Source organism: Bidens hawaiensis, unplaced genomic scaffold, assembly GCF_021521415.1.
Source record: "Bidens hawaiensis isolate Kalapana, Puna unplaced genomic scaffold, B.hawaiensis_p1.1 tig00043054_1, whole genome shotgun sequence".
Classification (NCBI taxonomy): Eukaryota; Viridiplantae; Streptophyta; class Magnoliopsida; order Asterales; family Asteraceae; genus Bidens; species Bidens hawaiensis.
Window position 1 is genome coordinate 6,380 of NW_027505822.1, and position 72,089 is coordinate 78,468.

The 72,089-nt window shown below is 35.7% G+C and overlaps 3 protein-coding genes and 1 pseudogene across 4 annotated transcripts; 1 reads left to right on the top strand and 3 right to left on the bottom strand.

The window, feature by feature from the left end:
- Positions 1 to 6,528: 6,528 nt before the first annotated feature.
- On the bottom strand, positions 6,529 to 26,430 carry LOC143615463 (alcohol dehydrogenase-like 7). The gene is made up of 10 exons (XM_077088583.1): positions 26,341 to 26,430; positions 25,826 to 25,962; positions 25,678 to 25,724; positions 8,647 to 8,957; positions 8,468 to 8,550; positions 7,850 to 7,925; positions 7,305 to 7,369; positions 7,112 to 7,207; positions 6,776 to 6,940; positions 6,529 to 6,694 (listed from the first exon to the last, which is right to left on the bottom strand). The coding sequence occupies exons 1-10, from the start codon at positions 26,390 to 26,392 to the stop codon at positions 6,578 to 6,580; spliced, it is 1,149 nt and encodes a 382-aa protein (XP_076944698.1). The 5' UTR covers positions 26,393 to 26,430; the 3' UTR covers positions 6,529 to 6,577.
- A 1,289-nt stretch (positions 26,431 to 27,719) lies between these two features.
- On the bottom strand, positions 27,720 to 32,195 carry LOC143615462 (alcohol dehydrogenase-like 7). Its single transcript, XM_077088582.1, has 10 exons — positions 32,023 to 32,195; positions 31,802 to 31,938; positions 31,657 to 31,703; positions 29,526 to 29,851; positions 29,345 to 29,427; positions 28,796 to 28,871; positions 28,545 to 28,609; positions 28,359 to 28,454; positions 28,041 to 28,205; positions 27,720 to 27,964 (listed from the first exon to the last, which is right to left on the bottom strand). The coding sequence occupies exons 1-10, from the start codon at positions 32,072 to 32,074 to the stop codon at positions 27,848 to 27,850; spliced, it is 1,164 nt and encodes a 387-aa protein (XP_076944697.1). The 5' UTR covers positions 32,075 to 32,195; the 3' UTR covers positions 27,720 to 27,847.
- Positions 32,196 to 38,790: 6,595 nt separating this feature from the next.
- On the bottom strand, positions 38,791 to 43,970 carry LOC143615465 (alcohol dehydrogenase-like 7; annotated as a pseudogene). Its single transcript, XR_013150481.1, has 8 exons — positions 43,740 to 43,970; positions 43,514 to 43,650; positions 43,369 to 43,415; positions 40,295 to 40,619; positions 40,014 to 40,096; positions 39,230 to 39,305; positions 39,087 to 39,151; positions 38,791 to 38,994 (listed from the first exon to the last, which is right to left on the bottom strand). The product of XR_013150481.1 is annotated as an alcohol dehydrogenase-like 7 (transcript).
- Positions 43,971 to 63,770: 19,800 nt separating this feature from the next.
- LOC143615464 (rop guanine nucleotide exchange factor 1-like) lies at positions 63,771 to 68,074 on the top strand. The gene is made up of 5 exons (XM_077088584.1): positions 63,771 to 64,067; positions 65,005 to 65,121; positions 65,627 to 66,144; positions 66,218 to 66,559; positions 67,423 to 68,074. Exons 1-5 carry the CDS (start codon positions 63,818 to 63,820, stop codon positions 67,741 to 67,743), a joined length of 1,548 nt encoding a protein of 515 aa, XP_076944699.1. The 5' UTR covers positions 63,771 to 63,817; the 3' UTR covers positions 67,744 to 68,074.
- The last annotated feature ends 4,015 nt before the right edge of the window (positions 68,075 to 72,089 follow it).

Below are 72,089 nucleotides of genomic sequence, written 5' to 3' on the forward strand. Positions count from 1 at the left end.
GTGAATAATGTCATAGAAGTATAGAACTGCACCTCAGGATCCTCAAAAGAGAAGCAATTTGTTAGAATATGATCATATTGGGCTGATCCGAGTTGTCCCGGGAAAGTACCTTTTCTATGCAAACGCATCGGGTGATAGCCGGGAAAATTCACCGATTGTTCACGGAAAATAGACTATTGGATCCAGGTGGACGATTCTTATCGGTGTGGCCCTTGTAAGATGATTATATAGCGGGATTTCTCTAAGATTTTGGGTGTGGTGTGCAACTAATGAAGTTAGCCTTTGTTTATACAGAAATTTTACTAATTACAATTGTTATGATAATAAACAAAACAATTGTTTTGTAGCAAAGTGATCTACTAAAATGAATTGTCAGGCTCTTCTTGCACATCTGTAGATGTCGTTGATACTGAAATGGCCAAGTAGGCTGTATAACTTCGCTTGATATAATATGTCAAAACAACTGTTATAATAACATAAACTTTAGATCTTTGTCTTCAAATTCCTAAAGCTTTCTAGTTTACAAAATCAAATAGTGTATCATAATCCTTGTAATATTCAGATCTTGTTTTAAGTTTAAGAGAAACCCGTTTGATCACTTAAAATAAGACGTCTTTGTCAATTAAATTTTCATTGAACTGTTTTTTCTTACGAATAAGACGCTTTTGAGGGAAAGTAGATCAATTAAATTTACCAACGAGTGTTGGGTAAAAACTTAGGATTCAATTCTTCAGCTTTCTCTTTCAAAGTTTGCCATCACTTAGTATAGGTGGCAAAGATAGTATAAACGTATTTTTATGACAACGACGTGGAGTATAAAACGCTCTAGAATTTATCTTTGAAAATCAATTTTTAAATCATCAATGTTTCCCCTTCATGTTGATCCATTTTCATAGCCTGGACCGCACATAATTAATATAAAGACCACAATAACCAGCAAACATACCCAGTTAAACATCCCACCAATAGCAATTCCATTAGTCGAAGGATGAGATATAAGCAAACCTTATCTCTAATCAAAAGGGTAGAGAGAGTGTTTCGAGGGGAACTTTAGCTTCAAAATTATCAAGGCCAGTAAACTTTAATTGCCTTAATTTGAAATGTCAAAGAATCATTTTCTGGTGCTATCATCAACATTTAGAAAGTCTAAAATAGATTCTTCAATAGTAACAAACTTAGATAAGAAAGTTAGGTATCTCACTATTAAAGACTTTTTAACTTTCTGGTGAGTTCAAATTTAATTTCATTAACCTGTTTCGGATGTAACTGAGATAGTGTACATGAAATCCATCATTTGTGATATTGCACATGTTCTTTTTATAATTGGGTTAAACTCTTCCAACATCTCAATGTCTTCTAAAGAATTTCTATTAACTTTTTTTTTATACAGCTTCTCATTTGATCCACGAAAAACTAAGTTATGTTTAGCAGGATATTTCACAAGTGCAGTAATTCTTAAATGATTTGTTTTCAATGATCTCTTTCTTGCTCGTACGCCACTTTATCAGTTGCTTCATTACTTTTCTATCTTTGACACTCTTTAATCCAAGTTGTCATACTCTTTGAGATATGCTAAGCCAACTTCATGTTTTCTTAGTCTACTGCTAACATGTTGCCAATCCAATCCCTTCACTCTCAGAATCATGTTAGGATTACGTTCATTCTAAGTTATTTTGCTAACCATAAACTAACATTTTGTAGATAAAATGAGAAGTTGCATTAAGAAAGTAATGGAATTTTTTCTAGTGCCATTTAGATGTTGGAAGAATTTGATCCGATTATGAAAGAACTTGTGCGACGCATCAAATGATGAACTTCATGTACATTTTCTTCAACAAAATATCCAAAACGAGTTTATACTTCTATTAGGTTATAAGAATAAACTATAAATCATAAAGAAGTTAAATCAAGCAAATTGTTTCGTCATACTTGATTGCACTCCCGATACAAGTTATCAAGAACATATGTCTTTAATAACGAGTTATGTAACTTTCTCCTCTAATTTTCTTACTATTGAGTATTGAGGAATCTTTGTTTAGGTATCTTGAGTGATGATGTTATCACCACCAAATGACTTTGATGCCAACACATGAGGGAACTTAGAGTTTCTTGGTTGTGATATTGATGATATGTGCTCAAAGCTATGATAATGGATCAAAATGTAAGGAAAGCATTAAAGAGTTTAAAAGGGGCTTTGAGATATAAATTCTATAGTGTCTCATACTCAATGGTTGTCATAATCTTGATCTCGCATTATGTAACATAAATAACACTTACAGTAAACTTGGTTTATTTAGTCACACAACACGTCCACAGTTGCTTTGTCAATGATACCAAGAGGTGACAAATTTCGAAAGAATATGTTTTAAGAGTCGACTTCAAAGTTATTATTTGTCTCTCATTGGGAAAGTCGTGTTATGGCTATCATATTTCAACTTTCAGATTTAAGATAAGCTTTACTTTAAGTTGAGGATGAAGCTAAATTCATTAGAAATTTTTAAACCAGGTTATTTTTAATCTTGTATTGCGAAATTTGGTTGATTACGTACTTTAGAGAACTTTAGTTACCATTGGCACATGAACGAATGATTTCCAATTAATTACTTTTCACGACAATTAATTCCATTTCACAACAATTTAAAGGCCATTATGCTATGTGTAGTGGGGTGGCTACAAAATGGGACGATTTGGCTCAGTTAGCAAAGAGTGAGGTTTTTTTTTTGGAGGGCGGTGTTCCACCTTTTTGTCGCCCCCCGTACACATACCCTTAATAATGACTAAAATGAGATGCTTTTTTAACATTACTCTTATTACTTGATGTGCCAATATATATTTGATTAATGGCATCCCTTTTTTACGAATAAACCTGGAAGTTATGAGATGCTTATTTTCTAAGGTCTTTTGTATTTGACAATTTAGTTCTAAACAAGTCCGGCTACAAAATTTTCGTGTGAGCGATAAGTTGGTTGTTGAGGAATTTATTGAATAAGTTGAGACAATCTTCTCATGCAAATGCCATTCATTTGTTTTTTGGTTTATTGTCTAAAAGAGAACATCATTTTTCAAATTATATACCGATAGTAATTCTAAAAGCATTAATGCCTTCCATTTGTTTTTGGTTGCAAAGTTCATTACAGACTTGTTCTTAATTCAGTCGGTTCCAGTTAGGTTCGTATTATACAAGCCGTAAACCTGACGGTTAATCAAATAAACAACACTAGAACAAAACCCAAAAGACAAATCCGTCAACGTTCAACCGTAAATTCAGTCGGTATCGATTAGGTTCGTAACATGTGTAATATTTATATTTTCCGCATCATAAACCAAAAAAACAAACTTATATAATAAAAGAAAAACATGTAATATCACTATTAAGACATCCAAACCAAAGAACATATATAAACAAAATCAAAACGATTATATTGAAAAAAACAGTTGAATTTATCCAAATAGATGAACAAACTTGAAGACATAATCCATTAACATAGACAATAGAAATTGATCATACAAGAACAATTACTTTTGTTCCGTTAACGAAGGATTGCGTTAACGCCTAACGAGCACATGCTTAAAGGGATCGGGAGGAGTTGGATCATATGGCTTGACATATGCTCCGATACCACTCACGCGGCCATTTTCAACGCTTCCATAAAAACCTCCAAATTGCGTTGGTTTAAATTCCATACTTGAACTTTGTATATGAAAAATGCTTATACCTAACGTCATTACCTCCAAAGGGTCCATACTGTCCTTTGTTGGTACCAAATACAATTGACGATAATATACCATTCATATACTCACCACTTACCGAAGTTAAGCCCTCACCAGGGTAATCCAATTCCACCTGCGGTTTAGTTATAACAAATAAAGATAATAAAGATTTAATTATAGAAAAAAAAATGTTTAACCAAAAACAATGGGTGCGCGCGGTGCAGCTTGGTGCGGTTTTGAGCTTAAACCGAACCGAAACCCAAAGTTTCAGTGTTTTGTTTCTTCAAAGCATTCTGCATTTAAAATTTTATTAAAAGATAGCTACATTTAAAATGATTTAGTCTTATCTAAATTGACAAAACATAAGTGATTAACGTTAAAAATAAAACAAATATAATATAAGTTTATAAAATATAAACCATTCAACAAAAAATTAATTATACACATCAGATTTTTTGGCTTGGTTCGGTTTTTCACAAAACACAAAACCGAACCAAAACTGATATTTCGGGTTTTACTAAAACTCAAAACTGAACCGCCGATTTGTAATTCAGATTGGTCTTCTTTTTCCTTTCTTTTTTTTTTCAGTTTCGAGTCGGTTTTTTGAGTTTCGTCACACACTACCAAAAAGCAGTTATTGGGAACCGCAATCTGGCAGATACCATCACATCAACTGTCATATCAGAAATTCAAAAAACAACCAAAACTGAACAAAGCCTCGAAGCCTACAAGCCTCGCAGCCTTTAAGCAATAAAACTAAATGTGTACAAAAGTCAGAAGCCCTTGAGCTTACCTCTCAAATCCCTCTGACTTGGGGGGCCTGATGATGGGGGTAGCCCAAGGAAATAATAAAATGGCCGGAACTCATTAACGCTAAAAAGGTTAAAAGGTTAAAAGCTTCATTTCCTGCCAAACTTATGTAAACAAGTACCCACGTGCTACAGTACGATGTCAAATCACTGTTCACATCCTTGTCCCCTCTGAGCAAAGGACATGCTCAGACAAAGTATTATTATTTTAATTATGGACCAGCGGTCCAAACCTTCCCGCCCACAAAGGTCAACTCTCTAGGCAAACTGGAGGGAAACTAATTTAGTTACAACTGGACGAAAGGCTTAAGTCTCTTCTCCTATATAAGAAAGACTTAACCACAAACATAAACACAACAAGATCTGGGCAGATAACATATTCTCCTTTATCTTATCTTCTTCCTTGAGAAATATGCTCTTAGCTTATTTCTTTCTTACTTCAATAACTTCATAGCTTCATCAAGAACATCATCCTAAAACCGATTCCAAACATCACGGTTTCGGATCCTTGGTGAACTGTAACAATCAGACAACAAACTAGTGAACCTCCTTCTACGTTTTGCAAACGTAGAGAGACACCACGACCTGTGTTAGGTTAACCTGAACCCTTGAAGCCTGTTAGCCTAACCAGTCCATTCACTATCAATGGTCTTATCTTTGTTGTAGCAACAATATCCATCGAGTGTAATGGGTCCAATGTCTCATGGTGTGTTGAAGAAAAACAAGAAAACAATTATGACTAGTTATTAAAAAACAAGTTAAGTTGGCTAATAAGTTTATATATTTTTATATATATATATATATATATATATATATATATATATATATATATATATATATATATATATATATAAGTAATTGGGTCGGTATCAAATTTGTTACCAGTTAAAATGGATTAATGGGCAAGGATTATTACAAAATTTGTTCTCTTATAAAAACCATTACTATAGTTTGGGTCCGTTACCTACAAGTTGTCCCCTACACCACCGTTGTTGCCACCTTGTTGCCGCCTTCACCGTCACCACCACCATCATTGCATGCGACCACCTCATAGTCTTCATCGTCACCACACTCACCTTCATGGTTGACACTAGTTACCATAAGAAAATAATATACCATCTGAACCTGTTTTGGTACCCTTTTTTTTCTATAACAACTCATTTCTATTTTGGACTAAACTTATTCAAACCCGGATCAAAAAGATAATTTAAATATATATATTTTTTGACCTAAGATCATTTTGGTTGGATCGTCCTTCTAGTTTATCGGGTTTAGTTACATGTATTTATGTTATGTGTAACTAATAATTTACGCACTTATATTGTGTTTGATTTCAGTTCCATAACAAAGTAAAATATGTAATGTAAGTTATAGTTAAATACTTAAATGAATGAGATATTGATATTCTAAATTAATCATATGAAATTATGAATTGCAGTTGTTTGAGATTTTGGTTTTGTTCGAAACCTAAAGTATGTAGATCAAGTTAGACAAAAGTTTGGTTTGACATAATTCTAGGTACATGAAAAATTTGTTTTAATGTAATGAAATTAACCAAGAAGTTAGGTCTCTTGTGATTGCACAAATCGATAAATGGTCCTTGAATACACACATGTAGTGAAAGTTCTAAGAAAATAGAGATCGTTATTCGTTACAGTGTTGTAAACGAGTTGAACTCTTGTTCATTCATTTATATCTACCCAAAAAGATGAAATACACCAATACTTAAACAGACATGTGTTTTTGTTTTGTTCATTTAATCGATAAACAAACTAGATAAGAATTATAAAATATTGTTGAAATGCCTATCATAAATTTGAAGGTAAAATGTTTTTCATACATCTCTGTTTAAATTACCCTTTATAAGTAACTTTATCTTATTAAAATTTAAAAACACGTGTAGTTTCATTAATAGAAATGTTAAAATCAAGAACATAACACAAAAGTCATATTTAACCACGAATAATACATAACATGACCAACAAACAATAATAAAAATACATTTGTGAAACAAAATCCAATTATTTTTTCAAATACATTGGTGAAACAAAATCCAATCATTTTTTCATCCAAATCACACATCGTAAGCTCTTCCCATCAAGAAGCAAGTCAAAAGCCTTATTGATATCTTCAAACTCAACCTCATGTGTCACGAATTCATCGAGTTGTAGTTCCTGATCGAAAAGACCAATATTCATTAGGCTTTCCATAAATTACTGGTTTGACTTTAAAAGTCAAAGGCAGATTGTTGTTACCTTGTCCATGTAGCGTTTTATAAGGATTGGAATATCAGATTTTGGTTTTAAACCACCAAAAACTGAACCCATGAAAGACTTCCCACTGTTAAGTACCTCACTAGAACTGAAAGTCAACTTTGCTCCTGGCTGGTCAACTCCCAACACAACTGTTTTTCCCCATCCCTAAATATTATTACATTAACAAATGAAGAAACTTCAATTATGGATTGCAAAAAGTTGCATATTGGGATGTGTTTTATGCCCGAGAACCGGGCTCTAAAACGCCTTGATCTATACTAGACATGTTATGTTGGACGGGTTTGAAACTTTGAATAACGATGGGGTAGAATAGACCTTTCTACATGAAGCATAAGCTTCATGCACGAGGGAAGACAAACCAACACACTCAAAGCAATAGTCTGCACCGTCACCGGTCATCTCCATTATTACCTATTTTAAACAACCTTATGATATAAAAAATAAAATAATAATGGAAAATAACAACAAAACTATGTTTTGTAATGAAAGTTTAACTATGGTAAGTTACCTGGCTAACAGTTATGTCACCACAGTTACGGGAGTTTACAAAATCAGTCACTCCAAATTTCTTACCTGCATATAACAAAAATTACAATGTAAAACAAACTTTTGGTGCGTAAATTACACTTTTAGTCCTTAAGGTTTTGACATATTTAACTTTTTAGTCTAAAAAGAATCTTTTTGCATATCATGTCATGCAGTTACAATGTAAAGCACTACCAACACAACCCCAAAGTTTTGTTAAATCCCATCACGTGCTTCTCACTTGAGGGGCATTTTAGTCCTTAAAGGACATGTGATGAGATTTAACTCAATTTTGGGACGACTAGTGGTTAAATATGAAACATCGAGACATGATATGTCGAAGGATCCCATTTCGGATTTAAACAGGTTAAACATGCCAAATCTCAAATGACCAAAATAATAATTTGCACTTTATAAAATTTCATAATAACTATCATGTTATCCTTTATTCGTGTTTATTGCTAATACTAACATAAATAGAAAGCTTCCCATATCATTATAAAGATTCAAATTACAAGTTATAGTTACCTAGTTCAAACTTGTCTTGATTCACATCAACACCTATAATTCTCTTGGCTCCACATAGCCTCGCTCCCTCAGCGACCTAGAAAAAAATGAGGCATGTTTCGTTAGCATGTCAAAACCATAAATATCACAACATTATAATTTTTATATGTATCATGAAAAACAGTGCATAATATTGTAAAATACATTTCTTATTTTGATGACAGAAATATTAATATGTGAAACACAAGAAGCATATGTTCATATCCTACATTCTAAAACGTCAACAATAAACGACCCAACCCCAAAAATTGTGACTGACACACTTGCACGTATGTTCGTGGGTTGGCACGACGACAACCCGTTTTACTTGAAAGTTTTTTATTTATTATTTTTTTCACATAATACTTTTTTACGGCGCGTATCTATACTTTCATTTACACTTTTGAAACAAAAAAGTAAAATAAAACATTACATTTTAGTTATATAATCTTATGTCAATTTCTATTTTAGTTTTAATCTTCCTTGATTAATTAACATATTACATAACAAAATATATAAGTCTGATGGGTTCCTATGAACCTGTCAGGTTGACACGAACACTACCAATTTTACTAAAATTTAAATTTAACGTGATCATACCGCGAGACCGATTGCCCCTAATCCAAATATAGCAACGGTTGATCCAGATTCCACGTTTGCGGTTTTCCAAGCAGCACCAACTCCTAAAATCGTTAAATACTCGAAACTTTATACGTTAAAATAATATAATAAATAAAAAAAAGTAAACACTTCACATGTAAAATATGAATATAATTTACCTGTAGGTACTCCACAACTAAAGAGGCAAGCTCTATTTGGGGGTGTTTGGGGGTCAATTTTGGTCACGTGATCAATGTCAACCACCGTGTATTCACTGAAACTTGATACTGACAAGAAATTGTATAATGTTTCTCCATTGATGTCTGTGAACCTGCTTTTATCCAGTGAAACACTATAACATAGTTTGGAACATAGGTTGCTTTTGTTGGATAAGCAATCTGTACATTCACCACATTCTGGTAAAAATGTTGGGATCACTGTGTCTCCTTCAATAACTTCGTGTACACCTTCTCCAACACTTTCTACTACCCTTTTTGCAACAAAAGAAATGGTTATAATACGGTTTTGTGAAATTGGGAATCAAAGAAGAAAATTTATAATTGGAGAGCCAATAAATTTGTTTAAAGATATCATATGGGTCGTAAAATAATGCGAAAAAGGTTATACAGCCGTATGGCTTTAGCCAATGGTCACACCAGTTAACTTTTTGTCAGGCAAAACATCATATATGGGTCATAAAAATTTCACCTTATGACCTTTTCTTTCCCCCTATAATATGGGCCGTATATGCAGGCCGGCCATGGCCTATGGCAGAGTGGTCGAAGGTCATAGGCCCAACTACCCGCTAGACCTGAATTTTTATTTTTTTTAAAAAAAATTATTTGTTTTTATGAAAAAAGATATGTATATTTAATGTGTAGAGTCAATTATATAACAACCAACTTGATTTAGTGGCAAAGAGGTATGGCTTCCAATCTAAAGGTTGTGGGTTCTAATCTCATTTGATACATGTTTAAGTGTATTTTTATACATTAGTTTTTTATACAATCCAATTCATAACCAAGGATGCCAATTTAAACATTAAATTGTTTAAACCCAACAAAATCCTCTTTTTACTTAAGGCCCAAAATATTTTTCGCCGTTAGCCAAGTTTTTTTTTTTTTTTTCAATTCTCGAAGTTGGCCTTGCGTATATGACTATATGTTATGTGATTTTGCTTGTATGGCTTTTGTCAATGATCACATCAGTCAAAGTCAAAACATATACTAGCCATATGACTTGCACCTTGAAGAAACGTGGATCTACTCACTGGTAGCAGATCTACTTTCCTCGGGTTTTGATTGTACTATTTCACCGATGGTTCTTCTGGATCTGTGTTCTTCCACCTACAAAATGAACAACGCCGTTAACTTACCCCTCAGAAAGGGACAGAGGGGTCCTCTTTGGGGTAACCCTCCGGCGTGAGAATAAGTATATGTAGGAGAAGATAATAATGTGAGAGTAAGGGAATCTGGAGAGTATTGCTTAATAGCTGAATACTGTATGATTGTGTGACTGTGTTCTTGTATATCTTTCCTTGTGGAGTTGATGCTGTATTTATAGTGCTAGGGTTTCCACTGATTGAGCTGGGACCAAATTAGGGTTTTGTTGGCCTCCTCCAATCGATTTGCGCCACGTGTCCTTGGAGACACCTGGTGCTTTTTCATTGGTTATAATCACGTGGTAACCCATGAGTCATGCTGAGCTGTCCACCTTTCATTTAGCAGCTGTCAACAACAGCATATCCTTATTCCTTAAAAAGATGCCTTCTGGAAGGTTGTCTGACGTGCACAATCAAGGTTGCCCTAATCCTGATTTGGATAAGGACGAGGTTGATTGTGTGCATGTGTGATATGCGCCCATCCTGAGGATGCGCGAGGTCTTCTCTTTATTCTCACGCGCAGATATTTCATGCGCAGATGTGATACGCACAAAGCATGTAATACACGTCACGCACGGATGCCCCACGCGCAGCTGCGCCATGCGCAACTGTGATATGGGTAGGCATGTATGATGCGCGAGTATGTGATATGCGCCGCGCGCGGATGCGCCACGCACTATGTGATATGCATAAGCATATATGATGCGTGAGCATGTGATACGCGCGAGCATATGTGATGCTTGAGCATATGTGATATGTGCAAGCATGTGATGCTTGAGCATATGCGATATGCGCTGAGCGCATAAGTTTTGGCTTTGTGCCTTGATAATATCTTTGATTTCTAATGTCTTGTATATATCTTGTGGGTTGACCCGCCCCGCTCGATGTTGAGGCGGGTACATACCTCTTCAAGCCCCCCCAGTCTAATGTGTGTTTTATCTCGCGCTAGCGCGGTAAGATAGATATTAGACTTACTGATTTGGTCTTTTTAATGGGGTTTTGTCGTTTTCTTGGTTGTTTCCATCGTTGCGCGAAGTTCTATCCATTTTGTTGAAACGAAGGGTCCAAACACGTGGTTGGTTGGTGGTGACGTGCGCCGGAAACGTGTCAGACGTTTCGTGTGCTCGAGGTGCTACAGTTGCCTTTCATGTCCCCTCGCACAGCTGTCTGGAACACGTGTCGCGCTCGCATTGGTTTGCACCTGCGAGTGGGGGCGCGTCTCTGCTCCGTGGCAGTTCCGTTACGTTTTTATGTCCCCTCAACAGTGTTAGGGACACGTGCTGCGCCCTCGTTGGCTTACACCTGCGAGTGGGGGCGCGTGAAATCCGATCAGTTGCCACTTTTCTCTCTCCTGGGCCTATAAAAGCAGGCCCTTAGGAAAAATTTTTATCTTCATCTTCATTGTTGTGTACTCCAAAGCTTCTATCTTTCCGATTTTCTGGTTATTGCTTCCAAATACCCTGTTAGCTGTTGCTGTTGTTATTGTATGTCTGATAGCTCAGACTCCTCTAACCCCTCAATCACCTCTATTGCCTCTCGAAGACGCCGTGTGAAATCTGTGGTGATGTCGACATTGAAGCAAAAGGGCAAGGGGAAGAGGGTTGTTGAGACCACATCGGAGGAAGTAGGGAGGACCAAGGCCACGAAAAGGTGGAATGAAATCCCCTGCAAACTGAGACAGGCCGATCTCGACAGCCTCATCTCGTCACAGGGTTTTCTCCCTGTGTTTGGCTGCATGTTGCCTGTGGACGGGCAAACGGCGGCGGACCCGCCTCCCGGCTATATTTCACTGTACACCCATTTTTTCACCCACTGCAACCTTCGTCTTCCGATGACAAGGTTTGTAGGCGCGGTGTTACGTTTTTTCGGGATTCATATATCCCAAGTCCATCCGTTTGGACTTGTGCGCATGACTCATTTCGAGTTCATGTGCAAATCACAGCGCGAGGAGCCCACCCCTCGGCGCTTTCAATTTTTTTACAAGCCCAAGATCCAAGATTCTTGGATCTCCTTTATTCCTCGCAGTCAGAAGGTTAAGTGCAGCACCGTGTCATTCAAGAGCCTTCATGACTGGTCTGAGAGGTTCTTCTACATCAGGGCTGGTGTAATCCCCATCCGCATGACGATGCGCGCGATTGATTCTGCGCCCGCGGATGCGGATGTGATTAAGAACCCAACCGGTGCCTGGGTTAAGAAACTGACCGCCGAACCATCCCCCGCCAAGAAAATTCGCGAGGAGGCGCTGGTGGGGGTCGGCATGAGTAAGCTGTGGGCCGACAGCGCGGCGGAGCCTGTCATCCAAGTGGACGGCTTGCGTAAGTTATCGCATTGCTTTATTTCCGCGCTAATAAAATTTGCCTTTGCTGATATTATTTGTCTTGTTTTTGCGCAGTAACCAAGGAGTTTTTCCACGCCGCATACGACGATCAAGTGGAGGGTGGCTCCGTCCTGCTGGGCGCTGGGGAGGTGGGCTTCCCAGATCGCTTCGATGACATGTTCATCCCTGTGGATCTGGAATTTGACTTTGATAGCGACGCGCCTGGTAAGCCTTCGCACTTATGCTTATTCCTTTAGAATACCAAAGTTTATTAACAGTTCTGTTGCTTGTATTTGCAGATGCGCTCGAAAACTACGAGCTGGAGCTCGCGGAAGAGGAGGAGGAGGAGGAAGAGGAGGCGCCCCTACTAAAGCGCAAAGCTAAGGGGAAATCTGGCGCAGGGGGCAGTAAGAAACAGAAGAAAGATGACACCCCTGTCGCTCATCCCCATGCTCAAACGAAGGGACCTGAGGAAACCCAGGTGTTTACCACCAAGGTTTCTTTAGCTTCCCTGCCTGTGAAAGTGGGCAGACCTCCTGTCCACTTGAGGTATGGTGGCGTGACCTCCTCCCTTCGCGCGGCTGAAAAGAGAAGCAGTGTCGCGCCTGCGAAAGGTATACTTTGCTTACCCATAATGGTTCAATGAGGGCGATTCTGATTGAATTATTATTAAATCTTTTCGCATTTGAATGTTTGCAGGACCGGCGACGGTAGCAGATCAGCCGCAGGCGCAACAAGGTGCTGAGGCTGCGCCGGGGGCTGCTTCGAAGTCCCCTGTTCTACCCTCAGAAAAGGGTAGAATGAACTTTATGGCGATGTTCGCCGCGCGAACAGAATTGCGCGAAGGTATGTTTTGCGCCATTGTCTTCTGAATTTTTTGTTTTGATCAAATCATAAACCATTTTTTGTTGTTGATTTGTTCATAGGAGTTGTAGCTGGCGTAGAAGCTGCTGGTGACACTCCTGGCGCCGGTTCTGCTCCTGCTCCTGCTAGTGCTGAGTCTCTCCTTATTGGGATTACAAAGGAGCAGGAAGCCGTATTGCGCGCCGAACTGGCAGCGTCGAGACCTCCCTCGCCTCCTCCTACGCGCAGCCCTCTCCGCGAGACTGGTTTGGAGCCCTCTAGGTCGCAGGAGAAGAGGCCGATTGAAGAAGAGGAGGATGAGGGAGCTCAAGCTGAAGACTCCTTCGGAGTCCGTGCCAGCCCTGCGATGCCACAAGACTTCGCAGCGCAGACTTCTGGTGAGGCTGGCGCTGACTTTTCTGCTTCATCCCCGCAGGTATGTTTTAATTTGTTGCTCCGCTGCGCGTACTTCCATATAAGTATGTTTTTATGACTTAGAACATTTCTTGTGTTTTGCAGGAAGGTGACCACGTTTACCGCCCGAGATGGAATATTAACGAAGACAGTTCCTTCCAATCCATGGGTGTATGCGAGGACTTCTGGGCTCATGCCTTGCCTCCTACTGAAAGGAGGTATCAGGAGGGGCGCACCCGCGCTGACTTGCTCAACGATCACATTTTCGCTGGGTCGGCTTTCTTTGCTGCCTCCCAAGAGCTTCATCGTGATTATATTAAAGTACGCGATGCTCTTGTGGAAGCCCAGCAAGAGGCTAAGGTGGCTGCCTGGAACGTTTCTGATGCTCGCGCACGAGCTGAGAAACTCCAGGCGGAGCTCAGCGAAAACCGAGCAAGTGCCAACACCGCATTTATTAAGCGCGGGCATGAGCTCCAAGCTGCGCGGGAGAAGCAGCAGGTGGCGGAGGCCGAAGTTGCCAAGTACGCGCGGAGAGTGCGTGACTTGGAACTGGAGGCGGAGGCGCGTGACCAAGCTATCGTCCAGAGTATCACTGAGAAATCATCACTGGAGAGTGAGGTTGCGCGCCTGAAGAAGGAGTTGGCGGCCGCGCAGGCCGATAGAGATGAGGCCTTGGCGACGGCAGCGTCTAGCCAGGAAGCACTTGATGCTGCGCAGGCGGAGAAAGAAAAAATTTTGGCGGCAGCAGCGTCTGATAAAGAGGAGCTAAAAAAGACCAAGGAAACTGTTGAGTTATTAAACTCCCAGGTTCCTGCCCTCGAGACGTCTGTTGCTGGCCTCGCGCAGGATCGCCAATGGCTGGTGTCACAGGGCATGACTCGTTGCGCTTTGGCGATGAAATATTCTGGCGAGTTTCAGGCCCTTGTGATGGACTGCAATGCTGCCACGCGCTTGGTGGGTCGAGCTGAAGGGTTTACGGATGGCTATGAATATGGCATGTTGAAGAAGAACCCATCCGAGTACCCTTACAAGAGCGACGCGGCCTGCGCGGACATGGCCGCGGTGGGGGAGAAGTATATGAATACTCTCATCCCCATCCTTGTGCAGGTACCTTGACCTTAATGAGTTTTTCTTGATTAATTTTCCAAGTGTTTTGTACTCAATACTTTTCTAATGATTTGCAGATAGCTGCGCTTGCTGACCAGCCCGACCTCGGCGCGCTAAAGAAGTTGCTCGATGAATGCGAGGGGGCTGGTGGCGATGATGGTGGCGCGGGGGATGTTGCCCCTGCCAGCGGCTCTGGCGCGGCGAAAGAATCTGCTCCTGACACCGTCGTGATAGAAGACTCCATTGAGGAGGAAGAACTTGACTATGGTCAGTTTGGAGATGAGGAGCGGGCCGCGCCAGATGCTGCGGGAGATGATGAGGGTGATGAAGTGGCTGACGTCGACGTGGAGACTTGAGAAGCCCTTCATCTTTCTAATTTTTTTTTTTTTTTTGTTTTTTGTTATACTTGTAATTTGTAACTCATCTCACTTGTAAATTTCAATGCTATGGAATGAAATTTGTTTTCCCTTTTTCACATCTTGCGCATTTCCATTCATCTCTTCATGTTTGCTTGTATAGATATAAGATATGCTTGCACGTTAAAATAAGAACAAGGTTGTAAGGAAATTATTTACTTAACCATAGTCCTATTTTGTAAGTGGTTTCGCAGTATCTTGTTTATGCTGACACGCGCGATGACTTTTCACTATTCCTTTTTTGCCCGTCGTTGTCGCGCGTTTTTTATATGGAATTATGAGTTTTAGCCATTACATGTCAGCATGTGTTACTCAGATATCCACTATGATTCCGCGCGCGACCTCGACCTGAGACCTTAACAACTATGATTTGGCATGTACTTTGCCTTAGTTGTGTTTAGGGATTTTTATGATCAGGCTGCGCGGGATGTAAGATGGATGTTTGTGAATGTTTTGAGCTAAGGCTCTTTGTTTTGGGCTAAGGCCCTGACGTTTTTAGAGTTAAGACTCGTTAACGTGTTTGAGCTAAGGCTCGTAGGTTTGGGCTAAGGCCCTGACGTTTTAGAGTTAAGACTCGTTAACGCGTTTGAGCTAAGGCTCGCGCATGTATGTTTTACTTCGTTTTATTTTGTTTTGAAGTCAATATAGTGTTGTCATATTGCTCCAAATTAATAAAGGAAGTGTGAAACATGTATGCAAAGGTAATAGAACAAATATTGAAAGATAGCGCGAATCATCATTCATGATGGCTTAAAAGCCTTGATTACATATTTGAATTTTTACATGAAGCATTTTCTAAGCTGTGCTGCGTTCCACGCGCGCGGTATCTTTTTTCCATTCAAATCTTTTAAAGTGTACGCGCCTTTCCCCAATTCTTCTGAGATTTGATAAGGTCCTTCCCAATTGGGGGACATTTTTCCTGGGGGTATTGCGCGGCTAGCTTCATTGTTTCGAAGGACAAAATCATTTTTCTTGAAGTGGCATTCTTTAACGCGCTGATTATAATATTTTTCCAGCTTTTTCTTGTATTTGGCTTCATTGATGATAGCCGCTTCTCTGCGCCCTTCAAGCAAGTTGAGGTCCAATCTTCTTTCGCGCTCGTTATCAGTCTTGCTCATCATGAGTACCCTATGGGATGGGCATCCAATTTCTGCTGGGATCATAGCCTCTGTCCCATAGGTTAGGCTGAACGGGGATTCGCCATTGCTAGTTTTGCTTAATGTCCTGTGCGCCCACAGGACATTAGGCAACTCTTCGACCCAAGAATGGGATTCTCCCTCCAACCTTTTCTTCAGCCCATTTAACAAACTTTGATTCGCGCGCTCCACTTGGCCATTCCCCTGAGGGTGGTAGACCGAAGTGAAGATTTGGTTGATGTGCAATTCTTTGAGCCAGCTGGATATCTTCCTGTCAGTGAATTGTTTGCCATTGTCGCTCACAATTTCCATAGGAAGGCCAAAACGGCAAATGATGTGGCTCCAGATAAATTGCTTCATCGCCTCAGCTGTGATTTTTGCTAGTGGCTTGGCCTCAACCCATTTTGTGAAATAGTCTACCGCCACTACCAAAAATTTCACTCGCCCTTGCGCTTGCGGCAGGGGCCCCACAATATCAATGGCCCATTTGTGGAAAGGCCATGCGGAGGTCACTGGAATCAAGTTGTTCTTTGGCCGCATGGTGTTTGGCGCGTAGCTCTGACATGCCTTGCATTTTTGGATTTCTTTTAGCGCATCCAAGTACATGCCTGGCCAATAGTAGCCTGAGCTCATTGCCTTGGCAACCACCATGCGCGGGCCAGCGTGTATTCCGCAGATTCCTTCGTGAATCTCCCTAATCACATAGCTTGCTTCTTCAGCATCCAGACATTTCATGAGCGGTCCAAGATAAGAGCGTCGATATAATGTACCATCAAGTAGTTCATAGTTCTGCGCCTTGTGTCTTATCTTTCTCGCCTGTGCGCGATCGTCCGGTAACTTCCCCTCCTTCAGGAATTCCATTATTGGAGTTATCCAGGATGAAGGGGTTGTATGAATTACAAGGACAGATTGCGTTTGCACTGACGGGTTGCTCATCACTTCCACCCTGACATCTTTGCCAAAGTGATCAAAATTAGTTGATGCCATCTTACTCAACGCGTCAGCGGACTTGTTTTCGCTGCGCGAGATGTGTATGATTTTGAAGAAGTCAAACTGCTCAACGAGCTTTTTTGCCTGCTCTAGATATAGAGGCATGGTGTTCTCCTTGGCATCATAAAGGCCATTGACCTGTGCAGCTACCAAGTAAGAATCAACATGGGCCTCTAGCCTTTTAACCCCAAACTTGCGCGCAATGCGCAGACCAGCCAGCAGGGCTTCATACTCAGCCTCATTGTTGGTACTCTTGAAGTCCAACCTAATAGCATAAGTATATTCATGATTATCAGGGTCCACCAGTTTGAGGCCTGCGCCGGACCCTTCGCTGTTGGAGGCTCCATCAGTGAATAGCCTCCAAACATCTTCTTCATCATTTGCTCGCGGAGGGTCTACCTCGCGCTGAGCTTCTTCAATCTTTCCCTCTGGGATTTCCGTGATGAAATCCGCTAAAACTTGACCCTTTATTGCTGGACGGGGCTTATAGGTGATCGTGTGTTCACCTAATTCCAGCGCCCACTTTGTCAGCCTTCCGGAGAGCGCGGGGCGTCGCAAGACTTGCTGGATGTTGTAACCTGTCAGAACTTCAATAGGATGACCATTGAAGTATCTATGAAGCTTTCGCGACGCATGTGTTAGTGACAAAACTAACTTTTCCATGATGGAATAGCGCGTCTCAGGGTCTGTCAGCACCCGACTCACATAGTATATTGGCGTTTGGATCCCCTTGCGATCCACCAATAATACTGCGCCGATGGCGCGGTCTCCAGCTGACAAGTACAATGTAAGGGTTTCGCCAGGAAGTGGAGCTGTGAGCGCGGGCAGCTTTATGAGACATTCTTTTATCTCACTGAAAGCTTGCTCAGCCTCAGGCGTCCACTTGAATTGGCTCTTCTTCAAGCAATTCCTCAAAGTGTTCACGAATGGAGTAGATTTGCTGGCGTGGTTCGCTAGGAACCTGTTGATTGACACCAATCTACCATTCAGCTTCTGAACCTCTTTCATGGTGGATGGTGAAGGCATGTCAAGGATGGCTTCCACCTTTTCAGGGTTCACCTTGAAACCATCCTTAGTGACCATTACGCCAAGAAATTTCCCCTCTTCCGCGCCGAAAGTACATTTGCTCGGGTTGAGCTTCATGTTGACTTCCGTTAAGCGCTAAAGAGTTTCCTCGATGTCTTTGAGCATTTGTCTCTCCTCCCTGCTCTTGATCACCAAATCATCAACGTAGACTTCTAGATTTCTTCCGATTTGTTCACTGAAAACCGAATCCATAAGTCTCTGATAAGTGGCGCCCGCATTCTTTAAACCAAAGGGCATTTTTGTGTAACAAAAAACACCCTTGTCGGTTCTGAAGGCAGTCTTGTCTTCGTCTTGTGGTGCCATTTGAATCTGGTGATAGCCTTTGTAGGCATCCAGGAAACATTTGAGCTTGAATGGCGCCACGGAGTCCACCTTTGCGTCGATGTTTGGGAGGGGGTAACAGTCTTTCGGACATGCTTTGTTGAGGTCCTTGAAGTCAATACACATCCTCCATGACCCGTTGCTTTTCTTTACCATCACAGGATTGGCTACCCACGTCTGGTATCGGATCGGGCGGATGATGTTTGCGCGCAACAGGTCCTCAACTTGCTCATTCATGGCCTTCGCCTTTTCATCCCCCATGATTCTCTTTTTCTGAGCAATTGGCTCCACCGACTTGAACGTGTTAAGAGAATGTTGCGCCAAGTCTCGCGGGACCCCAGTCATATCGGAGTGTTGCCACGCGAAGACCGACGTGTATTTTGTGAGCAACCTTTTCATTCTCAATCTCGTTTCGTCTGAAATGGTAGCGCCAATTGTGACCGTTTGATCTGGGAATTTTGGGTTTAAAATCCATTTCTCTGGCGCATTGTCCGCCATTGGAAGTTTCATTCTCCCTTCCCGCGGCGTACTTGTCACTGCGCACAAATGATCGCGGTAAACAAATGTTACGCCTGTTGGTGTAGGGAACCCCAATGCGCCGTGCGCTGGCGACGGTATAGCATTAAATTGGGCAATCGTTCCCCTACCCAGGATCATATTGTGGCATGACGTGGTGGGCAAGACCAAGAAGTTGACAACTTCGGCTCGCTTGTGCTCATCATCCCCCATAGTTAGTTCAAACTGAATTTGACCTAGGGGATGGATGATTTCATTTGAAACACCACAGATTGGTGCGTTCACCATCTCGAGCCGCGCTTGGTCTGCCGGGTCTAACTTTCTGAAACATTGCTCATACATAATGTCAGATTCGCTTCCAGTGTCCACCAGGACCTTTGACTCTTCGTAATGAGCAATGTGTGTGGTGATGACGAGAGGGCTGCTGATTGAAGGGCCTCCCCTGATTCTTGGGAAGATAACTTGCTGCTCGCGCCAATCTCCGTGGATTTGCGCGCTTCTCTTTTTTGACGTCTGCCCTTGTCGTCCCCCCTCAGCCACACAGATTCTTTTGTATTTCTTGCTGGCAGAGGCTCCTTCCGGTTGCTCATCCTCTATTCTTGGGTTTTTCACCAAGTGAGCCAGCCTGCCTGATTTTACATCCTTCTCGATCGCATCCTTTAAATGATGGCATGCGTCGGTGTTGTGGCCCGGGGACCTGTGAAATTCACAATATTTGCCACTGTTTTGCGGTCCCTTGTAGTGTAGTTGCTTGGGGGGCTTGAATTGGACATTCTCAGTACTTAACACCTGTGAAGGTGTTTTAGTGAGGGGAGTCCATATTCTTGGCAGAGGTCTGCTAGGATCTCTGCCGCCCTCCCTCTTGTCACCCTCCCCGCGATTACGAACATCTTTTTGGGGCTGGGGTGAGCTTGGTTGCGTTTGCTTTTCTGCAGAAGAAAAACTTGTTGGTTGCAACCTGGACCATACAGAGTTCTGTTTGGCCCTCTTCTCTTTGCTGCGCGGTGATTCAGCCTGATGCGCTCTTTCTCTTGCCCTATCTTGGGCAATCTGTTTTTCATTTCTCGCGAAGACTCGCGATGCTTCCATTAGTTTTGCCCAAGTGGTGGGCATACCATCTCTGCTTACGAGAGCTCGGCGGAGTTGATCACTGCGCGCGCCTTGTATAAAAGCCACGCGCAGGAGTTGCTCAGTTATACCCCCGATTGCCAGAGACTCCTGATTGAAACGAGTGATGTAGTCCTCAATCGTTTCATCATTCCTGCGCACGCAGTGCATGATGTCATCAGGATCGCGCGTGTGTCTGCGCTACTGTACGAAGTGGGCTTGGAACTTTTCCAATAGTTCCTCGAACCCATCAATTTGCCCAGTCGGCAAGCTCTCGAACCAGACACGCGCCGCGCCCGTAAGGCAGCGGGCAAACATGTGACACCATGTTGGCATCGTCCAGCTCTCTAGGTTTCCCGTGTTATAGAAACCTTGCAAAAAGTCATCTGGATCTGTTGTGCCATCATATTTTCCCAGACCACTTGGCATCTTGGTCTTGTGCTGGATGGGGGCCTTAGCGATGCGCTCAGTAAATTTTGAGTGCTTCACTAAGATGGCCGGCCTGTACGGCGTGGTTACATCCACTTGCCCCCTCACTGGCGGGCTGTACGGCATGTGCAGATCCAGATCTGCTCTGGCTCCAGGCGCCATGTTCACAGGCGCGCGGAGTTGTGAGCCTCCTGCATGAGTATCTCGCGTCTTCCTCATGCTATGCACTTCTTCATCACTGAACTCAGTGTGTGCAGTGTGAACAGAATGTCCGTCTTCCGGCGCGCGCGGCCTTTTTGTAGTCTGCTTATCAAACGCTTGCCTTTGTGTTTGGTCGGCTAGCTTTTTCTGTTTGACCATTTCATTGTACTTTTCCATTAGACGCCGCTGCTCGTTTATGAGCCATTCATTCGGATCATTTGTTTCTTCTTCTGGACCCATTGGTCCTTTCAGTTTCGCGCCGGCAAGATTTTGTAACGTGAGATCGTCTGGAGGAGTTTCAGTCTGGCCGTGAGGGGTTGTGATGAAGGGACGGTTACCGGTGGTGCGCGTAGAATCACGCGGCACCCTCAGAAACTGCTGTCCCTCATTGACACCCTCACGTTCAATATCCTCCAGAGCTTGATCAGCGTTACGAACGCCAGAAACCATGGTGATTGATTTTTTTTTTTTGTAGATCTGATGAGATCTGATTGCCGTTTGTAACAGTGGATGGCGCCAATGAAGAAACGTGGATCTACTCACTGGTAGCAGATCTACTTTCCTCGGGTTTTGATTGTACTATTTCACCGATGGTTCTTCTGGATCTGTGTTCTTCCACCTACAAAATGAACAACGCCGTTAACTTACCCCTCAGAAAGGGACAGAGGGGTCCTCTTTGGGGTAACCCTCCGGCGTGAGAATAAGTATATGTAGGAGAAGATAATAATGTGAGAGTAAGGGAATCTGGAGAGTATTGCTTAATAGCTGAATACTGTATGATTGTGTGACTGTGTTCTTGTATATCTTTCCTTGTGGAGTTGATGCTGTATTTATAGTGCTAGGGTTTCCACTGATTGAGCTGGGACCAAATTAGGGTTTTGTTGGCCTCCTCCAATCGATTTGCGCCACGTGTCCTTGGAGACACCTGGTGCTTTTTCATTGGTTATAATCACGTGGTAACCCATGAGTCATGCTGAGCTGTCCACCTTTCATTTAGCAGCTGTCAACAACAGCATATCCTTATTCCTTAAAAAGATGCCTTCTGGAAGGTTGTCTGACGTGCACAATCAAGGTTGCCCTAATCCTGATTTGGATAAGGACGAGGTTGATTGTGTGCATGTGTGATATGCGCCCATCCTGAGGATGCGCGAGGTCTTCTCTTTATTCTCACGCGCAGATATTTCATGCGCAGATGTGATACGCACAAGCATGTAATACACGTCACGCACGGATGCCCCACGCGCAGCTGCGCCATGCGCAACTGTGATATGGGTGGGCATGTATGATGCGCGAGTATGTGATATGCGCCGCGCGCGGATGCGCCACGCACTATGTGATATGCATAAGCATATATGATGCGTGAGCATGTGATACGCGCGAGCATATGTGATGCTTGAGCATATGTGATATGTGCAAGCATGTGATGCTTGAGCATATGCGATATGCGCTGAGCGCATAAGTTTTGGCTTTGTGCCTTGATAATATCTTTGATTTCTAATGTCTTGTATATATCTTGTGGGTTGACCCGCCCCGCTCGATGTTGAGGCGGGTACATACCTCTTCACACCTCATACAAAACATATGACGTTTTTCACTTATCAATCAGCCCGTACGACTCTCAAAACAACTTGGTTTACCACTTTTTGCCCTACCTTACGACTTGTATGCACATACATGTCGTATGGCCTTTTCGCTCTATGATATGGGCCGTATGATAAGGCAAAAAAGATCATAAAATCTCTACAACTTTTCTCACTTATCACACTAGTCATTTTTTTGCCCGGCAAAATAGCATACAGACTTTATGATTTAGGCCACATAAGTCCTTTTCGCCATACCATACAAAATGGTAGGATTATCAAAATAGCTCGTTTGACCACTTTTGTTGTCCGGATAGAACATTAGTGACGTTTGTTGTTGGAAATTAAAATAAGATGAATGGAGATTTAATTAGTTAAATTAATAATGAGACTTTTCGTATTGTGAACTGAAGATGAATTTTTGAGTTGAGTTTTCTTTATGCCACTTAATTTAGTTAAAACAATAAATCCCCCCCCCCCCCTGCCGCCGCCGACGCAGCCGGCAGTACATATTGATTCAGCTATTATACCCTGGAGGCCAACAAACACTTTGTTAGAGACCTGTAATATGTTTTAAATGCCCGTGTACATTTAACACGAATTCTTTGTTGGGTTTATGGAAGCTTAATTGGGCCCGAGTTAGAAGACATCTTTAGTGGCATATTAATTAAATTGAAGACCGATGGCAGGCTGACCCGTTTATATAATTAAAGCCCATTATTAGTTTTCTTGGGTAGTAAGTTGTAAACCCTAGTATGATCTCTATTAATATTCATTGTACTTGTAATTCCTCATCACGAGTGAGGCAGAAGGCAATAATAAAGTATCCTGGTTGCAGCCCGTGGACGTAGGTGAACCAACCAAACAACGTAAATCTCGCGTGTTCATATTCGTTTATTATTTCTCTTGCAGTATTGTTTGTGTTTGTGTGTGTTTTGCAATACCTGAATCCCTAACATTCTTAGCCACAATCGTCCACATTTCATTTGCTTATTATTTTAGTTGAGAAGCTTAGTCAAATACCGGATGTGATGAAGACACAAGATGAGAATGCTACATAAAGACCAACAAAAATACCAACTAAATACAATGATTCAAAATAATTTTGAAATATAAAAAAAATGTATGTTTATTCATTGTATTCGGTTTTGTAAATAGTATTGTACTAGTATATTCTAATTATTAACGAGAAGATCTTTAGGTTGTGTTATTTTTTTAATTGAAATACTATTGAAGAGATTTTCGAAGCACGCTTATCAAAATGGAAGGATGCTCACCTATCTATGGGTTGTCGACTCACACTAATAAAGTCGGTTCTCAATGCATTACCAATCTATTATTTCTCGCTATATCTGGCCCCATCTTCGGTAATCCAAAAACCATCACATATTCGGAGGGATATCTTATGGGGAAGCATATCGGTTAAAAGGAAAATACATTGGGTAAATGAGAATGTGTTGTTGCGGAAAAAAAAACCAGAGGTCTCGGAATCAGGTGGTTGCAGGTTATAAATTTGAGTCTACTTGCTAAATGGCGGTGGAAGTTCAAAACTCAACCGGGAAAACTTTGGAGGCGAGTGTAACTAGAATACATTTCAATGTCCGCGAAATCAACCCGATTTCTTGCAAATATGTCCCGATAGGTGTGTGGAACAATATAGTTAATAAAGGTAAGTATTTCATTAGTCGGGATGTTTCTTTGAGTGATTGTTTTAAAGTGGTAAATAGTAATGTAAATAATATATCCTTCTAGTTGGATAATTGGGTGGGAGAAGTGCCTTCGTGTGTAAAATTTCTAGCTTTGTTTCAACTCGAAAAGCACAAACTTGCGGGAAAAACGATGGAGGGTTCATGAACATGGACACGAGAACTGGCATCAGTCGAAGAGGTCTAAGAACAATGGTATCTTGTACACTAAATCATGTCCATCGGGTTTGTTTAATGGCAGTACTACTGCTGCTGCTAATAATAATGAGTTTGTTATGGATTGTAACCCATGGATACCTTTAAAGGTAAATTTGTTTGGGTGAAAAGCATAATTGGGCAAAATTGTTACATCGGACGAGTTAGATAAACGGAGGGTACTTGATGGAACTGAGGTATGCCCCGCCCCTTATGTGAAGACTGAGTTTGTAATTGGATGTAACTATTCAGATTTTTTCTCGAATAAATCATTCTCTTAAAAGATCTCGTCTTGTTCCTCAATCTTCGAAGAATGCGGCGTTGTATTATTGTAAGTTCCCTGTTCCAAACATTTCCTTCAAGTAGACGACAAGTTTTAAATCTTAATGCGGGCATTCCTCCCTCACATGCATTTGCAACAGATTCTTACTAAGACCGGTAATCCCCATAGACACGGCCATTCTCGGCATCTTCACTGTTGCCCCTCTTCTCAAAGCCTTTCGAATACCCCTGCTTTGGAATTGATGGAACACATTTTAATCTCCTGCTATGTAGCGTTGGTTATTTATCAATTCATAAGTAATTGGTTTAGTATTCCTCCTGTTTTACGCTTTAGAGGTAAGAGATCTTCTTAAAGAACACTTAAACGTAAGGGCCCAAGAAAGTAAGAAGAAAGTTATTCAATCGATTATCCTCACAGCATGTTGGTGTTTGTTGAAGTCAAGAAATGAGACATTGATCAACGAAATAAGAGAATTAATCAATTGGTTAAAAGAAAACATAAAACGACTCTCTTTTTTTGAGTGAAGAATAAAGGGAACATGGCAGTCTCGAATCAAAAGTTGGTGTAGGTTTTCGTTTTGATTATTGTTATTTATTGATGAATACTAGTAGTATAATGATTTGTTTGGGCAAAAATATGTCTCCATTATTTTCAAATCCTTGATATGCATGTCCCTCCAAACCAGTCCCCTTTGCCATATTTCATATTAATTGACGACATGTTTTCTATCTTATCAAAGCTGCCAGGTGGCACCAAAGCATGCGTCTCTGACTAGTTTCAACTTAAACAAAATAGTTATTTGCTTTTTTTAAATATTTAATTATTGTAATTAGTTTTAATTATATTTAGTTTTGTATATATAACTTTTAAAATATAGGTTCTACAAAATGTCGAATTAATATATTGTTAAAACGTGCTTAATGTTTATCTACAGACCAATATAATTTTTATTCAAAACCGAGTCATGTCAAATTTATATCGAATGCTGCAATATAATTTTGATCACATGGCTGTTTTTAATTGGTTCATGAACTTGTCGGTGCTGATACCAATTTGCCGGAGCCGACGAGTTTGCGAGGGATGTTTTTGGTATCTAATAAAAGCGGGGGACATACAGGGAATCTCTCTGGTCAATATTAAACATACAATGATACAAAATTTATAAACTTGATGAAATCTTACCCCATTGCTTCATGACCAAAAATCCTAGGAAAAATAGCAGGCGGATGCTTCACGAACAAAACAACAAGATACAATTAACAACAATTCAACATCAACAAAACGCTCATTAGTACTCAGACTCATATTTCAATAGTCAACGACTATGTACCTCCATTTTCCAGAAAGTAACATCAGTATGACAAAGAGAAGTACATATGATCTTAATTCGGACTTCGTGAGGTTGCGGTGGGGCGATGATCACTTCCTCGATCACAAGTGGTGTCCCGGGTTTCCTAGCAATAGCAGCTGCCAACGACATAAATGTTTTAAGATAATAATATATTAATATCTAAAGTTGGCGAAGCTTCACGTCAAAGGGGCCGGACTCATTATGTATAAAAAGATTCATAGACTAGAGGGAAGCGAGCTCAAATTTTCGGTCGGAAATTGGTGAATTTACACTATTTATAAAAATTTTTGGCTGGATAATGATAATTTACACTGTCGAGCGAAAAAACGGAGGACGCCGTGCTCAAAATTTCGGTCGGAAACGGGGAAATTTACGTTGTATAAATTTCCCGGCAAAAAAGAATAAATTTACAATATCAGACGAAAAAACAGAGGGGGTGGGGCCACCCCTAGCCCCAACTAAGCTACGCCCATTGTTGGTATTGGGATTATTACCTCTACACCGGATTGGTTTGCCGGCGGTGATGGTGGTGGTTTTTCCGGTCATATAAAACGAGGAGTTGACTTAAATATTTTGGTGTGTTTCTGAGTTGGTGGTGAAAGATTAATGTTGACAACTAATTATACAAAATGTTAAGATTGTGATTTCTTTAATTAAAACTTTAATAGGTTTATTATTCAATTATTGGTTGGTTATAATGTTCCAAGATAGATATTGATGTAGTATTATTTTTAATAGATTAGGCTGCCATCTTAAAACACATTCTTTTTTTTCTTTTTTTTAGTGTTGGGCGTACTCTTTGATTTCTTTTTGAGTTTATGCCACCGGGCTCTTCAATTTGGAGAGACCAGTGTCTCACTCCAGTAAAACTATGTTGTCTTAATTGGGTTTACGATGGCTTCAGGGTTTGGCTTGGGTGTTTCTTCAGGAAACCATACCGATGGCTGCCACTTGACAGTCGTTGTACCACAACAAGAGCATAACTCTCTGACGTAACACATGGTGCCATTGTGGGATGAAAAGTTGGATGGACTCGGGATCCAAATTGACAACCTCGCAAGACGTAGCTAAAGTCATCCACCTAAAGTGGCACTTTATAATATTATTATGTTATAACATCTAAGTTTAGATTTGTTAATCGACAAAACGGATATCTTATTCCATTCATTTAATCGACAAAAGAACATGATAAAAAATTATGAATTATTGTTAAATTGTCTATCATAAAACTTAAGATAACATGATAAAAAATTATACTTGTCTTTCTAAAGTACCTGTTATAAGAGCAAGTGGAGTGGGCACGAGAAGTGTTAAGCTTTTCAGCCTCGGTTTGTAACGGAAATTCTAGCATGTATGAGTGAAATGCCAATTTACATTTTTGTACAAAATAAATAAATAAATAAATAAATAATGTGTTATACGATATTTAAGTCAAGTTTGCACGGGGGTCGTATACACTAAAGTCAAATCAATATAAGAAATATCTTTAAAGGTCACTAAAGTGTTATTAAGTTGGTTTTATTTTGTTGATTTTAATAAAATATTAAAGAATTAAAGACAAACTAAAATAACGAAATACCCTGAATTAAAAAAGCTTTTGTTACTTAAAAATATAAAATAACAAAAGAAGATGCTTTAAAACTACTCATATTTTAATAATCTATGAGAACAACATATAAGCCAAATATGTCGTGCAACATGGAAATCTGGGATAAAATAGGATGACATCGCGTTGTTTGGGACAAAATAGGAAGAAACTATGAAAATGTGAAAAAGCTTATATGATATTGATATGACATGCATGATAAAAATGGTAAAATCTATGACCACTCATTGTTCTTTTATTGAAGCTTAAAAACTCGTTCAAACAGGTTATTATTATACTTTCATTATTAGAAATGTTGAAATCAATAACTTAACACAAATGTCTCATTAACCATGAATAACACGTAACATGGCCAACATACAATAATAAAAATACATTGGTGAAACAAAATCCAATCATTTTTTCATCCAAATCACACATCTTAAGCTCTTCCCATCAAGAAGCAAATCAAAAGCCTTATTAATATCTTCAAACTCAACCTCGTGTGTCACGAATTCATCGAGTCGTAGTTCCTTAAAGACCAAGATTCATTAGTATTTCAACAAAGTATTAGTTGGACTTCAAAAGTCAAAGACAAATTTTTGTTACCTTGTCCATGTAGCGTTTTATAAGGATTGGAACATCAGATTTTGGTTTTAAACCACCAAAGAGTGAGCCCATGAGAGACTTCCCACTGTGAAGTACCTCACTAGAACTGAAAGTCAACTTTGCGGCCGGCTGGTCAACTCCCAACACAACTGTTTTTCCCCATCCCTGAATATTATTACATTCACAAATGAAGAAACTTTTAATTATGAATTTTAAAGAGTTGCAAGTTATGCACGAGAAACGGGCTTTATAAAGCCCGGTTCGACACTATGCCCGTTATCTTGGACAGGTTTGAATAATGATAGGGGCAGAATAGACCTTTCTACTAGAAGCGTAAGCTTCATGTACGAGCGATGACATACCGACACACTCGAAGCAGTAGTCTGCACCGTCACCAGTCATATCCATTATTACCTGTTTTAAGCAACAACTTTATAGTAAAAAAAATAAAACAATAATGGAAAATAACAACATAATTCGGTCGGTATTGGTTAACTTCGTTACCTGGCTCACAGTTTTGTCTCCACAATTACGAGAGTTTATAAAATCAGTTACCCCAAATTTCTTTCCTAAATAAAATAAAAACCAAATGTAAAATAAACATTTCAAAATTTAAGTCATAAGCAAACTATCCTCAAACTACATAACAAACAATCCCATTATAGTACTATCTTTAATTTATGTTTATAGCTAGCATTAACCTAAATGAAAAGCTTTCATATTGTGACAAAATTCAAATTACAAGTTAAAATTACCTAATTCGAATTTGTCTTGGTTCACATCAACACCTATGATCCTCTTAGCTCCACATAGCCTCGCTCCCTCGGCAACCTAAAAAAACGAAACGTGTTTCTTAACGTTAAATATCACTAAACTTATCGGTATGTAACATGAATGAACATGCAGACATATTATAAAACGCACTTTTTATTTTGATGATAATAAAAATATTAACATGTGACACAAATGCTAAATATTAAATATATTCATATCCTACATTCACCCAAACCCAAAAACGTGTCAAACAAACACGATACGCATATTTGCGGGTTGACACAAAACACGACCCCTTTGACCCTGTTTATATATATATATTTTTTATTTTCACATATTAATAATTTAAATTTACATTTGCTGAACAAAAAATATAAATGGGTCAAGCCATGAACCACCAGGTTGACAGTAACACGCCCCATTTAACTAAACGAGTCCGATACAAACCCAAACTCATTTATACAAAACCCCAAACTTGCGAATTTCAAGGTTTATGTTGTGTCATAAATTTAAATTAAATGTGATCATACCGCGAGCCCAATTGCACCCAATCCAAATATTGCAACCGTTGATCCAGCTTCCACGTTTGCAGTTTTCCAAGCAGCGCCAACCCCTAAAATCGTTACATACTTGAACTCTATACGTTAACATTTTCTTATTCGAAAGTAAACAATAAAAATATTCAAAAAAAAAAAAAGCAATATAACTTACCAGTTGAAACTCCACAACTTAAGAGACAAGCACTAATTGGGGGTGTTTGTGGGTCAATTTTGGTCACATGGCCAATGTCAACCACTGTGTATTCACTAAAACTTGATACAAACAAAAAATGGTACAATATTTCTCCATTAATGTCTGTGAACCTGCTTGTTTTGTCTCTATCCATGTATGGTGAAACACTGAAAGGTAGCTTTGAACATAGGTTGCTTTTATTGGATAAGCAATCTGTACACTCACCACAATCTGGTAAAAATATTGGGATCACTGTGTCACCTTCAACAACTTCATGTACACCTTCTCCAACACTTTCTACTACCCTTTTGTGCACAAAAAAAATGGTAATTATAATATGGTTTTTTTGAAATTGGCTATCCAAACACGCTATATGGGTCGTATGATAGGGAAAAAGGTCATACGGACAGTATGGCTTTTGTCAATGGCCTTTTAGGCCATATGATTTAGCCCTCATACGACCCATATGACCCTTTTCGTCCTATCATACGGCCCGTATAATGCCATATGGGCTGGAGCTTTATGATGGGGTGAAAAAGTTGTACAGTCCGTGTGACTTTTGTCAATGGTCACATCAATCTTTTGTCAGTCAAAACATCGTACATGCATAGGATTTGGCGCTCATACAAGTATACAACTTGTATGACCTTTTCGCCCTCTCATATTTCCCGTATGACTATCAAAATAACCTGTTTAACCACTTTCAAGTTTCAACTTGCCATACGGCTCGTATGGCACACGGGTTGTATGACATTTTCGCTCTAACATACGGGCCGTATGACTAAACCCACCTAACATAAACCTACGAAATAACTAGGAAACAAACTCACCTTTTAGCCCACCATCTAAGACTCAATCAAAACACAATAAAAACATGTTATAAATTAAATCAACGGACTATTTTATTCCCTACTCAAAATTACCCAAGCTACCGCAACCCGTTTGACCCGGGAATAAACCCGATTAACCCAACAACATCATGCAGTTCTTTGTCACTAAAAACATCATACGGGTACTGTGATTTGCGCCTCATACGACCCATATGATCCGTATGACTATCTAAACAACCCAACTAGCCACTTTTCGCCATACCATACACGCCCTATGACACATCACTGGTGTCTAGATAGTAGATAAGTAGTTTTGTATAGTGACAGCCTAAGACTTTTAGCCACACTAACAACCATTTTGTCAACTATCATTGTCTACCAAGATCATCAACATGTTTTTATTCAGATGTTGACTTTAAACAGTAACATTAATTGCAATCTAGGAAACTATTACCCCAAGTATACATAGTGGCGGATCTTGAACGCATAATTTGGCTGGGCTGGAGGATCTTGAAGGATAATTTTGATGGGCCGGACTTAATACATATAATTTTTATTTTTACTTTTTTCGAAAAAATTTATAATGCTGAGCGAAAAAACTGGGTGGACCGAGGCCTAGGGGTGTACACGGACGAGACCTTGTCCGTGTCCGTCCGTTAAGCTTTTAGCGGACAAACGGACGGTTCACGAACGCGCTACCGAACGAAAATTCATGTCCGTGTCCGTCCATTAAGAAATTGAGTTTGTCCGTGTCCGTCCGTTAATATTGTAAACGGATGTTAACGAACACTAATGGACATTAATAGATAAAACAGACATTAATTGACTCTAATGGACAAAAAAAACACATGAACATTAATGGACACTAATGAACATTAATGGACAAACAAACAAACATATGAACATTAATGAACACTAATAGACAACGGACACTAATAATGTCATTAACGAAAAACAAACATACACAAACCTATCCGTACGGATGTTACCGGACGTAATCGAACGAACGTTACCGGACGTTCACGGACACTATTGAACGGACATGGCCTTTGTCTGTGTTCGTCCATTAAGCTTACCGAACGAAATTTTTGTGTTCATGTCTGGTTCATTTATTAAACGGACAAACACAAACGAACTTCTTGCCGAGTGGATGTCCGGTTCGCTTACAGCCCTACAATGGCGAGGCCCACAAAGATCCGCCCCCGAATACACATAACTCAAACACATAAAAGTGATAAAACAAATCAAACATACAAATTTTGAATTCAATGAAATCTTACCCCATTGCTTCATGACCGAGTATTCTCGGAAAAATCGCGGGCGGATGCTTCACAAACAAAACACCATTAATCAATTACCAACAATTCAACATCAACAAAACACTCATCAATTTGACTCAGATTACAAAAGTCAACAACTCAATACCTCCAATTTCCAGAAAGTAACATCACTATGGCAAAGAGAAGTACAAATGATCTTAATTCGGACTTCACGAGGTTGCGGTGGGGCGACAATCACTTCCTCAATCACAAGTGGTGCCCCGGGTTTCCTAACAATAGCAGCTGCCAACAACATAAATGTTTTTTTTAAGATAATAATAATATCTAAAGTTTTAAAATGTTTGTATTGGGATTAGTATTTACTACCTCTGCACCGGATTGGTTTGCCGGCGGTGGTGGAGGATGTTTTTCCGGCCATAATCCGATGAGGTTATATGTTTTTTGGTGTGTTTCTGAGACGTATGTTGTACTTGTTGGATTCCGTTTTGAGGTTTTATTGGTTAGGGCCCGGCGGGAATAGGAGGTGAAAGATAAGTTACGGGTATTTAATTCATTGAACACGTGGCGACATGTTTTAACGTGGTTCTGTTACTTTTTATTTTCAAAAGTTATAAATAAGCGGCATGTTATTAGCTAGTTTACAAACACGATGTTATATGCTTGTTATAAAAAAGAAAAAAATATATATGATTTATACTAGACGGGTTAAATATTAAGAAAATATAAGAAAGTCGCCCACAGTTTAAGACAACATTGTACAGCTAGAGTGGATTAATTGAGTTCTTCAAATTTGAAAAGTGTAATAGTCTAAAGACAAGAAATTTGTAGTTCTAGAAGAAGAAGATATGAACTTTATTTTTTTAACAACTAACAAAAAGTTTATATTATATATAAACGAGTGGGCAAGAAGCTTTACACACCAGTTACAACTTACAACCACCAGCACAAACAAAATCTACACAACCAGGCTATACAAATCCTCCCATGAAACACCAACTAGTATTGCCTGATTTTTCATCCCAAAGATAGCTTATCACTTTAATTTTATCCACCAAACTAGCTAGATGCACTGGGGTCTCTGGATATACCAAAAAGGCCCTTTTTTTCCACAACTCCAAGATGTAACTAGACACGCCGCGAGGTATATCTTGGCCGGGAACCAAGAAAATTGTAATTGTATGTAATATATTTGTATATATTTATGTTAATTAAATACTGTATATTACACGATTATATATTTATTTTATCGAATTGCAACTTCATATTGATAATAATCTAGACAAATAACCAAACAATGATTTATGCTTCATCTGTTTTCTTTAAACTCAAAACTCAATTCATTAATTACAACTCTTTCTAACTTTGGTTATGTTTATTTAGGTTTTAATCAAATAAAAATGAAATTAACGTGTTAATTATAAGAATCAAATAGAATAATTATATATATAAATAGAATCTATACTATATAATAAATAAAACTTACTAATGACACATGCCATCACCAAATAAATTCTTACAAAAATTTTCCCTCTTCTCTCTCATATTAAATACCTTTAACAATCATCTTTCTTATTAATAATTTTGTATTTCATTTTTTTTACTTTTTAACTTTCATTTTCTCTTTTTAATAATTCTTTCTTATTAATAATTTTGTATTTTATTTTTTTACTTTTTAATCTTTCATTTTCTCTTTTTAATAATACTTTCCTGATTTAAACAATTAAATACCAACATAAATATACATTTTTGTTTTATATAAATATATTATATTAGTTATTAATATTAGGTTTTTTTATGTAACCAATTTTCACGTTAATATTGAATAATGATTCAAAAAATTAAGGTTTTAAATATATTATATTAATTAAGCTTTTATAAGAAATGATATTATTGGATGAAGAGGCAAGATTATTTTAAAATTAAATTTCAATAAACTTTAACTTATTAAATATATTTGATTATTTATATGATTAACTTATTAAGGTTTTAAAATTAACTTTAACTTATTAAATTAAATTTCAATAAACTTTAACTTATTAAATATATATGATTATTTACAAGTTTTTTTCTTTCAAACCCTAAAAAGACGAATTCACTATCGATATATTCTTAGTGTTTATGTTAACTTAAACGAGCGGGTTTATTTATCCGGTTAATATATCAAACATGATTCAAGTCAAAACAGTTTATGATTAAAATGAGTTTCGGTCCACGGGTTGGTTTAAAAAAGTAGCAATTTACAACTTCTTTTTAGTTAACTATTTAATCAACCCATCCTTTATGTTAAGTTAATAATCTTAAAAATCCACAAAAATATAAAAACTAGACTACATGTTTTGTTTTTTCAGGTGAATAAAACAACTTATCTTTGGAATACACATGTTAGACATTAGCACACTATTAATCATATGATAAATTGACTTTGTATATTCTTATAATATTGAAGATTTTAAAAATCAAGTTTTCTTTAGTGAGCGAGTTATACTTGCACCGAAAAATGTGGTCGCTCAAGAAACTAGCAAGCGTTTGCTATCCATGTTCTATCAGTCATAAAATGATACGTTACAAGAAAGTATTAGTTTCCTGATGTTTTAAATGACCATAAAATCTAAGGTTATCAAGTTATAGATTAGTATTAAAAGTCGACATTGAAGTAATGTTGCTTAAAATATTAACTAGAAAATTGATATATGCAATGAAACTAAACTATATGTGAAAATACAATATGACAACCGTGTTATAGAAGCAGAAATCATATCCGAAATTAATATTGAAACTTACATTTTTATTCTTAAAAAAATCTTATACCTTTAGATAAAATGATTAATTTCAAAGTATGAAATTTTCACTTTATTTTTGTTTTGCATTAAAGATTAATAAAAGCTATGGTCAATTATTATATATGGTTGATTTGTTTTTGAGATAATTTACTTTAACTCGTGATAGTTATGTGTTGCATTATAGAGTTATAAAACATAAACAATGTGAAACTACTATGTTTTTATATAGAAAATAAACTTACAAATAAGACTACAAGTATTGTGTACAAAGAAATATGTAGAGATTTATGAATTTCTAACAACTTTTTATTTCCATATTGTGTAATGTGTAATTTATTCTAACGTATAACATATCTTTATATTTTTTAAACATATTATTTGTATTTTATATTGTATTATTATTTAAATAAATTTATTTGTTCTAACCCGTGTGCTACACGGGTAACTAACCTAGTAATTATATAATTACATCATAAAATGTATTACTATATGATGTAATTACATAGTTACTTTAATTGTATATGTAATTACTGTATATTTAATTCTCACAAGTATCAAGGTAATTTATTTATACGTTAATGTTCTTAATGCTTATTTTATGAATATTAATAAGATGTATGGCCGGTAAAAAAAGTTATATTTATTTAGGAGTAGTTGTGTGAAACAATCATTGCCTAAAAAACTATACAATTATTAATTTATTATTGTGTTGTGTCAATTCAACCCCATATGTGGGTTGGTGGGTTACAATTTTTAAAAGCTTTAATAGCAATTCACATGTATAGGGAAGATATCTCCTGTCGAGTATAGAATAAAACAAACATCAATTATTGAGGCTAATCACTAATGTCACTCGGGTTCATGGTGGTATTGGTTGGACCGGTCTTAAAACCGGATAACGTTATAATCAATTTCTTTTAAAATATATAAATAGCGAAAAGTATAATAAATACAATAACAAGAACTAACAACTATAGAATTCAACAAAAATAATTACAGATCAATCACTGAAAAAGAAAAATTATACTCTATTTTGTAAAAATATAAAAAGAAAAAAAACGTGTATAAGCTGAAAAAATCAATAATAATAAATAATAAACAAAAACTTTTAATTAAGAAACAAAAAATGAAAAAGACATAAAAACTGAAAAGTCAGATTGAAAATCTAAAAAGCAAAATGGACTTTGTGAATAAGTTAAAAACAGCCACGCACCTTAGTCCTCAACTCCTCACTGAGTCACTTTCAATCGTTAACCCGATTTCCGGTTCGGTGGTCACCCGTCAAAAACCGGTAGGTCAAAATGGAAACGACCCACATGCACTAAACCAGACCGGTAAGATATGCAGTTCCCAATTCAAAAATCACTCCGGTCCAATTTTAAAAACGTTGATTTGAGGCATTTAACAACAAACATTCTGTTCTAATCTAAAATATATTGGATAGTTTTTAAAATTTATCAAAACTTTATATTTGGTAAAAACAAAATCATAGTTTCTATTTACCATTTATCTATTAAATCAATGATGTTAGTGACAATGGCATTTTATTAAGTACGTGATGATGTGGCCAAATTAGAAAGACAAGTTAAAGCATCATTTTACTGGTATGTATGCGGTGTGCTTTAACTAAATCATCATTTATTTATCACATTGTGGTTACACTAAAAAGAAGCAAAAAAGAAAAAGAAATTTGGTGATTGGTTAAGGTTGCAAGGGTCCCCTCACTCTTCTCTCTAGCGCCCCGTAAGAGGGTGTGTGCATGTGTGTGGTATGTGTGGTGGTGGGGGGGGGGGGGGGGGAGTCACTGTCAGTGTACACACTAGTTCGTCTTCTAAATAACCTAAGGTGTTTATCGTAGCTTCAAGTTCATGGTATGAAAACTGATATAAATCAAACAGATAAAAGAAACTCTGCCTCTACCTTAACATAGGTTATGTGTGGGGGCTTTGTGAAGCAATGGTTGTGGTTAAAGTTAAAGGAGAAAAAGTTTAGGTGACCTTAACTAAACAATACAATTGCATATAACGGTGACTGTGTTGCTTTTCAAAAATAATTGAACCAAAATTTTAAATATACATTGGTAACAACTTATGACTGTCTTCATCGGGATCAAACTTCTCTTTTGGAGTGCGAAACTACACGAGACTAAGAGCCATGATCAAACTGTTGTTGTATGAATCGAGTACAAACCGAGTTTCAATTTGGAGTATCGACTTGTAATTTGGTGTATCAAGTAGCATCAACGATTGGGGAAGACGGAATGCAAGCGACATATCCTAGGTAATGGGTATTTGAGGGTGAAAAAGAATGAAATTGCACGCTTAAGGTGTTAAACGACTAACATGGACGGTGTTACTGAGGTTGAGTTTGATTGCAGCATAAATGAAACTCCAGGGACTGAAAAGACAAGTTTTAAACTTTTCAACCGAAATAAAAGTTTTGAACAAATTAGGTGGACGAAAAATACAGTTACTCTTTATTATATAGTATAGATTAGGGGGAAACATTAGGTACAATAGTTTTGTAGTCAAGAAAGAAAAAAAAGCATCTAATTGGTTTATAATAAATGAGAAAAATACTAGACTGGTAATTGCTATATGAAGAAGTAATTAAATAAGTGAAAAAAAAATTATGTTCGCGTAAGGTACTTCACCATTGGGAGGCTTTCCTTGCGTGAACAGCTGGCGTACTGCGCGTAAGGTCTTCATCTCTGAGCATGGTGGGTCCTGCGGAACCAGTTGGTCCTTGCGCAAACGTCCCTCTTTAAGGTGAGTCTTGCGGGACCAACTGGGCTCTGCTGGGACCAACCTCTTCACACTAAGTCTTTTGAACTTGATTAATCATATTAGGTTGTACAGGGAAAAGATTTCTCTTTCTTTCTTTTTTTTTCTTAATATCTAGTTCTTAATCATTATCAATGATTCAATTCTACAAAACGAGACCTAAATTTGGAGTGTGTATATCCAAAAAAATTGAGTATTTGTATTGCAACTTTCATATGTAGTTTCTTTGAATAGAGTCTTCATTTGTACGTTAGCGATTCGGTGTGATATATCTTGAGACAGACGTAACATACAGAAATAGTACAATCGGGCGGACTCTAAGAAAGTAAGAATAACATGTAATATGTTTTGCGGTTTTTAAAATATTGAATAGGATAGTAACCATAAGATTCCTTTTATTTTATTTAGGTTTATTAAACAACAAGTGGTCTATATAATATAGTTAAAAAGTGGTGGTGGTTGTTTGGTGAGATATCACATTATAATAGTTTAACAAAAATCAATTAAAAAAATTCTACTAACTAATATGACATAAAACAAATATTATAAATGTTTTCATCTTTATTTGCAACTGAAGTAATAGCAACACCTCATGAAAGTTAAAATGAAAATTAATTAATCATTTTTTCATCCATATTACACACCTTAAACTCTTCCCCTCAGTCATCAATTCAAAAGCCTTGTTGATATCTTTGAAGTCAACTTCATGTGTGACAAATTCATCAAGACATATTTCCTGAATTGGACAAGAGATAATATTAAGTTTTAATATGAATACTTTTAACTTTTGTAGATTTCATAACAAGTATTAGTGTTAGTGTTAATTTGTACTACAAACCATATCAATTTGGATTGAAAGAAATCTTTGGTTGACTTTGACCTCAAAAGTCAAAGATGAAGAAGCAAAAAAGCTAGTATTCTGCTAATTACCTTGTTCATGTAGCGTTTTTCAAGGATACGAATGTCGGATTTCGGTTTGAGACCTCCAACCCCCAACATCGCGTCCGGTCGGTCAACCCCCAACACTACTACTTTTCCCCAACCCTAAATATTACATTCACAGATGAAGAAACTTAAATTAGTGCATACAAGAAGTTTGGAAGATGATGAAAACCATACAATTACTCGGTCTATCATTTGGGCTTGAGACATTTAGGCTCAAAAAAAATAAATTGTCAAAAAATGAATTTTGACATGAAGTGTGGAATTAAATATTTTTGTTAGTTAATGATTAAGTGATATCCAACAAAAAAAATTCATCAATCAACATTTACAAAAACAAATATATTCAAACAAACATGAACTTTAACGCTGCTTACGGGTTTAGTTCAGTATTTTTGGTCTTTATGAGTTTGGTTCGACGTTTATGGTTTTTAGGTGTTCAGTTCTTTTGAGGATGAGTACATGTAAAACCGAACAGGAAATTCGGTTCGTGAGAAAATATAAAACCAAACCTGCGGGTCTCGTTCGGTTTGTTTGTGTTGCTTATTTCGGTTTCATTATAAGTTAACAAGTTTTGTAAGAGTAACCTTATGTATAATTTGAATATAAGACCATGTTTTAATTTGAGTTCACCCAATGAACTCATGTGAAAAACGAAAAACCTTTTTCTCCAAATCAACATTGCCACCCCTAAGAAAAATGGAATGAGCAACATAGACATAAATATTAAATTCTGCCTTTCTACAAGAAGCATAAGCTTCATGCACCACTGACTTCATACCAACACACTCACAGCAATAGTCTGCTCCACCTCCGGTCATCTCGATTATTACCTGCTCCGAAATAACATCATGAGTTAGTCATTTATCATTGATCAAGCAATATCTTATCGCGTCAAATAATGATTTAATTACGGTTAAGTTACCTGGCTCACTGATTTGTCCCCATAGTTACTAGGGTTCACAAAATCGGTAACTCCAAATTTCTTCCCTATTAATAAAGTAAAAGATCAATGTAAAACTAACTCCACATATGACCTTTATAAATGGAACATGACAATTTTGTTACCTATTTCGCACTTGTCCTGGTTCACATCAACACCTATGATCCTCTTAGCTCCACACAACCTCGCCCCTTCGGCTACCTGTAAAAGCAATTCATACTTGTTATCATTGGTCATTAAGCTCACATCAAGACATATTTCAAGATTAAAATTTAACTTCAGTTTATATGTTGAACCAAGTTTAAACCATTAATATCACAAAAGCTTTACTGGCTAATTCATAATAGGTTTTTTCAAAAAGCTTGCAACTCGCTCGAAATCGGCTCATTTGTAAACGAGTCAAGCAGAGCTGACTTAGTCTATAAACGAGCTGAGCACAAGCCAAAGTCGGCTCAGCTCGTGGCTCGCTTGTTAGCTTACTCGTTGGTTCGTGTAAACTAACGCCCATTTTTATACATCTAAATATAACTTAAAGCCATATGACATTTTTAATGAACAAAAATAAGAAAAATATTGAAAATTCTCGTGTGGCTCATTTAAAGTTTGAACCAAACTTTAATATATATATATATAATATAAATATAAGACATTTTTAATTCATATAAGTTATGAATTCTGTAGTTTATAAACACAGTATTATGTGTATGTTACATTTGTTATTTGTAGCTTTTATATATATATATATATATATATATATATATATATATCAATATCTTTAAATTATAAAAACTCTAAATACTTTTTAAAAATAAACGAGCCAGCGCGGCGCGATTACAACCCTACTCGTGTTTTGAGTATTGTAACATGCAATTACAAAATTATATGAAGCCTTTATGTGTAAAATCATACTGCTAGCCCAATGGCACCCAGTCCAAATATAGCAACTGTTGATCCAGCTTCAACCTTGGCTGTTTTCCAAGCAGCACCCAACCCTGAAACCATATTGACATTTTTGGTCAAATATAGTACTTTCCAAAATCAAAATTGGTTGATCATATTACCAATTTACCCCTTAAATACATATTTTTTGTACCATTATATGGTAATTATATTCCAACCAGAAGTTGTAAAAGATCATACTAATTTTGAAATAGATTCAAAACATGTTTGAATTTAAATGTCAAACTTACCGGTTGATACTCCACACTTAAGAGGCAAGCTCGGTTAGGTGGGATTGTCGGGTCGATTTTGGTTAAATGTACAATGTCAACCACTGTGTACTCACTAAAACTTGATACGGACAAGAAGTGGTACAAGGTTTCTCCATTAATGTCTTTGAACCTACTTGTTTCTTCTCGGTCCATCCAAGGAGAAAGACGGAAAGGAAACTTTGTGCATAGGTTGCTTTTCTCAGATAAGCAGTCGGTGCATTCACCGCAATCGGCTAAAAATATTGGGATCACAGTGTCTCCTTCAACAAGTTCATGCACACCTTCTCCAACACTCTCTACAACCCTTGAATGTGGAAGAATGAAATAGTTATGAGTTGGATCATATGTTTGCAGTAATGAATGAATCTTTATTATCATAAATTTTGTTATAATTTTATCTTTTTGAACAATTAACTTGTAAGTTAAATTGTACCATGGAGATGCCAATAATTAACCTCAAATCATCATAAAACAAAAGGTTAAAAAACTTAAATGTTAAGTCAACATCATACTTTACCTGTTTTTTATGGCTTGTATTTAAGGAAAGTCACACAAAATCATTATAACTATATATGTATCTAGGGGTGAGATCCGTTACAAATAAAATTAATATACTAAACATACAAATAAATGTAGTAATTACAGTTTTGAATTAAAGTAATTATGTTATAAAAAATAATATAGTGTAATAATAATTACTCTAGTTTAAAAGTTATAGTGTAATAATAATTGCTCTAGAGTTAACATAATTACTCTAGTTATTTGTACACTTCTCACGATAAAGGTCATTTTTATTTTATCCAAATAGCCATTGGTTTTAAAAAAAACAAAAATTATTACCTCATAAATTATTACATCCCGTCAAAATGCACACGTGATCAAGATAGCCATTTTTGGGGAAAAAATGGTCACTTTTGCGGCAATTATGACGTGCCAGTGTGTTATTTGTTTAGTCGACGCAATAGTGCTAAGTTTTGTAAAAAAAATGGTCCACATGTCCGTAACGTTCTGGTTTCCTAGATTTAAAAGAATTTGTAACTCTCAAACTAACAAATATAAAAAGGGGAAAGTGAATACGGGGCTGTCAACCGTCTAACCTTACACGCAAAACCTTCAAAACTACGTAGTTTTGATTTAAAATAGTTATAAATAATTTTGCAATCTTCATATCTTCTTGTTTGTGGGCAGGAATCTTTGCCTCTCGTTCCCATGGAAAGAACACACAATTTCAAGGCATGAAAATTTTCTCCACCTTACAATCTGATAATATGGCCTGTTGAAACTTAATTAACTAATTTGCATGATTCCTTTGTTCCTGGTCAGATTCGTTTTGGACTTTTAAAATGATTGAAGTGTAAGAGCATAAATGTTTTCTTATATGTCGGTATGGACATATGATTTTTAGTGCAGTAACTCTTTACCACATATATGATTGATAAAAAGGCACTATTAGGATGTTCCACAAACAAGAAGCTATGAATTATTGCCATCGAGACATTTAATTAATTGAACGCCAATTGTGCATCTGTTGCTATTGCAAATTTAGTATTGAAAAAGCAAGACGGATTAGATAGAAAAATAAAACATTAGGGTTTACGAATAAATACGATTTCTGTATTGAAATCGCAAGTGAGAACTAGGGCTCCTGAATAATTGTGCCTTGATGTGACAGGATAGGAAGGGATAAACGAAGGATAGAGTGAAGGAAAGAATTGTGTGTTCTTTCCATGGAACGAGAGGCAAAGATTCCTGCCCACAAACAAGAAGATATGAAGATTGCAAAATTATTTATAACTATTTTTGCGTGTAAGGTTAGACGGTTGACAGCACCGTATTCACTTTCCCCATATAAAAAAGTATGAATCCTTATTTCATATGTGTAGTCAGCATGGCTATTCACGTGACTTTCCTTTATATTAATGTACTACGAAAATACAACTATTGCATTTCATTCACTCATTGTAACCTTCCATCGTGTTATATCTATAATAGCAACATATTTTTATATTGTTACCGATACTAGCAAAATGATTTACAAAATAGTTGCTATGATAGGTATAACATGTTAAACTTTGAGTAGGTGAATCAAGAACACGAACACGAGATTTGTAGAACTCTCTACGACTCTTTAATTAAGAAAACGACAAGCAAGAAAAACTTAATAATTAACTAACACATTGAACCTATGGAATATATATACCCATTCCATCGTGTTATATCTATAATAGCAACATATTTTTATATTGTTACCGATACTAGCAAAATGATTTACAAAATAGTTGCTATGATAGGTATAACATGTTAAACTTTGAGCAGGTGAATCAAGAACACGAACACGGGATTTGTAGAACTCTCTACGACTCTTTAATTAAGAAAACGACAAGCGAGAAAAACTTAATAATTAACTAACACATTGAACCTATGGAATATACATACCCACGATTCATAATCCTAACCTACTTCAAATACATAATTTGAAACCAAATACATTTAGGATTAAAGATAAAACTAACTTATCTAATAAATTAACTAATTATTATTATATCAAATATTCTTCAAAATTTTAGGAGTCTTCAATATAAGTTGGTGTTGGGCACGTTTAACATAACATGTTTACCATTTCTAATAAATGATTGGAGTCAATTTAACGCAAGTTAGAAACAAGCATATTAAACAATGTCTTAAGAGGGCCCTCAACACGAGCGTCATTGTCTAATTCTTGATTACATGGAGCTCGCATGCTAGGCATGTGACGTTGTGGCCATGCCATTCTTTGGGTCCCGTTCGTGGCTACATGCAGGTAAGTGCGGAACATTTAATTTTTTTAATTTTTTTGTCTCACACTCAATATTAAATAACATAATTAAATATTAAAAAATAAGTTGCATATAGAAAGAATGAGAATGGTAGTGTTGGAGTAAAAAATATGTTTGTGTAAAAAGCTGATTTAGCATGCTGACTAGTGCTACATAACAGATAGTATAGAATATATCAAAATTAGGCGTGCACACAAACACAAATAAGTCATAAGTCAAAGGGTTAACAGCTTTTACCCCACTGCTTCATGACCAAATATTGTGGGGAAACTAGCAGGAGGATCCTTCACAAACAAAATATTTTTTTGATTAATTAACATTTAACATGAACCAAACATTTAATTTGATTCCAATTTTACTAAAAAAATATGTAACAACTTACCTTCATTTTCCAAAAGGTAAGATCACTATGACAAAGTGATGTACATATTATTTTAATTCGAACTTCACGATGTTTAGGTGGCGCGACTATCACTTCCTCGATCACCAGCGGCTCCCCTGGTTTCCGAGCAATTGCAGCTGCCCATGCCAAGGAAATCAAAATGTTTTAAACTTCAAAATTTCAAACATATTATTTTCAGTTTCAAACTATTGAATTATAAATTTACCTTTGCACCGGATAGTCTTGCCGACGGTATTGCTGGAGGTTTTTCCGGTCATAGTGATTGTTGGCACTGGTTTTGTTCTTGTCTGTTGCTCACAACAAAGTTGTGTTGTTTTGGTTTCTGTTTTAAAGTTTTAATATAGGGGTTATGAGTGACACATGGTAAGTGTTTCATATTAGGAGAATAGGTAATAAATGGGCCCATGGTCAGTAGTCACTACTTGCCGTTTGTTTAACGTTTTATGCATTTGGTTTGGTTTGGTTTCGCTGGTTTTGATCGAAATTTTAAGTTGAACCGGTAACTATGATTTTCAAAACGATAAATCAAACCGGCAGGTTTGTTGTTTAAAGGTTTGAATCAAAGCTTTTTGAAAGTTAATAGTTTGTATTAAAAATTTAAAATGATAAAGGTGGTTCATTACTTCATTGTTGTTTAAAGGTTTGAATCAAAGCTTTTTGAAAGTTAATAGTTTGTATTAAAAATTTAAAATGATAAAGGTGGTTCATTACTTCATTATTATGATGCATGCACTGATTTCAAGTTCTAACCAGAAAATGAACGGTTAAAACTGTAAATTGTCATAAGTGAGATGTGAACCGAATCATTTGAATTTCAAACTTGCTGAATTAGCCAAATTATTTTGTTTAGACGGTTCATTCGATTTTAACGGTTTATCAACACCTTAATCGTTCTGTTTGATTTTAGTTGATTTTATGTAATGTAAAAAGCTACTATATAGCTAAAGAAAAGTTGTAAAACATTACATATTGTACCATGTTTTTGTCTCTCAATAATTAACCAAGCATACGTACAAATGTATTACCGGTTTGTAAAGTATTAATATCTAATCCTAAATGCCATCAACTTTGTCTCGTTTCCATTATTTAAATAAAACTATATATAACATTTAAAGCAACCCTTAAAACACATAAGGGGTTAACTACTTAACTCACCCTATATCTAATGCAGTAACTAAACCTACAACAACCTTCAACCAATCAACTTTGATACGGTTTCATCATTTGCCCACGCTTTTATTGTATGTTTGTAGTCTAAAACCAAGTAACCCATCAAACAAATAATCCTGGAAATTTACACGTTTGTTGACAATTGGACTAAAATCTGAACCTGTCTATAAATCGAGAATCACTATCAGATAAAAATATTTATGGGTCACCCAAAAAGATTTATTAGGTTAGACAGACTCTTTACTTAATGGAATTAAATTTTGAAGAATCGGTAATGTGTTCTTCAATAGTTTGGTGTAACTGTCTCGTTGTTGTGTGTGTTCAATCAAGATACCAGGCACAAAATATAATATCGATCCATGTGATCCCAATACCAATCCCCATAAGCGCCCAAATAAATTAATTAGGAGCCCGCTTAACATAACACTAAAGCCCAATTAAATAATTACTTTAACCCAAATATAAAACCTACCATGAACCTATAGTCTCCTATGTTATTAACAAGTAACAATATTATGTATCATAATTGTATGTGTTTAGAATAGTGATCAACTTCTATTTTAATCTCATCGAGTCAAAACTAAATGTAATCAGTAGACGCTTCATATATAAATCTTGATTAAACTATTTTCTTATTATAATATTTTAAAAGTCGCATTAAAAATTGTAATTTACCTTACCCTACTGATCAGGGTATCGTAAGCTTTCAAATGACATTTTCTAAAGGTGGACAAAAGTACCAGTTCACAAAAAAGCCCACCCCTAAACCGAAACCAACTATAATCAGCTTGAAAACTCATCCATGAAGCCAGCTTGAAACCAAATTGAACATTCAGGTTATAATCAATTTGAAAACTCATCCATGAAACCGGTTAAAGCCAACCGAACTAGATAAAAACCAATTACAAACCAAATATATCTCCAACAAAACCAATCATTTTCCCTTTATAAACCGGTTTCAATCCAAATCATTTTAAACAAAAATTAATTTGACTTTTTTTTTAATTGAAACGAACTGGTTCTAGAGGTGGGCAACCCGTGTTTTTTTAGGAACCGTAACAGGGTATGTTCGGGTTTTTGACCGGATTTTCCCTATTGTTATTGGGTTTTGGCTGGTCGTGTCCAAGTTTTGACCGGGTAGAGATACAATCAGTTCCAATGGGTTCTGGTCTGTTCCAAGTACTATTTCTCTAAAGAACCGAAACCTGGTTTGGACCTGCGGAAAAGGTAGGACCGGGTCCAGTTCCGGGTTAAGTGTGCAGGGTCGGGTCCGAAGCGGACTTTTTCCCCAAACCTCTTAAGGGTTCTATTTCCAAACCGAATTCTGCCCAAAAACCAATTTGTGTTCAACCAAAACCCTAAAACCAAACCTCCACCCAAAACCACCATGACTCCGTCAACCACCACCACCACCACCGCCCAAAAAATCACTCGGATTCATGGCCAACGCCATCAAACGCAAACACAGCTTCATCCAATTCTTCGCCATGACCGGTATCTTCCTATTAAGCATGCGATCAGTAGGTCAAAAGTACCGAATTCAAGATCTAGAGGACGATACAGCTGCTTTAGAGAAAGAACAAGCTTCACTCAACGACCGACTCAATCACATCAAAAACAGTCTTCTCGCTGAAGCCGCACTCGATTCCACCGGTACTTTTGCCGCCAAGCTCCGTGTCCTGTTCGGTGATGAGTAATCGCCTAATTGGCTTGTGAGTCTACTAATTATTTAGGTTTTTATTGTTTGAATTTGTGATTGGTGTTATTAATATTATACATTTGTTAGTGCTAATAAACCTAAAATTGATTACTATGTTGAGCTAAGTATGTTGATGATAGGTTAGTGATATGATATTATGATGTTTTAGTTGCTAGTGTTTAGTGGTAGGGTTGTAAGCGGACCGACCTAAACCGACGAGACTTTGTTCGTGTTTGTCTGTTAGGCTTTTCTCGGACAAACGGACTGTTCACCCACAAAATCGGAATTACACCACATGATATAATACTTAACGTAGTAACCAAAACATGTCCGGTTCGTTTATTAAACGGATGTTACCAGACGTTCACGAACACGGCGTCTGCACATGCTAGTTCGTTAAGCTTACTGAACGAAATACGTTGTTCATGTCTGGTTTGTTTATTTAACGGAAAAGCACAAATGAACTTCCCGCGAACAGACCGGACGTCCGGTTTCCTTACCGTGAATAATGTCATAGAAGTATAGAACTGCACCTCAGGATCCTCAAAAGAGAAGCAATTTGTTAGAATATGATCATATTGGGCTGATCCGAGTTGTCCCGGGAAAGTACCTTTTCTATGCAAACGCATCGGGTGATAGCCGGGAAAATTCACCGATTGTTCACGGAAAATAGACTATTGGATCCGGGTGGACGATTCTTATCGGTGTGGCCCTTGTAAGATGATTATATAGCGGGATTTCTCTAAGATTTTGGGTGTGGTGTGCAACTAATGAAGTTAGCCTTTGTTTATACAGAAATTTTACTAATTACAATTGTTATGATAATAAACAAAACAATTGTTTTGTAGCAAAGTGATCTACTAAAATGAATTGTCAGGCTCTTCTTGCACATCTGTAGATGTCGTTGATACTGAAATGGCCAAGTAGGCTGTATAACTTCGCTTGATATAATATGTCAAAACAACTGTTATAATAACATAAACTTTAGATCTTTGTCTTCAAATTCCTAAAGCTCTCTAGTTTACAAAATCAAATAGTGTATCATAATCCTTGTAATATTCAGATCTTGTTTTAAGTTTAAGAGAAACCCGTTTGATCACTTAAAATAAGACGTCTTTGTCAATTAAATTTTCATTGAACTGTTTTTTCTTACGAATAAGACGCTTTTGAGGGAAAGTAGATCAATTAAATTTACCAACGAGTGTTGGGTAAAAACTTAGGATTCAATTCTTCAGCTTTCTCTTTCAAAGTTTGCCATCACTTAGTATAGGTGGCAAAGATAGTATAAACGTATTTTTATGACAACGACGTGGAGTATAAAACGCTCTAGAATTTATCTTTGAAAATCAATTTTTAAATCATCAATGTTTCCCCTTCATGTTGATCCATTTTCATAGCCTGGACCGCACATAATTAATATAAAGACCACAATAACCAGCAAACATACCCAGTTAAACATCCCACCAATAGCAATTCCATTAGTCGAAGGATGAGATATAAGCAAACCTTATCTCTAATCAAAAGGGTAGAGAGAGTGTTTCGAGGGGAACTTTAGCTTCAAAATTATCAAGGCCAGTAAACTTTAATTGTCTTAATTTGAAATGTCAAAGAATCATTTTCTGGTGCTATCATCAACATTTAGAAAGTCTAAAATAGATTCTTCAATAGTAACAAACTTAGATAAGAAAGTTAGGTATCTCACTATTAAAGACTTTTTAACTTTCTGGTGAGTTCAAGTTTAATTTCATTAACCTGTTTCGGATGTAACTGAGATAGTGTACATGAAATCCATCATTTGTGATATTGCACATGTTCTTTTTATAATTGGGTTAAACTCTTCCAACATCTCAATGTCTTCTAAAGAATTTCTATTAACTTTTTTTTATACAGCTTCTCATTTGATCCACGAAAAACTAAGTTATGTTTAGCAGGATATTTCACAAGTGCAGTAATTCTTAAATGATTTGTTTTCAATGATCTCTTTCTTGCTCGTACGCCACTTTATCAGTTGCTTCATTACTTTTCTATCTTTGACACTCTTTAATCCAAGTTGTCATACTCTTTGAGATATGCTAAGCCAACTTCATGTTTTCTTAGTCTACTGCTAACATGTTGCCAATCCAATCCCTTCACTCTCAGAATCATGTTAGGATTACGTTCATTCTAAGTTATTTTGCTAACCATAAACTAACATTTTGTAGATAAAATGAGAAGTTGCATTAAGAAAGTAATGGAATTTTTTCTAGTGCCATTTAGATGTTGGAAGAATTTGATCCGATTATGAAAGAACTTGTGCGACGCATCAAATGATGAACTTCATGTACATTTTCTTCAACAAAATATCCAAAACGAGTTTATACTTCTATTAGGTTATAAGAATAAACTATAAATCATAAAGAAGTTAAATCAAGCAAATTGTTTCGTCATACTTGATTGCACTCCCGATACAAGTTATCAAGAACATATGTCTTTAATAACGAGTTATGTAACTTTCTCCTCTAATTTTCTTACTATTGAGTATTGAGGAATCTTTGTTTAGGTATCTTGAGTGATGATGTTATCACCACCAAATGACTTTGATGCCAACACATGAGGGAACTTAGAGTTTCTTGGTTGTGATATTGATGATATGTGCGGTCAAAGCTATGATAATAAATCAAAATGTAAGGAAAGCATTAAAGAGTTTAAAAGGGGCTTTGAGATATAAATTCTATAGTGTCTCATACTCAATGGTTGTCATAATCTTGATCTCGCATTATGTAACATAAATAACACTTACAGTAAACTTGGTTTATTTAGTCACACAACACGTCCACAGTTGCTTTGTCAATGATACCAAGAGGTGACAAATTTTGAAAGAATATGTTTTAAGAGTCGACTTCAAAGTTATTATTTGTCTCTCATTGGGAAAGTCGTGTTATGGCTATCATATTTCAACTTTCAGATTTAAGATAAGCTTTACTTTAAGTTGAGGATGAAGCTAAATTCATTAGAAATTTTTAAACCAGGTTATTTTTAAGCTTGTATTGCGAAATTTGGTTGATTACGTACTTTAGAGAACTTTAGTTACCATTGGCACATGAACGAATGATTTCCAATTAATTACTTTTCACGACAATTAATTCCATTTCACAACAATTTAAAGGCCATTATGCTATGTGTAGTGGGGTGGCTACAAAATGGGACGATTTGGCTCAGTTAGCAAAGAGTGAGGGTTTTTTTTGGAGGGCGGTGTTCCACCTTTTTGTCGCCCCCCGTACACATACCCTTAATAATGACTAAAATGAGATGCTTTTTTAACATTACTCTTATTACTTGATGTGCCAATATATATTTGATTAATGGCATCCCTTTTTTACGAATAAACCTGGAAGTTATGAGATGCTTATTTTCTAAGGTCTTTTGTATTTGACAATTTAGTTCTAAACAAGTCCGGCTACAAAATTTTCGTGTGAGCGATAAGTTGGTTGTTGAGGAATTTATTGAATAAGTTGAGACAATCTTCTCATGCAAATGCCATTCATTTGATTTTTGGTTTATTGTCTAAAAGAGAACATCATTTTTCAAATTATATACCGATAGTAATTCTAAAAGCATTAATGCCTTCCATTTGTTTTTGGTTGCAAAGTTCGCTACAGACTTGTTCTTAATTCAGTCGGTTCCAGTTAGGTTCGTATTATACAAGCCGTAAACCTGACGGTTAATCAAATAAACAACACTAGAACAAAACCCAAAAGACAAATCCGTCAACGTTCAACCGTAAATTCAGTCGGTATCGATTAGGTTCGTAACATGTGTAATATTTATATTTTCCGCATCATAAACCAAAAAAACAAACTTATATAATAAAAGAAAAACATGTAATATCACTATTAAGACATCCAAACCAAAGAACATATATAAACAAAATCAAAACGATTATATTGAAAAAAACAGTTGAATTTATCCAAATAGATGAACAAACTTGAAGACATAATCCATTAACATAGACAATAGAAATTGATAATACAAGAACAATTACTTTTGTTCCGTTAACGAAGGATTGCGTTAACGCCTAACGAGCACATGCTTAAAGGGATCGGGAGGAGTTGGATCATATGGCTTGACATATGCTCCGATACCACTCACGCGGCCATTTTCAACGCTTGGTGCGGTTTTGAGCTTAAACCGAACCGAAACCCAAAGTTTCAGTGTTTTGTTTCTTCAAAACATTCTGCATTTAAAATTTTATTAAAAGATAGCTACATTTAAAATGATTTAGTCTTATCTAAATTGACAAAACATAAGTGATTAACGTTAAAAATAAAACAAATATAATATAAGTTTATAAAATATAAACCATTCAACAAAAAATTAATTATACGCATCAGATTTTTTGGCTTGGTTCGGTTTTTCACAAAACACAAAACCGAACCAAAACTGATATTTCGGGTTTTACTAAAAATCAAAACCGAACCGCCGATTTGTAATTCAGATTGGTCTTCTTTTTCCTTACTTTTTTTTTTCAGTTTCGAGTCGGTTTTTTGAGTTTCGTTACACACTACCAAAAATCATAGAAAAGGAGGTTCTGCTTACCATGTTAAAGTTTGAACCATTGGGTTTTCCATGGGTTTCCGACCGAAAGACTTTGGAGCCTGATCGATAAGTAAACTGGATTGAATTTATGCTATCTTTTTGATGTGAAATTAAAATATCAACGAGATCATAACTGCTCTTCTCGTCCCAGATATCGCCTTCCATTTGGCATGGTGGCCACAATTTCAACATGTTGTCCATTTGATAACAAGAGTAAGGTTCTTCAAGTTTGATCAGGAAGCCAAAATCCCAATCAAACTACATATATAAACACACACACGTAAACAGATGTATTTAAATTTGTGATAACTTTTACTAACAAACACAACTTAATGCGTGCATATCTAGTAAATGAATAAATAATATAAGTTACAACATACCCGCAAAATATTAACACCTTTTTAAACGCTAAACAAATTTGAATATATATATATATATATATTTAATTGAGAAGTATGTATTTGAAACAAATAAATAAAATACAAGCTAATCTAAAAACTAGCAAGTATTTGTAATTCGTATGATTAACCGTGAACTTGTTTAACAGGAAGAAATAAGAATAATTATGACTTCAAATTGTATTATTATTATTATTATTATTATTATTTATTATTATTATCTTGAACGGCTAAATGTCACACGCTATAGTATATGGATTGAAACATTAACCTCCTACCTTACATGTTTGATCTTACCACCCCACCCGAGTGGTAATTTCATGACTTAATATTGTGTTAGTTAAGCTATTTGTAAATAAATAATTAAATTATTTTAACTAACATATTAAAAAAAAGTTTAAATATTAAGTTAACATTTAAATTTAAATTATTTAAATAAAATTTAAAAGACCAAAAGAAATTAAGTGTAAGCTAAATAACATAATTGTTGAATTAAATCCGAGATAGCTATCAATACTCATTTTAGTAGCCTCGACTACCTATCACGTCTCCTACGAGTCTGGAGTCTAAACTACACACCACCCCATCCTGACCAAGAGTCCGTTGCTACCAGACTTCAATAAACAAGCCAAACTAGTAAGAAGCCATGACAAACAACACAACATTTATTTATTTCATTTTGCTTAGTTATTTTTAAATAAATTAATGAGTCATATATATATATATGTTGTGTCCCCGGACCTAATTTCATGCATGCTGATCAATTGGATATTTCCATTAGTTTTAAATAATTTGGAGTGGTCAAAGCACATGGTCCATGTTTCCTATTTGAAATCCTAACTTTCAGCAATTGTATAGCTAGAATTTCGTAGCCCCTAAGGGGTGTTTGGTAGAGGGAATTAAGGGGTGAGAAATGGAATTGGAAAGAATTCTCTTGTTTGTTTATGAAAGAAAGAGGTGAGAAATGAAAATAAACCATTTCCATTTCTCTAATTTTGTTTCTCTAAAAAAAGCGGAGAATTGGATTTCTAGGGTTTCATTTCTCAGCCTAACTCTCTCACGCCTCTCCCTGCTGTTTGATCTACAGCAGCAAACTCACGCCTCTCCCTGCTGTTCGATCGACTTGCAGCCTCTAATCACCCACAAATCATCTCCAATCCAAGAACCGAGTTCGTATTCGCGATCCTTGCTTCGATTCCAACGATCCTAGGTATGAAACTTTCATTTTTTCGACTTTCTTATGCTCGACCAGACCTAAACCTCGATCCAAACTTAGCTGCTGATGTCGATTGTTATCGTGGGATGTTTGTATGTTGTTGGTAATTGATTTAGATATGTTAGATTTCAATGGTTTATGTTTAATTCGACTCTTGATGAAATCTTTGATGTCTAGGTTGGGAATTGAACATTATATGGTATGAAATTGATGAGTTTGAATCATGAATTTTATGTTAGAATGATATTTAGATGCTAGGTTGAATGTTGGAACCGATAAATTGAATGTTTACATGAGTTGCTTGAATGCTGTTGCTGATGAAATCTGTAATGCTGTTTTGTTCAAACAATATTTTGATCATAACAGATGCAAATTGATCGTTTCTTGAGTCTAACATTAAGTTCAAAGAATCTAGTTTCAAACCCCACTGGATTCGTAATTTTTAGAGAAGTTTTGATTACCCAAACGTGAAAAATAAAACCGAAGGTCAAATCTGTTTTTGACTGACAGATTTTAGGTCCACTTCTAAAGAGCATAACTCTCTTGTTTTTGAAGTTTTAGACTTCATTCCTCTTTCTAATGAACATTTTAAGTGTCTAGAATATTTCCCAATTGGCCTTGTATGCAAATCCTGAGTAGTCAATTTTTGAGAAATTTTGACATTTACAAACTCTGAACAGTAAGTTTTAGATACCTTTGATAATTAGCATTTTAGTTGAAAACCTTATGCATACTTTAAAAATTTGAGAAAAATATATAAACACCTAGAGATGTTGAAGTTTCTGTGAAAATATTTTCATAATTTATTTCAATTGTTTTGTTGCTAAATAAATCTATATTTACAAACTCAAATCTGACCAAAAAACTCAGATTTCTACATATCAACAAATCATCACTTTTTACACCATTTTTATCTAGAAATTGAATTGTAACTCACATGGAAACCTTAGGGATTTTGTATAACATTGACTTGTAACTCACATGGAAACTTGGATGTTCAATTTCATCCAAAATAACATATATATTGATGTAAACATTGGCAATTAAACAACATTCAGCAAGTCAGTGAATAAAGTAGCCTGTAATCATTTTTCTTGCTTTCATGATCACTTTGTTGCTAATATTTGGATTATATTTTGGAGTTATTTGCTTTTCTTGAATTTTCTTATATTTTTATGTGTAGATGGCAAGATCACCTTCCAGACAAAGAATAGTTGCCATAGGTGCATTTTATGTCATTTATGTTACGATTCGTTGGTGGATGTTGTGTGCTTATCATTTGCGTCGGTCGATTGAGTCAATGACTTTACGTACAAAATATTTAATGAGTTACCATAATAGGCGTGAAAACATGGTGAGGATGGTTTATGAAAGTGATGTTACGAGTGTTGTTAACATAAGAATGAATATACATGCATTTACAACACTTTGTGATATGCTAGAAACTAGAGGGGGACTAAAGAATAGTAAAAACATGCTAGTCGATGAGCAAGTTGCTATGTTTTTACATACCCTTGCTCATAATGCAAAGAATAGGATACTAGTCAACAGATTTCATCGGTCCGGGGAAACTGTAAGTCGGTATTTCAAGTTAGTCTTAAATGCTATATGTCGATTACACAAAGAACTCTACAAGTCACCCGTGCCAGTGCCAGATAATGAAACTGATGAAAGATGGAAATGGTTTAAGGTTAGTCAAATACATTTTTTATTAAAGATATTTTTTGCTAACATAAATTAGTAAGTAATGTTTTCTTTTAACTCAGGGTTGCTTAGGAGCATTAGATGGAACATACATTAAAGTTAAAGTCCCTGCTATTGATAGAAAACCTTATAGGACAAGAAAATGGCAGATTTGTACTAACGTACTCGGAGTATGTACGAGAGACCTTTATTTACGTATGTCTTAGCGGGATGGGAGGGTTCTGCAGCTGATAGTAGAGTTTTGCGTGATGCAATCAGTAGACCCAATGGTCTTAAAATAACTCCGGGTATGTGATAGACAATTTTCAAAGAACATACATTGATTTAAGTATGATAATTAACATAGAGTTTATGGTTAATTGTAGGAACATATTACCTTTGTGATGCCGGTTATACAAATGGTGAAGGATTTTTAACTCCATATCGAGGTCAACGTTATCATCTTAACGATTGGTCTCGTCCTCCTACGAATGCTAAGGAGTTCTTTAATATGAGACATTCATCGGCCATGAATGTTATAGAAAGATGTTTCGGAATGATTAAAGATAGATGGGCTATTTTGCGTGATAACTCATATCATCCCATAGAGTCCATGCCACGTATCATCATTGCTTGTTGTTTATTGCACAATTTCATACGAACAACAATGAGTGAAGACCCTCTTGATAAGAAATCCCAGTAAATCACACACAATCTGCAAATGACCATAACAATGTTATTTCTATGATCGAGCCCTCACAAGAATGGACCGATCGTAGAGACCTTCTTGCTGATGAAATGTTTAATAGTTGGACTGCGATGCGTGCGCAGCGTGCCAACAATGTTTCTTAATTATGTTTGACAATTATGTATTTTTTATTTGTAGAACCAAGGATGTTTCTTATTAATGTTTATTTATGCACTTTATTTGTTTCTTATTAATGTTTCTTGTTATATTTGTATTTGTAGTTACATGAATTATGATTTTTAATTGTATAATTATGCATTTGTACGTAGACATGGCAGATTCAAATATAGTGAGAGGAGTTACTCGGAGCAAGCATACCTGGACAAATGATGAAGATGCAAAGCTAATTGATGCATTAATGGAGATACATGCATCCGGAAAGTATGCTGGTGCTGACAATGGATTCAAACAAGGTTATTTAAATGGTGTTCAACAATTGCTAGATGTAAGTCTTCCTAACTCTGGCCTCAAAGCAGAACCACATATAAAGTCTAGGATGAAGACATGGAAGACACACTTTAGCATTGTATATGATATGGTGCATACAAGTGGGTTTGGTTGGGATGAACAAAAATGTTGTATTATTGCCGATGATAGTGTTTGGAATGAATACGTGAAGGTATATTCTAAAAAATATATTTTTTAGATTTTAAAATTTTAGTCTAATTTATTTGTAATTGTCTTGTAGTCTCACAAAGGTGCTGTGAATTTTCGTGACAAGTCATTTCCTTTCTATGACAAATTGTGTACCATATTCGGTAAGGATAGAGCTACTGGTAGTAAAGCAGTTGACCTTGGAGAAGAAGATGTTGTTCAAGAGACGCAAAAAAACTCACCTGTTGATATTGAAGACTTTGATTTTGTTGATGAATCCGTTCCAAATGTTGATAGATCTGAAGGACAAACAGGAAGTGTAACAAGCAAGCGCAAAAGAGGTAGAAGCACGGATGCAGATGAGATATATCGAGAGTCTTGCAAAGATATCAAGGAAGTTTTGCTTCGATTTGGGGAGATGGTGGGTGAACAACTTAGCAAAGAAGGTATGGAGGCTCGTGAAATCTATGAAAAGGTTAGTGATGAGTTGAAAGCTTTACCAGGTATCACTACGAAAAAACGGTTCAAAGCAGCTCATTTGATTGGTAAAGATGTGGATCTAGGACGTTCTTTTCTTGCGTTGACAATAGAAGAGAAAATTGAGATGGTCGAGTTGTATACCGATGGTTCAATGGGATAGTTGTGTATGGTTGAAGTATGTTTTGTATGTGAATTGGTTTTAACTATGGTTGATGTTTTTTGCTTAAAAACTATGTTTTGTATGTGAATTGGTTTGATCAATGCATATTTTGGTTGGAATTTATGTATCTTTTTATATGTTTTTTATTTTTTAATAAATATTTGTTATGAAAAAAATACTTGTGCTAATGATAAAGTTGATATAATTCTCTGTTTATTTCCTATGTACCAAACAAGAGAAATGATTCTCAGCTATATTTCTCTACTGAAATCTCTGTACTACTAAACAGAACAGTCAATTCTCATTCTCCAGACCAATTCCCTTTCTCTGCAATTCCATTTCTCTATTCCATTTCTCTACAATTCCATTCTCTGTACCAAACACCCCCTAAGTGTTGGTAATGTTGTTGACTTGACTAATGATGCTCAGATGCTGATTACAATATTGTTACAAGACATGCAACTCATTGTTCTAACTTTGGTTATAAAGGATATCAGAATCGCTTTGACTTGGGTCGGTTTTTTTCTTCCTAAATGAACGTAAACCGAAAATTCCAATTATGAGATTTTGAGAACATATAGATTTTGGTTATACCGGGTAGTACATGACCCGACTAACTGGCCTTACCGGTTATTTGACCGTTGACCACTAACCGGGTTTGAAAATAACTAGTTTTCAACTAACCGGTTTGCGCGCCACTAATCATGTGGCCCAAATTAAGTTTTTGTTCAATGTTGAATCTACACTTGAAATTTTGGGCTTCAATTCATGTACCTAGGCTTAGTAAACTAATATTTGATAACGAACATTCAAACAAAATGATTTAATTGAAACAAAACATCATATATAAAAAACGTTGACAAATTCAAGATTATCTTCAAGTGAATCTCATGCAGTTTTCATATTTAATCAACATTTTCATTGGTAGTCTTTGCATGTTTTGTTTGTACCGCTTAACAAACCTAACAGATACGATTTTTAAATAAAAAAGTTTATTATAGCGAAAAACAGAAACGTCATTATCATCTATAATATCTAAATTTCAACCATATCTTCGGTTCTAATTCATAAATTAAGGTGAGACTCTTTTAAATTAGTTCGTTTAGATTAAGTGAATTATGTGCACAAATCAATGTGTTGACAATGGCATAAATCCGTTATGCAAGTGTTCATTATGTGGATTGTTGCTTAAATCCGTCTGTCGATATGATGAATCATGACTTTTGAAGGAAGCTAGTGGTGTTTAAACTAGGGCTTGATATATATTTGAACACTAGATGACTAATGATGCTTTATTATTTAAACTAGAGCTAGACGTAACTAGCCAAATTTTGTGAGCCAGAGAATAGTCTTGGTGGACCATTTGCTTTTGCATCTCGCAAGGTTATAATTGAGGATATAAACTAACTTTTACACCGTGTTTCCGAGTTTCGTTTAACTGGGGAAAGAGAAGGAAAAGGAGGGATGGAAAAAATATGTTGTGTTCTCGAGTTTCATTTAAGAAAGGAAAAAGAAGGAAAATTTAAAAGAGGTGTTCCCGAGTGTCATTTAAAGAAAGAAAATGAAGGGAGAGAAGAGAAAATGATAAGTAAAATAAAAGAATTTGTATCTTTCCAAATTAGAAAGATTAGAAAGAAAAATAAGTTGAAGCAAAAGAGGCCCCATTGCCTTTCTTTTCTTTTAGTGATAGTTTTTATTATATAAATGAATTGTATCTTCGATGAAGAGCCATACAATAAAAATAAGTGATCTACTTTTTAAAATAGGCATCCATAAACACTCTAATTCACACTCTCTAAACCTACATATTAGTCTATCATAAGATTAGAATCTTTAACCAATTATACAATAACACTTTTTCCGTGCACCTTGACGCCAACACTGATAAGCTAGATACAAGTAATTATTTGATGCATTGTTAATGTATGAGTAACTTGTTATGTTAAATGTGTTGTCGTTTCTTTTGTAATTTGTACCGTAGGTAATGAAAAAAATGATGTGTTAAGACTGGTGTTTCTATCACTAAGCTTATAGTCTTATGCGTATTTCATCAATTACTTATAGAACTCGTTTTATGGACATAGTACTTTTTGAACAAACTTATGCTTGTTACATTAATGTGATGAACTATATTTATTTTTGTAATTCACTACTTTTGAAATGATCATGATGCTACCGTCTTATAGATTTCCCTATATAAATTATAAAACCACCCGACATATGATTTCAAGGCTAGACCCTACCAAATATGTTATTTTTTTTTATCTAGACAAATGTAAAATTTCTGACACATGTTATCAAGAGGAAGATTACGTACTTTTTATGAGATTTGGTTTTTAAAGTTTATCCATGTGGAAATTTACTACAGATGTTGGTAACTTATTTTTCATCTACAAACTCTTAAATATTGTGTACTGTTTGGAGAAATACCAAGTGATATTTTGTCACATTTTAACATATTTTTTTTTTGACTTTTTAGTAATGAATCAAAATTAGCACATGAATATATAAGTTAACACTCACCATCTATCAAACATGAAGTACCTTAAACTAAATATATTTATGAAAACCCGCTCAAACAGAGTTTTGTTTGATATTGGTGTTGTTTGTCACTAGATACATTTTTTATTTTCATTGTTTAGATCTAAAGGGTAAAGGAGTTAAATTCGTAAATTTTATTTTAATGTTTAGACAATTAGACCCAATGGGCTAACCTTACTTAGACGCGGTTCAAATGTTGAGAGCATTCACAATGTCAAACCTATACAAACCGACACATTATATTCCATTTTTTCCCTCAAAATCTATCACTTTCTTTTACAACATCAAACTTTCACAAACCCTATTAAAAATTATTAATTATAGTATATACACGTGTGTGTGAGAGAGAGGGGGGTGGTCCCCGCTTCCCCGTCTGTCTTCTCATTTGCATGCACAAACCCCCACCGGTCGAACTTCCTCCACAATGCATCTGTCCTCCCCTTGGCCACCTTCGGGGCTTCGACAGACGCACCCACAAATCTCAATGTTGTCCGGTCTAAAAGATGCATTTACTGATTTATAACAATAAACATTAAATAACTTTAAATTATCAAAGGTTTTTTAGTGGAAAACCTTTCAATCAATATCAACATTATTAATCTAATTAAAGTATTACCTTAAACCCACAAACCTGATATAAACATTGATTTCATCCACGCATTTCATCAAAAACATTTACACACTCACACTTACATAAATCTTGTTTCGTTTGTTGTTTATAAGAAAGGTATTAGTTCTTTAATTTGTTTTGAGTGCGTTTATTACGGATAAAAGAAAATATGTAATTAAATACCCTTAGTGTTGAAAATTTCTGGATGGATGAGGAAGTCTACACCGAATTGAAAAACATAGTTGTATGCTTTTGTTGGACATATCCGAACATTTTTGGTTCATACAAGTATTAAATGTTAGTTACATGCTATGATATTAATTTCTAACTAATTTTGAGACATGAATGGTTTTTTTTATTGCATCAATCATCCTCATTTAGATATTCATAAATATAAAAGCAGGAATGATAGTTTTAAACGGGTTGCAAATATTAATATCATCCAAAACACGATACAAAATAATCAAATTTAAAAAAGTCATATATAACTATTTAATAAACATGTCACTTTCATGCTAGCATGTTAATCTGTCAAAATGTTCAACTAGATAAGTCAATACATCAACCCATTTAACATATGCATTGCAACTTGCCTTTATGAAAATCAGATGGGTGACTCGTCACATTTGGTTAAACAGTTGAACTCATCAGCTCGTTCAATCCATTTATTACAACTTGACATCCCATTTATGAAAATCAAACAAATTGATTTGCCATTTTTTTTATTAAACGATGTTTACATTTTACAACATGTTTGATTCATGTAGATAAATATGTTAAACAAGTCATGTTTGTGCTACACGATTTAAGTATGTTCAGGCTCAGGTTGATATTATTAACACAGATAAATATAAGATTTGTGTTCTTGTTCAACGATTAAACCCACTATCCCCAAACCAAGCAACACATTAACTCGATACTTTTAAAACCCCTATTTAGGACCGTAATAAAGAATGTAAATTCATAAATTGATATAAATCCAAGTTTCAATGAAAATGAGTATCATAGTAAGATAATTAACAAATAGATATAAATCCAAGTTAATGTAAAAAACGAGTATCATTATTTAATTTTTAAATTAATAATAATTCTTTTTATACCAATGCGTATATTTGCAACAAGTTAAAAAGAAAAAAAAAAAGAAATTTATTTTTCAACAAGCACATTCAAGTGAAATAGTTTTGATTTAATGTATGTTATATTATTTGTTAAATCACTCTGTTTAAATCAAATTTATTAAAAATTAGGTGATTTGTTAAACTATGTAAATATTATCTTTGTTCCACCAACCCAACTAAATATCTCTTAAATGGTTATAACGTACCAAAATGAATCAAAGCGTTTGTTTCGAAATAAGTGTAAATATATAGTTCTGTATGAAACAGATAACTTGTCAAAATAAGTTTAAATGTTTAAAATAAAAACAAAGGGTGTGTTTGAGATTCCTTATTTTTCTCTCCTTATGACTTATATAGGATAAATAAGTTATTTTTATGTTTATATAGTGTTTGAAAATCAATAAGGTCTTTTTACTTTCTCCTTATTCATAAGGCTAAAAAATGGGTTTTGAATAAGTTGGGATATGGTAACTTATCTCCTTATATGTTTAGAATACCCATTCCACTCAAACACTTTTTAAAAACAACTTATTCACTTATATAAAAGTGTCATTTTTGGTCATTTTCCATCAATAAGCTAAATAAACACTTTTTAAAAAGAATTTTATTAATCCAAACACTTTTTTGGAAACTCTTTATTATAAATTCATTAGTCCTTTTCTACTTATCACAATAAGTCCTTTTCAACTTAAATAAGGAATCCTAAACACACTTAAAATAGTGGCAGATATATATATATATATGGTGTTTTTGCAACTTATAGATAATCCAAAACTAAAACTGCCGATATTAAACATTGTGATGCGTTTAAGAAAACTCGGGCTCCTTTGGGTACTTAGACATATAAATCGGTAGTGCTCGCAAATGAAATAGTCAAACCTAACAAGAGTCTGTACAAAAATCATATAAGACATTGACCCAAACATGACACAAGTTTTCACGGAAAGTAATTAACACGTTTCATTTAACTAACCCGAAAAATTTATTTTAGAGAAAATTACAATTTTTGTCCTTTTGAATTAACTAAATTATGGAATTGGTCATTTTCGAAAATAACTTTCATTCTTTATCCTTTATTTGCATATTTTGCTCGGTTTTAGTCATTTACACTAACGAATGTTAAGTTTTTTTAGTTAAGTCGCTCTTTCCGTATTTAGTTCTCTGGTTTAACAAATTTAAGAAAAATAAAATAAAATTATGTTAGCATTTTAAGCTATAAAATTTGATGTTTGTTTCTCTTTTATCGTTTTAATCTTTGGTTTAAAATATCTGATTATTGTTATAAAGAAACACATTTGAGAAAATAAGTATAAAATTAAAACGATTTAAACGGATCAAAGAACGAACTTATGGTTAACCTAACCTAAATACAACCCGTTTAGCTAAACATAGTTACACATTTTATCCGAACTAACTCAAATCCCTTTAGAATGAAACAAATCTGTTTCCCTTTAAGAGTCTTGATGAACCCCATGTGGACAATTGATTCACTTTTGTAAGTTCAGGTGGTTGGGTATTTACAATTTAACAGTGATGGTGGTTGGCAAAGAAGGTGGTGGTAGTGACTTGTGGGTGACAATGTTGGGTTGTGAGAAGGTACTTGAAGATGATGGTGTCGGTGGTAAGGTAAATCACACTTGGCAGTCAATACAAAAAAATTTAATAAAATCACACCAATAACCAATAATTCAAAGGAATAAAGTTATAAACTAATTATTTTATAAAAAAATACCAAAGTTAATCGTATAACAGGCTCAAAAATTAAAAAGTAAGAGACTATATAAATATAAATGATGAATAAATTAAAAGGCAGCCTTCTTTAAAATTCAATTTTTATAAACAGGTCTTTAGAGTTTGTCACATAATTTTAAACATTTATCTTTTACCTATACAACTTTAATTACAAACTTTGTTTCAACATTAATACACGGTAGCTTATGAGCATATAATACATTTAGGGTATGTTTGATAGAAAGCTTTAGATGTTTTTAGGAGCGTCTGCCTTCGAGCTTTTAAGAAATAACTCATACTTAATATAAAAACCTTGTTTGGTTGAAATAACTTGAAGCTTTTAAGTTAAAAGAAAATGTTCGAAGCTAGAAACTCTTGCTAGTAGCGTTTAAAAAAAACACAAGCTTTTAATATATAAAATTTATTAAAAAATCTTCCAAGATATATATATTTAGTATTATGTTTTTTTAGCTGTGTCCATTTTGACCATTTTATACATTTGATTAAAAACTCCAGTCATTATATCAAGCACCTAAATTTATTTAAAAAAACTACAGCTAATAGCGCTACCATCTTCCAGCCACCAGTAGTTTTGCCAAACATACCCTTAAACCCGTTCTTATGTGATGTGACGCTTTTTCACGTACAATAGTAGCAGCTATGCAGTTAATGCGGTAAAAGCATATGGCGGTCAAGGGACGCTATTTGAGATATAGGTTATTCCGGTGGGATGAGAATGTCGTAATTTTTATATCGTGCAATAGATATATTAACAGTAATATCAAAAGAAAAAAATCACAAAAATATCAATAACTAAAACATGACTCAATCATAAGCGATGAAATCTTCCTCTAAGTCCACATCAACCAAGGAATCGTTGGTAGACGAAAAAGCGAGAACGTGATTTTTCTAGGCCTTGGATAAAAAAATAGGTTATAAAAAAAAATAGATCAAATTTGAAGTTTGGACTGTTATGACATATATATTTTTTTTAATTTAGTTCAAATATACCAGCCATGAAAATCGATGTTATAACCGCTATCTAGAAATAAAAATCGGTCTAATAGCAGCCAATAACGCCGTTAATAGCAAAGTTCCGCTAACAGCTATCTCACTTCTATGTAGATAGAGTAGTAGAGTATAGTAGCTCTAATAATCTCAACTATACACATTTTTAGAAATAAATACAAACACGGTCTGATTTAAGGAAAAAAAACAGAACATGTGAAACTGATTATGACTTTAATATTCCGTTCCTAAACATAAATCTAACAAGTACATTGTCCCACTTCCACCGTCACCATTGAAGAAGAATAAAACAAAACCAAAAACAACACCAAAACCTAATAATAATAATAATAATAATAATAATAATAATAATAATAATAATAATAATCCAGCATGATGGGCCACCCGTCCAACACCATGTTGACGTTACCATACACACATAACTGTAAAGAACAAAACACAACAACACTTTAACACTTTATCACACTCCGATCACACCACCAATTCATTCTTTCTAATTTTTATCACCAAATCATTGTCACAATTCGAATAATGGAGACTTACTCATCATCAGGCGATGAATCTGATCACAACCGGTTAGAGGATTACAGTGTCAGTGCTGACGTCAGTGAATCCGAGAGTTGTGGGGCTTCCTCTTTTGATTCGCCCATCGCGTCCACTTCTCGCAGCACCCCGACGCTGATTGGGCAGAAGTTTACGTCGTTCGGGCACGGGATTTCTCCGGTTAAGCCCCAGGATGGAGGGAAGTGTAATGGGAAAGCTGAGAGTGAAAATGTGACTGGTAATTTGGGAAATTGGGGTTGGAGATTTAATATTGCTCTGTTTTTGTTAATAATTGCTCTGTTTGTTTTTTACATTTTGGTTCAAATTGAGTGAAATTGAAAGTTTATGGTCATGGATTTGACTTAAAATGAATGAAAATTGGGCTAATTATTTGAAACTTTTGATGATTTTGAGATGGAAAAGTTGAATTTGGCTCAATTGTTAATAATTGCTCTGTTTTGTTAATAATTGTTCTGTTTTTTTCATTTTGATTCAAATTGAGTGAAATTGGAAGATGAAGGTCAATTGGTCAAATATTTGACCTAAAAAGAATGAAAAGTGGGTTAATTGTTTGGAATTTTAATAACTTTTAGATGGGAAAGTTGGATTTGACCTTGAAAAAACAGAGAAATTGAGCAAATTGTTGATAATTGCTCTGTTTCATTTTGTTTTGTTATCCAATTAAGTCAAATTGGAAGTTAATGGTCATAGATTTGACCTAGAAAGAAGAGAATTTTGGCTAATTTTATAGAGTTTTTGTTGATTTCAAGATGGTAAAGTTGAATTTTGACCTAAAAAGAAAGAAAATTGAACTAATTGTTAATAATTGCTCTGTTTTTTTTTGTTTTTTTTTATTCTAATAAGAATCGAAACTTTGTTTTTAGTAGGATTGGGTTTGCTATCCAAAAGGGGGTTGCGGCGCAGCTTGTTGCCCGCTTACCTGCCACTTCATTGTAAATCGTTGGATGTTTCTATGATATTTGAGGCGTGCGTGAAAAAAAAAATTCTAATTAAGTTAAATGGAAGGTGATGGTCATGGATTTGACCTTAAAATAAGGGAAATTGGGCTAATTATTTGGAATTTTTGATGATTTTGAGATGGGAAAGTTTAATTTGTAATTGTGAAGATTTGCGTTTTTTTTTTTGTAATATTTGGATTATTATGTTGCTTGCAGAGATTCAGTTGATGAAAGATCGGTTCTCGAAGCTATTGCTCGGAGAAGATATGACTGGAAGAGGAAATGGAGTTTGTACTGCTCTTGCTATCTCCAATGCAATTACACATCTTTCTGGTTTGTTTCCTTTTCATTTGCTCGTAACGGTCCAAGATCTTGTTAGCTGTCGTAAACTAGTTAATAACAAGAATGAAATATGGTAGTATGTGCTAAAATTAGAGCAAATTTGGTTCTTATTACAATGTAGTTTAATATATACTATAGTTGACTTGGAAAAGTCAAAGAAGGTGTTTTCCAATCCGATAATTGTCACTACATGTGTTAGTTCTTGGTAAAATAGTTGATACCAAGAATGAACTATGCTAGTATGTGTAAAAATAGTTGGGTGAATGAGTGAAGAAATTTTTATCAAAATTTAGTTTTATAAAAAATAGTTGACTCACAAAATTCAAAGTCAAACAACTAGTTTTTCAAATTTAAACGGGTCAATCGAGCGAGCCACGAGCCGAGCCATCTTTAGCTCAGGCTCGGCTAGGCTCATCTCATTTACAAACAAGCTTTTTTCATGCGAGCCGTGATCATTTTGAACAACCCTAATGGTGAAACTGTTCTTTATTTACAGCTACTGTAATTGGTGACCTATGGAAACTAGAACCATTAAGTCAACAAAGCAAGTCAATCTGGAGAAAAGAAATGGAATGGCTTCTATCCGTAAGCGACTCCATAGTCGAACTCACGCCATCATTTCAAGAATTCCCGGACGGTGGGACCTTTGAGGTCATGGTAACTAGACCACGGTCTGACTTATATTTAAACCTCCCGTCTCTCAAAAAGCTAGACATGATGCTAGTAACCATGCTTGACGGGTTCCATGACTCAGAGTTCTGTTACGTTGACCGGTCAACGGCTGAAGGACATTCTAACGGGTCACAATCAGATAGCCCGTTAGTTCAGTATGAAGAGAAGTGGTGGCTGCCTTTTCCAAAGGTTCCAACTAACGGATTGTCTGATAATACGGTTAGGAGGTTGAAACAATGCAGGGAGTGTGGTAATCAGATATTTAAAGCGGCTGCTTCGATTAATAGCAATGTGTTGTCACAAATGGAAGTTCCTGATATTTATTTAGAGACCTTGCCTAAGGTATGAATTGTGACCAACTTTAGAATGATTTCTAACTTCTCTAGTTATATTTTTGTTTTTTGGTTTGTTTCAGAGCGCGAAAGTTTGTTTAGGCGAAACACTTCATCGTTATATAACTACCGCACAGTTTTCACCCGAGTCTCTTTTGGATTACTTGGAAATGTCATCAGAATGTACCACTCTTCAAATAGCCAACAGGATTGAAGCAGCCATGCATATTTGGTCAAGAAAATGCTCAAAGACTCATGCAACCGGAAAGCTTCCATGGAAGGGAAATGTTAAGGGGCTTGGTGGCGATAAAGAGAAAAGTAAACTTCTTTCGGTTCGGGCAAGTACCCTTTTGAAGAACCTAAAACTCCAGTTCCCGGGCCTTCCAAGAACAAGATTGGATCTTGATAAGATTCAGTCGAATAAGGTATGTTCTTTGTAACAAGTTGTTGTTAAGGGTCTGGATATACTATTCAAATAGTGTTTAATTTATGATTAGAGAAGTTAATAAAAGTTTAAAAATAGGCTACTTTGTGAATAAAACGATTTAGGGTGTTTTATGCATTAGAAATCTACTTTGGCTGGATTTGGATTGGTTAAACGTATAATTTAGAGTTTGGAAAATGTGTTGTGTTAAACATAGCATTTTGACACGCCACATTTAACATTAGTATTTAACCCGAATAGGACTCATATAACTAAAATATGGCATGTACTCGAACATTAACGTGGCATGTTTAATAAGTAGATTACACAACATTACATGTTTAACATGATTAATTATAACTAGTTCCATAACATGACACGACTCACTTAACACGGTTAACACGATAAGTAGAAGTTACAATTCATAAAATTCTTAACCAACTAGTTTAGCCGGTCAGGGGACGGAATCTAATTGTGATGTATTTAACAAATTTATAAAATGATTAATCTAAGTATGTTGTTTATATAAATGGGTCTAAAGTGGGTCTTAAGTGTGTCGTGTCAGCTAGTTAACCCATTTAGCATTATTAGTTAAATGTGTTCTTTGTGTCATAAACATATTAGGAGAATTAAACTCGCTTAGACATGTTCATACTCATGTCATAAACCTGTCAACCTGTTTATGACTATAACCCATTTAACTTTGTGTTGAGTTAATGATCTTGTCATAAATTGTTAGCTCTATTGTATATCCTGTGTTCTTTAAACTAATTATATGTTTTGTTTTATCTAATTTTATGTTGTTATATAAAACATAACATAAACCGAATTAAGCATATAAAAACGAGCTTTCTTTTGTTGCAGGATGTAGGACAAGCTATACTTGAGAGCTACTCAAGGGTGATAGAAAGTTTAGCTTTCAATTTAATGGCAAGGATTGATGATCTTCTTTATGTCGACAATGCCACCAAGAAACGAGCCATGGCGACAGCTGGTGTTTCCGCTAGTGTCCGGCTTCAAAGGCCAAAGGTCCGTGGCAGTTCATGGTCTTCCATGGTGGCACCACCAGATTTGAGTCCTTCGCCTTTGACAATTAGAGAGCGTGGTAAGAGACGGCTTTCATATAGCGCAACAAGTAACAACGATACAATGGAAGAGGCTTTAGAAAGATTAACATTTAACTAGTTGTATAATATGTACTTGTAGAATTTTTCTTCTTTCAACTATGGTAAAAGTTGGTAATATAATGTAACATATTCATATTAGGTAAACATGACTACATGAGTCATAGTTCATCAATGTTGCTAGGATTATGTCATCTTTTTAATCAAGTCATGTGTAAGTGTAGATAATGCTCATCAAGTAATAAATCGAGCTTGATTCGTTAATAATATGAGTCGAGCTAGCTTAGTTTAATGTTTTATAGCTGAGTAGACAATGAGGTTGTATTCCACTCGCCTCTAACTAGAGACGGGTTTTGCTTGACTTATTTTTTCTTAAAATTTTACGTGTTTATTTTTTAAAACATGATGTATTAACAAGTAGCAACAATCTCAAATTGTTTTTAAGTATCAAACAAAGCGATACTAGCATACAAAGCAAAGAGCTAACTTACATGAGCCAAATAAACGAGCTACCCTTGTCAAATCTACTTGTGAGTTAGCTAACTTCGGCTCCGACATTGATATGAACCAACAAGCTTGGACCAAATCAGCTTGCGTTATTAATGAGCTAATTTACACAAGCTGGTGAGCGAGTCGCAAGCCGCACACAACTACTGAGTCTCAAGCTAATCTAACATCCCTAAACACAAATAAACTCCCGTTTCCCAAGGTAAACTTTGAGCTTTTATAATTCACAGTACATATTATTAGAAATAAACACTTTAGTTTTAAATTTTGATATATATACGCTTTTCTTTACAGAAATACCAAAATAATGTTCTTTTCTTTATTAATAACTATTTACATCCATATGATGTATATGGACCAAATTGTATAACGCCTTGTTCTTGAGATTTTTAATCTAAGGAAAGAAAAAGAAAGGAGAGTGAAGGATAAGAAAGGGAAGGGAAGGGAAGGAATTTTTTTTTAATTAGGTGTGTTCTTGAGTTGGAAGGAAATTAGAGGAAATGAAAGTATAACTATGTGAAAAAATAGTTATCCTTAGTAATCATCCCATTTTTGGGAGGATAACTTATTGAAAAATACATTAATTTAATCCCTCCTAACTCCTCCTACTCCTTTCCTTTCCTTTCCATCCTAAAAAAAACTCAAGAACACCCATTTTTTAACTATCCTTAGTTTTCCTTTCCCTCCTTTAAAAAAACTCAAGAACAGGGCGTAAGTGACTCCTTAGAAATTTATCAATTAGTAGGGGCGTGCGTCGGGTTTAAATTTAAACTAGACTGGGTCGGACCGGACCGAACCCAAACCCAAATTTTCTGAGAATCAAACCGAAGACATAATCAATATACGGTTGGCTAGTCTCGGTCTTTTTGGGTTAGGTAGATCTAGGCCTGTAAACGAACAGAACGTTCGGTGAACTGTTCGTGAATTGTTCGGCCGGAAGTTCGTTTATGTTCGTTTATTTAATAAATGAACGAACATGAACAAAAAATTTGTGTTCGTTTAATTAAACGAACAAACATGAACACATGTTCTGTTCGTTCATCTATGTTCATGAACATTCATTTATGTTCGTTTATTTATGTTCGATTATGTTTATTTATGTATTAATAAATAAGAATAAATATTATTTGGATGAGTCATGTACTTAAAGTTTTATATTTGTTAATTTGTGTTCATTTAAGTGTTTTCATATATGTTCATTTTTTAAATAATCGAACATGAGCATAATATTTGTTCGATTAAGTGTTCATGTTCGTTTAAAGTTAAATGAACGAACACGAACATGCCCTTGTTCGTGTTTGTTAAATTCGTTTACATGTTTTTATTATTCACATTTATGAATACATCGGTCTACTGATTTTATTTGTGTTCGTGAACCGTTCATGAACACATTAACTTTCTTAATGAACGGACACGAACATAAAATGCCGTTCGGTAAGTGTTCGTGAACGCATTATTTCCTTAACGAACGAACACGAACAAGGCCTTGTTCGTGTTCGTTCGGTTCATTTACAGTCCTAGGTAGATCACAAGTTGGGCAAAAATCGAATATGAACCTTTTGAAGTTTATTTTGTAAAAGATGTTTCATTGATGTATTTCCTACATCAGATTTGACCGGAATTCACCCGATCTGAGCACCTAACCAGATATCTGTAATTGGTTCGGTCTCAGGTTGGATATTTGGGTCACTTGATCCAACTCAGACCCTGCTCAGTGCTCAGTTTGATGATATATATAACGAAACCCAAGTGATACTGTATGTGTTTTTACATTGACACCATGAAACTTTTTGATGAGCCCTAAATATATAATAAAAAATTAATTGTAAAATTTTTAACTTATTACAAAATTAATCAACTCATTGAACTTATCTAAATGAATTGTAAAATTTTTAAAAAATATTTGTAGTCATCTTCGGCCGCATGGTTTCATTTTATTGTCATTTCAATCCAAATCACTAACTATGTTAGTTTTAATATGTTAAGTTAATATGAAATGATAAAAAAAAACCTTTTAGTTAAACAGAGTAAATCGTCACTTTTGTCCCTGTGCTTTGGTCACTTTTGTCATATCCATCCAAATTAATATATCCATCCAAAATAAACTTGTTTCTAGCCATATTCGTCCTCATTGTTTCAAAAAGTTGTAATTAATTTCCATCAACTTTACTAATACCGTAAGCCATTGTAAATTAAAATAGTGTAACTTAACAAGAGTGCCCTTATTAACACTATATACTTAACTGTTACTTAGATAATGATAACTAAATTTATTAAAATGTTGTTGGTAATAGGGGTGTTCATGGTTCAGTTTGAAACCGTGAAACCATCCAAACCGGTCATCGATTCGGTTTCACGGGTGGTTTTTTTCTCAAGTATTGGTCAACCGGTTTCAATAATATTAAACCGTAGCTAACAGTTTGTACCAAAAACCAACCATTAAAAACCAGACCGAACCATATAATTTAATTATATTTAAATATTTTTTATATTTTGTACTATATACATATATGTATCAATACTTTTGTTAAATATAAACCGTAGCGTAACTGTGTTAAGTGTATATATAATATTCATATTCATTATTCTCTAAATACTAAATGATAGGTTGGTTGAGGCCCGAATTCGAATGTAGTAATAAGTTGCAATGAATCTGTCTTATAATATTTTATTTCATTAAGATATTAAACTCCGAATAATATACATTTCATGTTTTCGGAATGCTTGTGTATAAACTTTAAACGTCACAACCCAACATGCCAAAACCATGAAACCAAACCGTTACTAACGGTTTGGTTCGGTTAGTTTAAAAGTTCAACGATTTGATTTGGTGTTGGTTTACAAGAATAAAAACCTGTTACTAACGGTTCGGTTCATGGTTTGACCCAAAAACCACGAAAACCGGACCGTGAACACCCCTAGTTGGTAAGGGCACTCTTGTCAAATTACACCATCTTAATTGACAAGGGCTAACGGTGTTATTAAAGTGTATGGAAATTACAACTTCTAAAAACAATGAGGATGGAAATGGGTAAAAACAAGTTTATTTTGTATGGATATGCTAAAAGTAAGCAAACCACATTGACGACAATGAAAATTTTATTCTATTTAATTAAAAGATATTTTTGTCATTTATACTAACTTAACATAATAAAACTAACAGAGTTATTGGTTTGGACTGAAATGACAAGATAATGAAACCACAATGACAAAAATGACTGAAAAAAACTTTTTGAAAAAAAAAACAGAGAGAAAAAAATGACAGTTCTCTTAAAACTCAACCCAATCATACCAAGCCTATTATATCCCAAAATCTAAGAATAGTTCTTTAGCATCACCACCACCACCTAGTCACCCATTATCCACCCACCTTGTTACGACTATGAGTGACAATCTTGACCCAAATCTTTTTAAATTAGTCAGTTTGAGTTGTTTTAAAAATTAAATGAGTTGATTTGGGTAAAAGGTTTTAACTAAATGGGTCAAAACGAGTCATTTAAAATTTTATCCTTTTATTTTCGGGTCAAAATGGGTCGACAAGTTCCAAGAAATAGGTCGATGTTAGTTAGTGTCCTAAGGAAATGTGACAGGTTTCGGATCGGAACAAGTTTTCGTACGAGACAGGTTTCGTCACGAAACAGGTTTCAGATTGGAACGGGTTCGGTTCAGGTTTCAAGCCAACACGAGTTTCACACGTGACGGGTTGGGTTTTGTTTTCTTTTTGGTCGATTCCGGACTCTATTTTGTCCGTTTTTTCAATTTCATTTTTGTTCGGTTTGAATTCTTTTAGTTTCATTTTAATTGATTTTTTTGATTTCGATTGATGTGGTCCGGTTTTGGCTCGATTCTTGGTGCTTTTTTTATGAAACGAGGACAACGTAGAAAACGTTTTAGTGTTTT

What these genes read in the sequence shown, in the direction of transcription:
- LOC143615462 (XM_077088582.1), bottom strand. Translation starts at nt 32,074, where the DNA reads ATGGCCGGAAAAACATCCTCCACCACCGCCGGCAAACCAATCCGGTGC. An exon ending in GAGACAAAACTGTGAGCCAG is followed by an intron (nt 28,455 to 28,544) that starts GTAACGAAGTTA and finishes TGCTTAAAACAG; the next exon opens with GTAATAATGGATATGACTGG. An exon ending in TAAAACGCTACATGGACAAG is followed by an intron (nt 27,965 to 28,040) that starts GTAACAAAAATT and finishes TTGGTCTTTAAG; the next exon opens with GAACTACGACTCGATGAATT.
- LOC143615463 (XM_077088583.1), bottom strand. Translation starts at nt 26,392, where the DNA reads ATGACCGGAAAAACCACCACCATCACCGCCGGCAAACCAATCCGGTGT. An exon ending in CAAACCAATCCGGTGTAGAG is followed by an intron (nt 25,963 to 26,340) that starts GTAATAATCCCA and finishes TGTCGTTGGCAG; the next exon opens with CTGCTATTGCTAGGAAACCC. An exon ending in TCAAGACAAGTTTGAACTAG is followed by an intron (nt 7,370 to 7,849) that starts GTAACTATAACT and finishes TGTTATATGCAG; the next exon opens with GTAAGAAATTTGGAGTGACT.
- LOC143615464 (XM_077088584.1), top strand. Translation starts at nt 63,818, where the DNA reads ATGGAGACTTACTCATCATCAGGCGATGAATCTGATCACAACCGGTTA. An exon ending in TGAGAGTGAAAATGTGACTG is followed by an intron (nt 64,068 to 65,004) that starts GTAATTTGGGAA and finishes TGTTGCTTGCAG; the next exon opens with AGATTCAGTTGATGAAAGAT. An exon ending in ATAAGATTCAGTCGAATAAG is followed by an intron (nt 66,560 to 67,422) that starts GTATGTTCTTTG and finishes CTTTTGTTGCAG; the next exon opens with GATGTAGGACAAGCTATACT.